Source organism: Mytilus galloprovincialis, chromosome 7 (assembly GCF_965363235.1).
Source record: "Mytilus galloprovincialis chromosome 7, xbMytGall1.hap1.1, whole genome shotgun sequence".
NCBI classification, from domain to species: Eukaryota; Metazoa; Mollusca; class Bivalvia; order Mytilida; family Mytilidae; genus Mytilus; species Mytilus galloprovincialis.
In genome coordinates this window covers 64,351,030-64,423,118 of record NC_134844.1, presented here as the reverse complement: position 1 = coordinate 64,423,118, position 72,089 = coordinate 64,351,030, and the positions used below count along the sequence as shown (strand labels likewise).

Sequence of the window (72,089 nt, the reverse complement as noted above, 5' to 3'; positions counted from 1 at the left end):
ATGCTACTCCATAATTATACGAACCGAGTAAAATTGTTTATTGATTTGTTTTTTCTCAAAGTCGATAATGGTTATACACCTCTTCTGAACTACCAGATGTAACAGTCAATGCATTGCTTTCACTGATGTTCACTATATCAAATACATTACACTTCAAAATCCTTTAATCCGTTCACGTTAAATACAGTTACCTTACAATTATAGTAGTAAGTAAATGCAAATCTACCATCTGACAGCATGCAAAATCCGTAGATTGAGTGTCATTGATTATTGATGGTCTTTTGTTTCGTTGACGTTATATTTTCAATGGGTCTTGTTTGAACGGTCGGTACTATCATTGTGAATGACGTCATCTAATTCGACGAAATCTCGACATTCGGTATGGCTTTCCACGATATATTTGTTGCATCAGGGGCATTCATGCTTCTGGTAATACGTTTGATACTTTTTGTCGTGTTTACTACAGTTTTGACTAATCATTATTACATCAGCTGGTAATTTCGTGTATTCAGTAATTGGTATCACTATATGGTTTCTGGTTTCTTTAGACAAACTGTGATGCTCCTGCCATTCTGTACATGGTCCCTCATCATCTGAACACCAGATTATGGGTGGTTTGGTGATATGACGGAGTTCACAAACACCACAAGTCTCAGTAGTTGTTGCCATTTCACACACACACTGCAAATAACAATAGCTGATTTTAAAGTTTAAAACAACAGCACCTCTATCAGCTCCCAACATCAAACTTGGCAGCTTAATTTAGTTCGCCTGTCGAAGAGAGTTGCCTGAGGCTATCTGGTGTTCTACATCAATTTAAACAGGTTTCATAATATAGCCATGAGTACTGAAAATGGAGTTAATTAATATCAATAATCAATCTATCGAAATAATTCTCATTTATCTCATTCCAGGTGTAATACCACCATTGATTTTTCCCTATTAGTCTTTGTTAAATTTGCACTTTTCAAAAAAATGTGCAGAATTTATCTATGTTTCAAATAAAGAAATACTTGGCATGAGTAAAGTTTTATCCTGTCCAGTACTATAGAAAAAAATTGACATAACATTTCATTGCATATAAGAAAATAACCATCATTGGAAGTTAGCCAATCAAATGTCTCCCCTTATTTTATCTGTGTACAAGGTTTAGTCACCATGTAACCTCAATTTTGAAATACCCAAGACATATGTTTATGACACAGAAATGTTTTTACTGCAATAAAATGTAGGATTAATTACCTACAACTGTCAAATTCAAGGGAATTTTTTTAGACCTACTTTCGTATACAACCAGATGTGACGTACCATGATTTGGTGGTATTACACCTCCACAGTTTTTGATATCCAAAATGAAATGAATTTGAATGATTGGAGCTTGTGAATAGTACAGGGTCAAATATTTAGAATGATTAAAACCGGGCCTTAAACTTTTATAAAAGATTATGGAAAATATATAGATAAAGTTCCATTTCCTTTACCTGCTAAATGAATGATTCCGTAAACGTGTATATATGTAGTTCCAATTATTGATGGTACTATACAGATCGAATTTCGTGTACAAATGAACATATTATTAACGAAAAAAATAACTTGTCCTAGAATTGGGACATAACATAAATGAAGATAATTATGGATTATGCCCAAGCCCAAAACGAAAGTAAAATAAATCATTCTACAAATTTCACGTGTTTAAGTCATTAGTTTATTAGGAAGAATTGAAAACATAACAAAAGAAAGAATTTATCGTGGACTTAACAAATAAATCATAAACATTACCTTTTTTCTTTGAAATATGCATTCCCCGTATTATTGTCGTTTTTTTTGTGTTGGTATATCAAACTTAAAATTTTATCCTAGACATTTATTACAAATGGTTACAAATCAAGAAAAAAGTCAACATGATTGAAATCATCAGTTGACCACTTGCGTATTTGAGTGTTTGTCCTTCAATGTCGATATCAATCACATTTTGGCAACAAAAAAAAGTACAAACAAAGAAAAATATTTCAGATCTACACATGGACAAAATGATTAAAAATATTTAAGAGTAGCAAGATGATTATTTCAACGATTGCATGGGAAACACGATATAACGTCTGATTTTAAGGATATGCACTACGTTTACACTCCTTGAATCCGCCACTGCAGTTAGAAATATATTTTAGGTTTGATTTTTCTCTGATTTAAAGATCTCATGCTTGCATTTTTTTTTCAGTATTTGGAAAATACATTTTTCGTCATTTTCTTTTTTTGTGGAAAAAAACAGTTTTTGTTTTTAATTGAGATTGTGTCATAATTAATACTACTATTTATAGTTTTATATATAAATTGTTTTGGAGAACTGATACCAAATAAAGATATATTTGAAATTCTTAAAATAAAATATATGAAATATGAAATATGAAATATATGCCAGTTCCTTTAAAATTATTGGAGATACTAAAATTTCTCTCCTATTTAGATATTTGAATTTTCTCCTGATATTAATATTGTCAAGGTTATATGACATATTTCAGATGATCTCAGGTTTCCTTATCACATGAAAACTACAAACCAAAATAATGTTGACCTATCCTGTAAACTTATAAAGGAATAGTCTACACCTCGCAAGCTTAAAATTTACCACTGAAGTATGACTTATGTCAACGTCATGTCTTCTTCCAAACCAATCAAGAAACCTATTGATGTTGATCTATCATGAAAAAAAACTGATCGCTAAAACATGACAATTGTCAACAATTTATTCTCTCAACTTATCAACAAACAAAGTGATATAGACAATCATTTATACTTTTTAGGTACAGACTACAACTAATAATGAGACCTGTCGGTTCAAGCATATGCGTTTGAACTAACATGTTGTATTATACAGTCATTATCATTAATTTTGTAACTACTTATATTCATTTATAATGATTTTGTAATTTAGTATAACTTTTGTTATTCTATTGGCGATCTATATAAGTCGTCCTCGCCATATGTGCATGTGCCTGTCCCAATTAAGTTACTTTGTCAATATTTGTATTTTGTCATGAAAAAAATATTTGTATCTCGAAAATTTGGTGCTGGATGGTAGTTTATTAATAGTAGCGATAATCTCAGTGACCTACGTCATTTGGTCTGTGGTGAGTAGTTGCCTCATTTGCAATCACACCACATCTCGTTGTTTTATTTCTATAAAATTTATTTACTGACAACATCGTTTCTGGTTTGTGATGATACTTGTGTTCTCATTCCATTAAATGTATTAAAATACACATGTTTAATGATATAATAGCAATAACTATATATAATTTGTAAATGAATACGTTTAAAACACACACTACATATTATATTTCTGTAACAAAAAGTGTCAAAATAAGTTTCAAACTTCTAGATATTTTAAACACTGCTAAGAATGACCTTAAGTTTAAGAAGTTTTAACTTTAAATTTGTTTAAAGAACATCAAACAAATGAGCATTGTAATTGAAGTCTACGATAATCAACTGGTTCGTTTGTGTGCTATAATGAAGTGAGACAGGATGACTTAGACCATCATCTGTTGTCAATACTTCTCTATGTCGTTGTCCATCAGGGGAGATAACTACCACATTGTTCGACGAGAACCCCACCACGAACACATTGCCATCATTATCCACATCTATACCTCGGGGATTCTTCAGTACGCTTTCATTTAAGAATATCCATTGTATTTTACCTTGTCGATTATAACATGTCACAGTGCTTGTTTCTCTGTTTGTATGATATCTTTTGTCCATAACTGTTGCAGTGTAACAGTCACTGGGCATTTTATCTCCGACTATGTCACTTATCGACTCGTCGTTGAGGTCGATCATTCGTACCCCTTTGTCGCAACCGGAATAAATCAATCGATTATCTTTCAGTGCTATGCCATAACTTTTGGAATCTAGTGAAATTGTTTTCTTGATTTGTTTCTTCTCCAGGTCTATAATGGTGATAAACGGCTTCACTGAACCACCAGATGTAACAGCCTATGTATTATCCTCACTTATGTACGCTACATCAAACGCATTACACGGCAAAATCACTTCAAAATCATGTAATCCTTCCATGTTAAATACAGTTACCTTACAATCATAGTAGTAAGTAAAGGCAAATCTACCATCCGACAGAATGCAACATCCATAGGTGTGGATTCCTTGAGTGCCGCAGGTCTTTTGTAGCGTCAGGTTTATATTTTCAATGGATCTTGATTGAATGGTCGGTACCAACATTTGGGCTTCTTTGGCCTTTTTCCTTACCAAAACAATATCGCAAGATTTAGCCTCAATACTCACTTCTCCAAAACTTATGATGTCGGATATGATTTTTTGGATAGATGTATTGATCTTGTATGAAAGAAAAGTTTGTTTGAAACTCTTACCTTCTTCAATCGACTGCAGAAATTGATTTTTGCTGTAGACGTCCTTCTCTATTGTTTTCATTGAAAGAAACACTTGAAGATCTGTTGCATGTTGCTTGATGTTCATAATGTTTCTTTGACAATCTGCTATTTCCTTTTCTTTCTGTTCTAATGATGACAATAACAGAAGAATTTTTGGGTTTTCTTTTTCTTCTATTGCATAGAGTTCTTTCATTAAATCCTCTTGTAGTTTGTCAAGATGTTTGTTGATCTTTTTTTTTTGTCGTCTTTATTTCTTTTTCTATTTTCTTTCTACTATCTACAAATGTCTTCAGATTAACCTGTTGATGCTGACGAATGTTCTGTAGATTTTTTGCTACTTCAACTAATGTTTCCTCTAGCTCGCACATGGCATTGGAGGTTTTGACATTGTGAATGACGTCACCTAATTCGACGAAATCTAGGCATTCTTTATGACTTTCCATGATACATTTGCTACAGCAGGGGAATTCATGCTTCTGGCAATACATTTTATACTTTTTATTGTGTTTGGAACAGTACTGAGTAATTCTAAGTTGATCAGCTGGTATTTTTCGGCTTTCGGCTATATGAATTACACTATGGCTTTGCGATGCCTTTGACACGCTATGATGTTCCTTGCATTTTGTACATAGTCCCTCGTCGCATTCTCTACACCAGACTATTGATGGTTTAGTGATGTTACGTAGTTCACAAACACCACATGTCTTAGCAGCTGTCGCCATTAAACACAAACTACAAATAACAATAGGTTATTTAAAAGTTAACAACAGTGCCACCATCAAACACCAACATACACAAAAATAATAGCTTAATTTTGATTTCTTGTCGAATTGCGTTGATTCTCTCCAGGCATCCCGTTTTCAGATGTCAATAAAAAGATGGTTTCCAATATAGCCATGATTCCTGAAAATGACGTTTTATACAAATAATCAACCAATCAATAGTATATTACAAAATCGGAATGATTCTCATTTATATTATTCCACATTCCGCATGAACAGTTATGAAATCGCCCAAAATGAAAGTAAATTTAAACGATTATAGCGTCCAGAGTCACATATCTTAAATTGCTCAAATACAGCCATTGTTCGTCTGAGACATATTTATTTGTCTTGTTCGGTAAGCGGCTAAACATAATCAATTTTGATTTTAGACCCATTTTCATTGACCATCTAATTGACAGTATTGTTGAAGTATGTTGATATACTTATTGTTTATCAATAAGATACAACTATATAATCATAAACTGAAAACACCACCAAACTTAATCGCATGTTACAGTTCAATTCAGCTTGACAACGATATTCAAACGAATGTTGATGAAGTACACAAATAAATAAATCATTGAATAATTTCATATATGTCACACATTAAACATTCATTCATTCATTCATTCATATCTTTAATTCCTCATAAATGAGATTCAATGAACATACAATAATTGAATATAAGTAATAAAATCAACGGTACCCAGTTTGTTGCACCAGATGCGCATTTCGACAATACATGTCTCTTCAGTGATGCTCGTGGCCAAAATATTTGAAATCCAAAGCTTATATAAAAGATGAAGAGCTATAATCCAAAAGGTCCTAAAAGTATAGCCAAATTCGTGAAAGGAATCAGAGCTTTGCATGAGGGAGATACATTCCTTAATTTATAATAATTTATAATATTTTGTAACAGCAAATTTTAATAACACGAAAAAATCCGTATTTTCATCCCAGTACCGAAGTACTGGCTACTGGGCTGGTGATACCCTCGGGGACTAATAGTCCACCAGCAGAGGCATCGACCCAGTGGTAGTTATAAAATCAACGGTACCCAGTTTGTTGCACCAGATGCGCATTTCGACAATACATGTCTCTTCAGTGATGCTCGTGGACAAAATATTTGAAATCCAAAGCTTATATAAAAGATGAAGAGCTATAATCCAAAAGGTCCTAAAAGTATAGCCAAATTCGTGAAAGGAATCAGAGCTTTGCATGAGGGAGATACATTCCTTAATTTATAATAATTTATAATATTTTGTAACAGCAAATTTTAATAACACGAAAAAATCCGTATTTTCATGCCAGTACCGAAGTACTGGCTACTGGGCTGGTGATACCCTCGGGGACTAATAGTCCACCAGCAGAGGCATCGACCCAGTGGTAGTTATAAAATCAACGGTACCCAGTTTGTTGCACCAGATGCGCATTTCGACAATACATGTCTCTTCAGTGATGCTCGTGGCCAAAATATTTGAAATCCAAAGCTTATATAAAAGATGAAGAGCTATAATCCAAAAGGTCCTAAAAGTATAGCCAAATTCGTGAAAGGAATCAGAGCTTTGCATGAGGGAGATACATTCCTTAATTTATAATAATTTATAATATTTTGTAACAGCAAATTTTAATAACACGAAAAAATCCGTATTTTCATGCCAGTACCGAAGTACTGGCTACTGGGCTGGTGATACCCTCGGGGACTAATAGTCCACCAGCAGAGGCATCGACCCAGTGGTAGTTATAAAATCAACGGTACCCAGTTTGTTGCACCAGATGCGCATTTCGACAATACATGTCTCTTCAGTGATGCTCGTGGCCAAAATATTTGAAATCCAAAGCTTATATAAAAGATGAAGAGCTATAATCCAAAAGGTCCTAAAAGTATAGCCAAATTCGTGAAAGGAATCAGAGCTTTGCATGAGGGAGATACATTCCTTAATTTATAATAATTTATAATATTTTGTAACAGCAAATTTTAATAACACGAAAAAATCCGTATTTTCATGCCAGTACCGAAGTACTGGCTACTGGGCTGGTGATACCCTCGGGGACTAATAGTCCACCAGCAGAGGCATCGACCCAGTGGTAGTTATAAAATCAACGGTACCCAGTTTGTTGCACCAGATGCGCATTTCGACAATACATGTCTCTTCAGTGATGCTCGTGGCCAAAATATTTGAAATCCAAAGCTTATATAAAAGATGAAGAGCTATAATCCAAAAGGTCCTAAAAGTATAGCAAAACGTTACAACATAATTACACAAAAAATATTAGTATAAGAGCAAAATATAATGTAAATACACAAAAGATAATATACAAATGGTTTATGCAAGCAATATTTAAAGTATAAATGCAGTGACACATCATGTATTGACACATCTAATAACGCTGTCTAAGAGATCGACTATATTCTGCTACACACTGGATAACATGTGCATGACACAGCTTGAGAAATTGAAACGATTCATCTATGCTTGAAAAAATTGTCAGTGGTTTTCGACCGAGTAACATTTGAAACAGGATTTCGTCGTCATACATGCTTAATTCACAGTAAAGCTGCACTGGGAAATTGTCACTTAAAATGTCCCACCATACTTCCCGCTGTTCATTAGTACTTTGGCAATTGCAACAAGCGTGTACATAAACATCTTTAAAATTCCTTGTACATATATCACATGTATTACTTGTTGTATTTGGTAATTCCCTTGATTGGTATAGTACTATACAAATCCTCGAAGATGACAAAGACATTATGAACGAAGATAATTACTTTGCCTAGAAAAGGGACATAACATAAATGAAGATAAATATATATAATGTTTCTGCCCAGAACGAAAGAATACAATTTTACAAATATCTCGTATGAAGGTCATAACTATTTTAAAAAGAATGAAAAACGTAGCTAAAATAGAAATTGTATTGAAAATATCCTATAAATTCCTAAAATTACCTTATAATGTGAGATCATTCCAGACAGGTTTTTAAAGGATATATAAATCAATTAACTAATTAATAAACTAATAAAAAAATCCTATCTTAATACTTAACAAATTCGAAAGTAGTGTATTAGAAATAGACGTTATCATTTTGACAAATATATATATAATGTGTCCGAACTAGTTTCCGCACAAAAGTAAAAATGATACGATTTTATAAATTTCACGAGTTTAGACCATATGCATATTTTCCAATGAAAACAAAACAAAAACGAAGAAGAATTAATTTTGGAATAAACAGGTAAATACTAACACCTACCTTTTACTTTGAAATATTCATCCCCGACCGTTTAGTTTATCGAGAATGTTATCTTAACGTGACTGATTTAGAAACGGATCGACGTCGGCATGTTATCTACAGACTTGTCAGTTTTGATCGTGGTGTTTTAACATGTTTAAGACAAACGTAATAATTTTGAATATTTCTAGTTTTCATTTGAGTTTGCTTTTTTAATTCAATTTTCTTTTTCTATCATTATTTTAGGATATAAAAAAAAGTTATGCTTTGCCGGGGAAAACCACGCGTAATGTTTGCCATGTATCTCAAAACCTTTCTCAGTTAAGTCACATGTTGAAAATGATTAACAAGTTAGATACATTAACATTTAAATTTTGTTTTGTTTGCTATCATCTTGAAAACTAGTAAAATGTTTATCGTCAAGAAAGATTATATAATATTTGAACAAAAAGGAAGAGACAAAGTCTATTAATGACAGTTGATTTTTAGTTGTATACAGTTTTTAGTCAATAATTCAAAAGTCGGCTTACTGCTTATAGAAGGTTTAAAAATGAAAACTACAAGACATTTAAGGGTTCTTTTAACATTTTGATATTGTTGCAAAAAATCAAGTGGATATAGAAACTAACTGAAGTAGATAGAGCGATTATTGATAGCAAGAACAAACAGATCTTTGAGAAAATACAAATGACAGTAACCAACAATCAAACTAGTTCAAATTATTGCCCTTGAAAAAAGTTTACCCTATGTTTTTTCTCTTTTATTCGATTGTTTATAAGGATTTTTTTTTGCTAGTTTTTGGAAACAAGGCAGCATTCATAATTAGCCAAGTTTTTTTTTTTTTGTAATATATATTTTATTATTTTCATATCATTTTCAAATCTCATCTACAAATAAAGATGCACAAACAACTTATTCTGCTATAAATCCTAAACATATAGTTTACCATACTTGTTACAAATTATAAAATACAAAGTCAGTAACAGAATACAGAGTACATCTGCATTGAGCTCTATTTCTTAATAATATTATCAATGCTTGACCATTTTTCTTTTAATCTTATTGCTTTACTGGTAGAGCACAAATTCATAGAGACCATGTCAACCCTATAATAATAGTTAAGCCATTAGATTGCTTCAGCAACAGATGGGGCTGTAAATCTAACTCTACATAAATAAACATATCTCTTCAATATCAGAATACATGTATTAAGAATATCTTTAAATAGATGATGTTTAACACCCAAGACTATACTTGATAAGGTTGGGAGAAAACTTACATTACAAACATCTTCTAACTTTTGAAAAAAATTAAGCCAGAATGTTCGAACATAACTACATTCAAAAAAGAGGTGTATGTATGTTTCTTTAGTTTCGGTACAAAAAGTGCACAGTTCTGTTTCACTATATTTTTACACTTCCTACGTAAGGTATTTGTTCCTAGAATTCTATGGAGTAATCTGTATTGAAATGCCCTTAATGTGGGATCTTCAGTTATAAGTAAAGGAAGACTAAAAAAATAATTCCATTCTTCGGCCACAATATCTATTCCCAATTTCATTTTCCATTTCTCTTGTATGCGTGATGGGGTTTCCTTTATTTCTTCTAGAAAAAATTTATACAAATGTTTTGATACTTTATCAACTGTTTTTATGGCGGTAACAATTTTGTGACTGACAGTATTTAGTTTGATAAATACTTGAGAATGAATAACATTCTTCCATTCCTTTGGCAGTGCCAAGATTAGTCCATAGAAATCTAAGAAAGTTGTTTTTATATTATAATTTCTAATAAATTCATCATAATTGTAAAATTCTCCATTTTCCTTAATGAGATCATTTATGAAAAATACATTATTCTGTATCCAATTTTTATAAAAAGCTGTTTTCCATCAATCATAATATTTTCATTTAAAAACAATGGTTGAGACAAGATATCACTTGGGGCTGTGGTCAGAGGTTCACACAATGAGGCCCATGATGAAATTACATTTTGCCAAAAAGGCTTAAATTCTTTTTTAATTTCATTGAGTGCTGATTTTGATAAATGCCACATATTTTCACCACCATTCATTTCAAGGTGATCTGCCAATAGAACCTTCCATGAGGAATAATTTGTAGGGTCTAAAACTTTTTTAACCCAGGATAACTTAAGTGATTTTATAAATGATTCAATATGTGGCATTTTTACACCACCATCCTCGTAATTTGAGATAAGTATATTTCTTTTAATTTTGTCCCCTTTACCATCCCACACAAATCTGTATAGCATAGATTGTATCTGCTTTAATATATCTGGGGATGGATCTAATTAGCCAAGTTGGATGATGAAAATAATCGAAAGAAATCGAAACCACCAATTGGTTTTTTATTAGAAGGTATTAACTTTAATGACGATTATCAAGTTGTGTGGGTGTTTTATATGCAAACTAGAGATAATTTGTAGGCTGCAGAACATGCAGCAAAGCATGTCTAAAAAAAGCTATAAAACAAGGTTCAATCTACGCTTTTCAATAAGAGGAAACGCATGTACCAAGTTAGGAATAAGACATTGTCATGTAAGTTTCATGACATATACATTAGAGAATAGCTACTACGTACCTATAAAATGGATTATTTTTAAAAGAAAAGCCATAACATGTTCAATTACAACAATGTTTTGATGGAAGCTTATACTTTTGTAAGTAGTCATTGTGCCTTGATAGCCACATCACAAAACAATATACGCTTCCATACATAACTAAAAAAGAAGCCGACATTTTGAAGCTAATTGTCTGAAGACTGTCGTCAGATAGTTACAGCACGGTCTGTCCATTAAATTATGTTAAGTGACACCTTTCTTAATATGTGTTTGCTGTCAGTTTTAGTAACTATGAAAAGTCATTGTATATCAAAACTGGGTTTCTATGACATATATGATCTTTAAAATAATATTGGACGTATTTATTTTTGTCGCAATTTAAACAAATTCCCATAAAAACTGTTGCAGGTAAAGACTTCCTGATAATTTTGACCGCATATTGCATTAACACTTAATTGTTAAATAAGGGCAAAATTACTTTTTGTTGTTATTAGTCTTACACCTAGATAAATAACTCTATCCAACTTTTGATATCGAATGCATCAGATACAATTGAGTCTGACTTTTATTTTAATTTACATCTAGAAATTGACAATAAGCTTAAGGTTCAGTTAAAAATGATGACAAGGGAGATGAATTCAACTTCCTAGTTGTGGACTTTTCATTTCTATGTAGTTACGTTCAAACAACGCGTGCATCAGGATACATTATACAATAGCTTGAATTGTGTTTTGTGCTAACATGAGCAAGACGACGGGTGCCGCATGTGGAGCAGAAACTGCTTATTCTCCTAGCACACCTTAGATCAACCCAGTGTTGGTGGGTTTTGTGGTGCTGCTAATAGACATGTTCACCATAAGCCGATACCGAAACCAAAACCGAAACCAAAATAAGTAGTGAGGTGAATAAAAAATGTTTAAAATGATAATTAATTCAACCTTTTACTCCATTATATTGCTTGAAATTTTAATACACAATACGGAATATTACTACAATTCATTAATACACATGAATCTCTAAAACAAGCAAAGTTTAATAATTAAACCATTATTTAAATATACCAATACAAGTAATAATCAATTTAAGATGTATATACAATGCGAAAGCAAATTTACAGATCTAACATTGTTGAGTTGATGTTTAGACGAGTTGCATATACATAATGTACACAGCCATGTATCACCATCATTGCTGGTGATCCGATGGATAAATCTGTTGTAGAGTTGTCACTGACTCAGACGTACTTATAAATATGATTATTTTCTGTGACTGTATCTTGCATTAAATTGTAGGATCCTTAACTATAGATAATTGAGCTGATCTGTAACAATAACATCTCCATGCCTTATATATCATGTACTGTAGTACGACGCTAGATTAAACCTGACGAGGAAAGGTAACACACGGCCACCGAAAGCTTTATTTTTGTGAAGCCCAGGTGTTCGTGTGGTCTAGCGGGACGGCTGCAGTGCAGGCGATTTGGTGTCACGATATCTCAGTAGCATAGGTTCGAATCCCGGCGAGGAAAGAACAAAAAATTTGCGAAAGCAAAATTACAGATCTAACATTGTTGGGTTGATTTTTAGACGAGTTGTATACAATTTATTTATGATATACATTAAGCAGGTTTCGTCAAAGGGTATAAGTTGCCCATAGTTCTACAACATGTGCAATACCGTTCCGATTTGTCCATAAAGAGAACCTATTATTTTTTAAATGTTCATTCGTCTTATTGAATGATCTACATAAACTCTTCTGCACGAATCTTTTCATTGACAAATATGCGTTGATCCTGTGTTATTAAATTTTGCTAATATAGCTGTCTGACAGTGTATAGTGTTGCAATATGAAGTATATATATATGGTATCGCCAAGTAAGTAACAGTCACGAGGAAACGGTAAAATATCGTGTGGATCGGTCGCAACCGTAAGTCATCGTGTCATTGTTATGACCTAGGAAACCATATTTGACGTATCTTATTTTGTTGGGTGCCGCATGTGGAGCAGGATCTGCTTACCCTTCCGGAGCACCTGAGATCACCCCTAGTTTTTGGTGGGGTTCGTGTTGTTTATTCTTTAGTTTTCTATGTTGTGTCATGTGTACTATTGTTTTTCTGTTTGTCTTTTTCATTTTTAGCCATGGCGTTGTCAGTTTGTTTTAGATTTATGAGTTTGACTGTCCCTTTGGTATCTTTCGTCCCTCTTTTATTTGATTTTATCTGTCTCTTATGACTTGCATATGCATATAGTGGTTATATGATGTCCACTATAAAACAATGCCTTGTTTTCGGTTAAACGCTTTATTCTAGTATGGGAGGTGCCATCTATATATCCAACTGTTTCTTCCAATTCTGGCCGATCATCCTTCTTAGATTCCCATTCTTCAGCTGAAGGCCAGGTTAACATTTATCTGAAAACTTGACGAAGAATCGGCCAAATTTTATGGATAGCTTGATAAAATAAATAAAAGTATTACTAACACCAAGAACAAATAGATACTTAGCCATTCTTTGAAAAATATAAAAGGCTAGTGTATATAGCATGTTCATCACAAATATGTTAAAGTCAGTTTGCTTTTTCTTAATAACAATTGAAGCTATGAAATGATTTGCTAAATAATTGAGAATGATTAATGAGGTACCTAGCACATTCAGAGGGACAATCAAAGGCTTTCCAGAAAAAGAAAAGGAAATTGAGAGAGAAAACATAAAAATGTAAACAGAACTGTTTAAAATATTTTTGCCGAAAGCACTCAGGGTATGTGGATCCCCCTTTTCTGATACAGATTAACACTACATGTAGTCATACAATTATACTCAAATATAAATGTTTGCCTTCATAAGTATTTGTTTTGGTTCATTTGTAAATTGAAGGTTTTCTTTATATATAGTTGGAACGATATTGCACATATTGTAGAACTATGAACAGTTGTTTCCCTTTGACGAAACTTGCTGCCTGATTAATGTACATAATCAATACAATTATATCCAAATATTAATGGTACATTAATTGCTTAAAAAGTAAAATCACAAAAATACTGAACTTTGAGGAAAATCCAATCGAAAAGTCCATAACCACATGGCAAAATCAAATAACAATACACATCAAAAACGAATGGACAAGAACTGTCATATTTCTGACTTTGTACAGGCATTTTCAAATGTAGAAATTTAAGTGCATTAAATACTCGTTGAGTTCAACTTTGCTTTTATGATAGACTCGTGTAATTGTTGAATTGAATTAATACTCCATCTAGCGTATTCAAATTTTCAAACAATAAAATAGAGTAAACGGGTTGAGTTAATTAATCATTATAAACATTTACCTTTTACCTTACTATTATTTGTGGTTTCGGTCTCGGTATCGCTTTCGGTTTCGGTATCGGCTTATGGTGAACATGTTTAATAGCAGCACGACACTAACAGTCTAATATGGCTTTAAATACTATATAAAACAGTCGGAAGATACTAAACGGCCATTTAAGGGGGTACAGAACACCTAAGAAAAGATAACTCCTACTCATAGTCTGATTCATTGCTACCTTTTAAAATCATTTGCAATATGCAAGCTTTTAAAAGATCATGATCAAAATGTTTACATTATTGCTAAGAGCAGCTGTACACCTATTGTTATTCATTTAATCTTTTAATCCATTTAAATTTACTCATTTTCAATAAATGAATCTTCAAACAGACGTACCGGTAATAGGTAAATTTCAGAGTGAAATAGATGTACCAAAAGAAAACCAGGACGTTATAAAAGGTTGGAAACAGAATGGACCATAACTGTTTTCGTTTTTTACTTGCCAATGCCTAGGTCTTACATAAAATGAAATAAAGTATAAAAAGTCAAAAGTCTTAGGATGCTACCATTTGATTTTAGTGGGGGGAAGGTCTAGAGTTAAAAATGATGTCCTGTAGTTGTAAGCATTGGGGATTGGGGGATCGGACTGGGATCGGGTGTTTTTAAGCCCGGGATTTCGGAATCCGGGAATACTTTTTTCGAATTTTCGGATGCTTGGATTTAAATCATTTAAACTCGGGATTTCATGTTTTTAAGCCTTGGATCAGGACCCCTGCTACCCTCCCTCATCCGACATCATTGTCCTGCATTTTTGTTTTTCATTCTTTAGGGACCGTCAATTTTCATTCGTTCATCCTTGAAATTGTCTACATAAATTGTTATTCTGCTTGGTATGCCAAATTACTGTTCCTGCCTTTGTTGGCTCAAGAGCTTGTCTTGCCTTTTTTCAAATTTTATCCACACCTCCCTCCTCAAATGGTAGCTTCCTTTGATAATAAAAGTTTAACCAAATAAATAAATAAACCATGATGGACAATTATGCAATGCTTCTGTTCGTAGATCTTCGTACCAAATTGATTAAAATCAAAACTGAATTGACTCCACAATACTTTTTTTTAAAACCATACATGTAGTTTTTAATGAAATACACTATGGGCTTAGTAATACACGTAGTAATGTTAAATAGATTATGAATAATTTATGATTTTAAAATTTCTGGCATACTTTTTAAAGTGCAATTGAATATTTTTTACATGATTAAAATTCGTGTAAAAAAAAAGATGCCCAGAAGGATAATCAACCACCAGTACATCATTTACAACTACGTAACAAAGACAAAGACTGAAAGTCGGGGGGGGGGAGGGGGTTGTCCCATAACTCCTAATACTGTTTGATTCCTCGGAAGTTTTCAATTTGCTGTCTGTTGAGTAGTTAAGTACGTACACTGCGCTTCAATAGAAACTATTCCTTTTTCAAACAATTTTATGTGACTACTTGTCCATTATGTATTTTGTGTGCATGGAATGGATTGACATGTCATAAAATGTGTCTTTATTGTTGTATGGTCGATTAAAGCTTGCGTAATATGATATTTTTTAAAATAAATATGAATTCATTACTACATAAAAGTCATGGCTCGTACAAGTGTTTCTTACCAAAAAACAAAATTATCGTCCTTGAGGTCAAAGTCCAAGGTCAAATGAAGGTCAAAAGTTTAAGAAGGCACACCATCTCATGATGATACATCCACATGCCAAAGATGTAAGGCCTAGATCAAAAGGCGAAGAAGTTATGGCCTACATGGTTGAGTTTTTCACGAAAAAAAAAACATAAAGTTGACCTTGAGGTCACCTTTGAAGGCCACACAAAGGTCATCATAAAGACATGATGCAAGACACTTAACCCCGTGATGATACATTCCCATGCCAAATAGCTAAGGCCTAGTTCAAAAGACGAAAAAAAGATATGGCCATTATGTATTTTTTTAAATTGATTTTGCTCTTATTAAATGAACCAATTTGAGGGTGAGGAGTATTTTAAACTAAAATACCAAAAATCTAACGGTTGAATTTTTCAAAAAAATTGAAAGAACAACCGACTAGTTTAGCACTCCAAATGCTTAGTTTTATAAAAATATTGAACGACACATTTTTTTTCAAAAAAATTTTCTTGTTCAAATACTAGAATCATGTGCATTCACCTTTCGGGGCTGATTATGAAAACCCCTTTTATATTAAAGTTCGGGTAAAATTTTAATCCGGAATAAAAAAAACTTACAAGAAAAGGGTAATAGTGAACTAATATTCACCTGAGCTATCATTATAAGCTATGCTATTGTCAATTTACGATTAAATTAAAAAAAAAAATAACATTTTTAACCCTATACCCATATTTCAGAAACTTCCAATTTTGGCCGATACTAGTATGTCAAAGATGCCATATTTGAGTTGCCAAATCTTTTAAACCTATGGTTCAAATCTTTTGAAATTTTCACAAGATGTAAAGGTTGGCCTAGTTAATCAATGAAAAAAAAAAAGAAAAATTAAACGACAGGATTTTTTTGGGGTATAGTGTTGGGTACCCCCTTAAATCATCAGCTTTAAACAAACTGACAACCCTGAGTCTAAAAACGAAAATAACGAATAAACAACATTACACAAAATATAAGCGGAAATTAACGGCATTCATGTATCGAAAAATACACAACATATAATAGGTAAGCATATTTTTTCAAAGTTATACGCGAAGCGATATCTTGCAAAAAAAAACTTTATTTATACCACAAAACCCCACAAAACAGACTTGTTTTATTGAAGATTAAGAAATAAAAACCTTATACTTTCTATTTTTCCTATTTACAATTGTTTTCAAGGTGTTTCTTGTTTCTCGTTTTTTTTTATATAGAGTCAACCGTTGGTTTTACCGTTTTAATGGTTTACACGAGACTTTTGTTGGCTCTTTATAGCTTGATGTTCAGTTTGAGCCAAGAATCCGTGTTGAAGACCGTTCTTTGACCTATAATGGTTTACTTATACAGATTGTGACTTGGATGGAGAGTTGTCTTATTGGCACTTATTCCACATCTTCTTATATCTATATAAAACAACTATGTGTACCTCATTCATGTTTTGTTTTCAGTAAAAACAAGCATTTTTGTATACTAACCTTTTACCATTTATGTCACGTTTAGCTCACATTGATTCAGGTGTATCTGTGATATTAAAAACCCTTTAAATTCCAAGTGCAAATAATGGTCAAAACACGCAATCTACTCTCAAGTTCAGCCACACATAATAGAATATAGGAATTCATGTTTTTTAATTTAGCAGGTTACGTTGTTCCTGATGCTTACAGTAACTTTCTTGATACGGTCATGACGGTATAGAGTCTTATTTTACCTTGTTAACGATTTATTAGATGTATTATACAGCCGTCATAAGCTGTTCTTTTTGTCATGTATAATTGCTTTTTGGTGCTGATGGTAGTTTATCGTTTATAGTTTTTTTGTTGGTACATATAGTATTAATAATTACAGTTACCTACATGTATATATGCTACCAATCATGTCATTTGGTTTCACGTCATATCAATAATGAGGTAGATAGTTGCCTGATTTGCAATCACACCACATCTAACCTTATTATTTTCAATTACAATTCTTTACTGTCCGTATCTGTCTAGTTCGTGATCATACCAGTGTTCTCATTCTATTAAATCTATTAGAATATACCAGTTTATTAACATAAGAGCAACAACTGTGTTTAATTGGTGAATGAATTTGTTTAAAACACACACTACATATTATATTTCTGATAGAAAGTAACAAAATAGTTTCTAACTTCTAGGTTAAACACTGCGTAGAATGACTTAAAGTTAAAGAAGTTTTAACTTCCACTTTGTTTAAATAACATCAAACAAATGAGCTGTGTTACTGATGTTCGCGATAAGCAGCTGGTTCTTTTGTCCACTATAATGAAGTGAGATAGGAAGATTAATGCCTTCACTTTTTGTCAACAATTCTCTTTGTCGTTGTCCATCAGGGGAGATAACTACCACATTGTTCGAACGAAACACCGCCACGCACATATTGCAATCACCATCTACATCAATACACCAAGGAGCTGTCAGAACGCTTTCATTTTGGAATGTCCATTTTTTTTCACCTTGTAGATTATAACATTTCACAGTACTTGTGTCATTATATGTATAATATATGTTGTCCCTAAATGTTGCAATGTAACATTGACTGGGCATAGCTTTTCTGACTATGTCACTTATAGACTCATCGTGCAGACTAATCATTTGTATACCTATGTCGTGTACGGAATAAATTAATTGATTATCTGTTAGTGCAATGCCATAAATAAACGAATCTAGTATAATTGTGTTTTTGATTTGTTTCTGCTCCAGGACTACAATACTAATACACTTCTTATCTGAACCACCAGATGTATCAGCCAATGCATTATCCTCGCTGATATAAACTATATCAAACGCGTAACCCAGCATCTTTACTTCAAAATCTTTTGCTCCTTTCGTGTTAAACACAATTACCGTACACTCCGAGTAGTAAGTGAATGCCATTCTACCATCCAGCAACATGCAACATCCGAAGTGTTGGTTTCCTTGGGTGTCGAAGGTCTTTTGTAGCGTAAGGTTTATATTTTCAATGTTTCTTGGGTCGGTACCATCATTTGGGCTTGTTTGGCCTTTTTCCTAATCAGAACAATATCGCAAGATTTAGCTTCAATACACACTTCTCCAAAACTTCTGACATCAGATATGATACTCTGTATAGAGGTGTTAATCTTATATGAAAGAGAAGTTTGATTGAAATTCTTGTCTTCTTCAAGCGACTGCAGGAATTTAATTTTGTTATAGACGTCCTTCTCTATTCTTTTCAAGAAAGAAAGACTTGAAGGTCCGTTGCATGTTGCTTGATGTTCATAATGTTTCTCTGGCATTCTGGTTTTTCTGTTTTCCTTCTTTTCTAATGTTGACAATAACTGACAAATTTTGGAGTTTTCTTTTTCCTCTTCCGCATATATTTTTAATTAAATCCTCTTGTAGCTTGTCGAGATGGTTTTTGATCATTATTCTGGTCTTCTTTATTTCTGTTTCTATACCCTTTCTACTTTCTTTGAATTTTGCCAGATTGTCCTGTTCTGTAGATTTTCTGCTACTTCAACATATGTTTCCTCTATTTCGCACATGACATTGGAGGTTTTGACATTGTGAATAACGTCATCTAGTTCGACGAGATCACGGCATTCTTTATGGTTTCCCACGACACATTTGCCGCAACAGGGACATCCATGCTTCTGGCAATACATTTGATACTCTTTATCATGTTTAGTACAGTACTGAGTAATTTTGAGTATATCAGCTGGTCATTTCTGGTATTCATTAAAAGGTATCACGCTATGGCTCCTCGACGACTTTAACAAGCTATGATGTTCTTTGCATTCTGTACATAGTCCCTCGTCACATTCTGTATACCAGACTATGGGTGCTTTGGTGATTTGACGAATGCCTGAAACACCACAGCTCTGAGATGATGTTGCCATTAAACACTACAAATAACAATACCTGATTTAAAGGTTTTATACAACAACACCCAATCAACATCACACATCTAATGTGATGACTTACTTTAGTTTACTGTCGAAGCACTTGTTTCTCTTTGGGTACTCCGGCTTCCTATATCAATTAAAACAGGTATGAATCATAATATAGTCATGCGTACTGTGGCATCAAAAACCAATATTCAATCAATCAGTCAATACAATATTTATTTAAAATTCGGAATTATGCTCATCTATCTCATTCTACAGTTATCTTATAGTTCGTTTCTGTGTGTGTTGCAATGCCATTTTTTTGCACTTTGGTATTTCTGTTGTTTCGTGGTTTTCCTCTTATATTTGATGTATTTCTCTCAGTTTTAGTTTGTAGCCCGGATTTGTTTTCCTTCAATCGATTTATAACTTTCGAACATTGGTATATTTCAGTTGCCTTTATATATCAGCGCTCAACTTTGTACTTGTTTGGCTTTATAACTATTTTGATCTGAGCGTCACTGATGAGTATTAAGTAGACGAAACGCGCGTCTGGCGTATTAAATTATAATCCTGGTACCTTTGATAACTACTGACACCCCTAGGTGTGTTCTACGACAAGATAAACTTTAAAATATGCATTATCTATAACATAGTCATGCATTCATGGCATTAGAACACTTTTATTTTTATTTTTTCTATTACTTAAAAGACAAAAACAATTCTTTTGAACTAGTAGTATATGTACACATTAAACATGGCTTTACGGTTATTTGCATTATTTTGTAGCTATATATATAATGTTAAACTAATTAAAATACCATTTGATCAGAAAGGATATGTTAAATGGTTATACATCTGTGATTTGGACTTCCTTATTTGAAGCTATTATTTTTGTTTTCAGGGATAAAAATATGAGAATATGTACCTGTATATCGATAGCACAGATGCATATACTAAATACAAATTCATGACCCTGTTAAATGAATAGATCATTGAACGTTATTATATATATATAGTTCCAAGGATTGGTATAGTAAAATTGAAATCCTTGTAGATAATAATAGGCGAGTGACTTATTTCAAAAAGACGCTTAGTTAACGACTTTAATGCACCCACCTAACACAGGGCTGTATTATATATCATTCGAAAGCTAATAACCTGTACTTTCTGTTTTGCCCGGTCGTAAAAAAATCGTACGGTGCATTTTCTGTTAAATCAAGGTCAAAGGTCATTAATAAACATTCCAATTTTTGCGATTATTAAACAAAAAGCCATTTTCTAATTCTTGTACCATAAAATTTTCCAAAAGATCATATGAACTTTATGGAATATGATACATTATTTCCAAATCAAACAAAACATAAGAGGTAAGATGCGCAATATTTCCCGAAAAATTGAAATTTATCATAAATCCTAAAAAAAATGAAAAATTGTTCCAAAAGCAAAATAGATCTTGGGGAATCGATATTTGTATGATAAAAAAATAGATAAATGTATATGTTTTAGGTCAAGGAATATTTGTTTTGTAATTTTAAAATGCAATTATTAATTATTGTTCATAGAACAGCCTTGTATTGAAGTGTTTGTAGTTGCCCAAAAATCTGCCATCTGCAAATAGTGATCATTTTGTTATTCTATGTTAAGATAGCACATCGCTTATTGTCAATATCAGGGAGGAGAATGATTTTCCATAATAAAAGAAGGGGTATTTAAAGTTCAAAAAGAATATATACGAGCTAATTGTGGTAAAAATATGTTTTTTACGAAGTCAAACTTATTCACTTTTTGTAATCATGTTTAAATGCAAACATGACTTTGCGACTGAATCGTAGGCAACATTGAAATAAGTAACCTTGTAAAGAAACACTTGCTTGTCCAAAGCGGGATTTAAACGAACTAAATAGAATTCTGCTGCTTCTTATTTAGTTTAAAATCGTGTTAGTCATATTAAATGTGTTTAGAAGTTTAATCGCTTTAATTGTTTGAATAAAAGATGCTTTGATCATTTTCAACATAAGCTTTTAAAATACAAATACAGGTCATTGTGTATGTAAAACACTATAAGCAGTTGTGAAATAAAAAAATGAAAAAGTTGAATACCCTTCCTGACCTCATAAGATCATTCGCTGTTTTAGGCAGTGATCGTTTTCATGATGTGCTGTGTTTTGTGGACTGTTGTTCGTCTCTTGGACTTTAATTTAATTTTGTTCATTGTTTTAATAAAGTTTATTTGATTCATGGTTTGAGATGTTGATTGTCCCTTTGGTATTATATTTTACTTTGAAGACATTAACTTGCAGTAATGAAAATCGGGAAAAAACGAACAAGGCCAGCAACAGTATACAAAACCCAACATATAAAACTACAGATTGAGTAACACAAACCCTCTTGTGTTCCTCTTACAGTTGATGCATTTTCCTTGGTTTTGGTTTGTGACCCGGATTTGTTTCAGTTACTAGTAAATCGATTGATGACTATTGAATAGCGGTAAACTATAGTTGCCTTTATTTTATATCTTCATTGTGAGCAGTTACGCACTATCACGGAAATCGTGAAAGTAAATGCAAGCTCTGAAATATTGTATCAACTTGGAGATATATACTCCACAAGAAGATTCCGCGAAATCGCGTTACAATTGGGTAAGTGTTTAAATAAAAAGGTTTATTTAATTTCGCGGGCAGTACGTCGACTGAGCATGCAAAGACAAATTAAGGAAATACAAAACCCTACATTTATACGTCATATCATAAATATTTCGGACTTGTTATTGTTTCAGAGGATTTTCAACGAAATCGGTCTCCTCCTTTAGTAGTATAGATATGCAGCCGTTGCTATAATATTGCTACATAGAAATGAAAACTTTATAATTTGGTAGTAAGGAGTGTTTTATGGGTTGATTAATGCTCTTCTCTTTTGTCGTAAAACTTGTTTTCAACCAACCCTCATCGTCGATTTCAAGATACGTGATAGAGTTAACTATATCTGTTGAGTCTTTTATTTTCAATTTGAATGGAAAATACGATTCCAACATTGTCACAAATTTGGCACTATTCAGTGAGATGACATCATCTATATAGTGGAAAGTGAAGTTTCAAGATAATGGTAGCTTCTTTTCAGTCGTCATCAGAAACTCTTGCATGAAGTCATCCTCGTATGAAAAATGAACTAGTCATTCAAGCTATTCAGGAAGTCTAGTTGTAACTAGAATCGTTGCGTAATAATTGATTTTTTTTCTTCAAATTTATTCTCATTTGATGAATTAATGCATATAAACAATGAACAACGCAATTTAAGCAATCAAGAAGTCATGTTTTATAATGTTTTTACTAGTTTTTTATTTCTTTGAAATTTCAATTTATTTTCTATTTATGTTTGTTTAAATCTTCAATTTCTTTTTTATGGTTCACATTTAATAAATAAAAGGTCTTTTCGCTACATCAATATTTATAATAAATCTACAAATCAAACAATTAGAAAAGTCGAAAGATGTTTAAATTATTTCAGTCTGGTAGTTAAAATGCAGATTGCAATTTCTTAGTTTCGCCCCCTTTATTTCAAGCAATAGTATAATTTGCGCACATATTTTTTTACTTTAATTTTTTCAATTTCTTAAGAATTTGTTGAATAAATCTTATATTGACAACATACAATGTTTAAATAGGAAGAAATGCTTAAAAGCTGTTTTTTTCGCAGATGGTGGTATTTTGGGCAACTGTATGAGTTGTTATGATTTGCTGTTTGCTTAGAAGTAAGCATAATTTAATGAAATTTATGATGTCAAAAACTTCTTTGATAGTCATTACAGGGTTTTACTTAGTTTTAAGTGATTAGCAGTTGCATCAGATAGAAAAAATTGGGTTTTCACACATTTTGTTAACTTTTGCTCGAATTTCAGGAAACATGTGCTGTCTAGCAAAAAAACGCTTTAAATATTTTAAAATGCATATGATGAATGTCTGTTAATCTCTCTGCTAAAAGTTTAAATTGTTTTCATATATGAATTTAGTGTATAAAAGTCATACTATGCAATCAAGATGAAATCTTAGAAAATATGTACTTATTCGTCCTTGACCTTTGATCTTGATTTGACGGAAATTGCACCGTACGATTTTTTTACGACCGGGCAAAACAGATAGTACAGATGTGTAGCTTTCAAATGATATATAATTTAGCCGTGTGTTAGGTAGGTGCATTAAAAATTAAATTTTATGGTTAAAGTCACTCGCCTATAAAGGCATTATGAAGGAGAATATATTTTGCCCTAGAATTGGGACATAATATAACGGATGATAAATATATGGTATGTCCCAGCACAGAACGAAAGTTAAAATAATAAAACTTTATTAATCTTTGGAAAATTCAAAACGTTAATAAGATAGAATTTAACTCAGAAATATCGAATAAATCTTTAATAGTCCGGCTGATTGGTGCAGATATAGAGCAGAATTGCTCACTTGATGAGGAAATCATGAAACTTTGCACAGTAGTTCTTGGTTATATACCCTTTGATTTTAGCTATGGACCCACTCAGAAAAATCCAATATGGCTGCCATTTTCAAGAAGGCGGAAAAAAGGTTATAAATATCAAGAATGTCCGCAAAGAATTTTAAATAACTTCGGAAATTAAGTAATGATTCTTCAAAAATAGTCTTCATGTTCTTGAATTTGTTATCAATTAATTTTTAAATATAAATAAAATAGTTTGGTTATTTTTAGAACGCATACATTTGCAAATATAACTGAATATACAAAAACAAATAGTGAAAATAAAAATGTTCATCAATATGTAACATGTTATTGTTATTGTTCTTGAATCGCTTTCAGTCTTATTGGTTGGAATGAAATATGTTGAATTGAGTCGATTGAACATTGATATATGTCGGTTAAATGTGGTGGCATATTAGGTAACTTATCTGAACTTTGAGGTATTGCCGAGGGCACATTGTCTCGTGTCTCTTCAATGTCATGTCTTAAGTCACTTATCGGGTTATACATCTTGCGAGTTTTTACCCCATGTCGAAATCGTTTCTATTAACTTTTAGATATAAAAAACGGCTATAAAACTGTCGTTTCTTTGCCGTTTCCGTGTACTTATAGTAAGTATGTGTCAGTTCCATAGTAATCGATACATTATGATTTTCTTTCTTTTTTCAAATTCCATATTATATATATATTTGATAAATGTCTGGTTTTTGGTATATAAAAAATCATTTTACAGCTAATTTCCTAATGCATGTAGAGGAAGACTTTGGTAAGTTGGTTGCTTGCTTTGTTTGTATATTGTACAATCAAATTCAATTAAATTCAAATATGATATATATACAGGTTTGACTATGTCATATATATGTTACAGTAAATAGGTGAAATTAGGAATTACATGTAATTACTAGAATTTAGGAATTACATGCAATTCCTGATGCACTTAGTAAATACACGTAATTCCTAACATGGCCCAGTTATTACCAGTAATTACTAATTTTAAAATGAATTTTTACACCTATTTACTAACTGTTAAAACGATGTTGTAATATGGTCAGCTGATCAAAAGTTATGGTAAACTAACCAGAAAAATAGTGAGTACTCTTAAAAAGTGATCAGCCTAAAATATATCTTTCTGTTATAGGCGCATTAGCTACGAGATATAAAAAGAATTAAATATTATTTTTTTTTGTTAAATCATTATTGAAAATGATATTCACTTTTAGAAGTCAACCTGGTTCTATGTTGTTAAATAAGCTAAGGAACATGGTTGATGAGTTGTGCACTTGTAAGTTAATTATTATACCTCATTGCATGCATGTTCATGTCAACTTCAATTCAACCCCTGCTGGAGAAAGGTTACCAATGTATTCAGCTAATAAAATTGTAAGGGTTTCGCGGAACCCAGTGCCTCGTCTACTTTTAATGTTAGTTGCAGGCTCAACAAAAATGGGGAAAAAATCCTCTAGATACTTTCTTTTGACTAGTAATGTAAGAAGCTTCTGTCTAAATTTAGTAAACAATTATGAAATCTAATTAATGCTTTAAAAACTTTTAACTGCAGAGTGTATTTGTAATGTTAACTGGAAAAATAGTCCATTTATAAGTTATATATGAACAAATTCGTAAGGGTTCCACGGAACCCAGTGTCTCGCCTACTTTTGCTGTTAATCACAGACTCAACAAAAATGAGGAAAAACATCAATAAAAATTTCCCTCTCGATACTGTCTTTTGATTGAAAGAAGCTTCCAAGTTTGGTAAAAAATCCAGGATAGTTTATGAATCTAATAAATGTTTTATAAACTTTAACTGCAGACTGTATGTAATGTTAACTGGAAGAAAAACTAAGTCCATTTATAAGTAAAATACGGAAAAAGTGAAATTTTTTTACAAAATTTTATTCTTGATACTATCTTATGATCATAAACAAGCTTCTGTCCAAGTTTGGTACAAATCAAGGATAGTTTATGAAAGTTAATAAATAAAGAATGAAAGTTTACAAATTATTTCCCCATTTTGGACATTTTTAATATATTTTTTCTTACGTTAGAATATATGTTGCTAATTTTTCTTTACTCAGTTTAGAACTAAATATTGATTGATTGATTGTTTGTTGTTTAACGTCCAGTGGCAAACATTTCATGAATGTTCTTGTTGAAGGACAACTGTTTATATATATTAAATAGTATTTACGGAATCCATTGCTCACATTGATTATAGTAATTCTGTATTGATTTGGTATAGAATTTTTTTTCCTATTCGAGGCGTTCAAAATCATGCAAGTGTCATGTGTTCGATTCTTAATCTTAATTGAGCAGGATGTCAGTTTCCCTAACTCCCTTATTTATTTATTAAAGATTCAAATTTTTCATTTCAGCCTAGAACAGACAGAAACTAATGTTTTTTTTTTTATCTGAGGCCTTTATCTAAACCAAAGGAAAACATTTGGTACACAGCACAACCAATTAGTATAAACACCCTAGCTGCAACAGTCGGGAAAATGTGCACAGATTCAGGACTCGGTGGATTTAGGTCAAACCATTCATTACGTGCAACAGCTGCAACCCGTTTGTATGAATGTGGTGTTGATGAACAAATTATATCAGAGGTAACTGGACACCGGAGTGATGCTGTGAGGGAGTACAAAAGAACTAGCGAGACAATGCGACGAGACGCATGTCGAAGTATTCGCAGAGGTGTGCCTTTAAACAGGAAGTGTCGAAAAAAATCTGTATTGGAAACCAGGAATTAGACATTAATATAAATGTTAATGTTAACGTAAATAAAAGTTAAATGCAGTGTCTTTTCATTTTTGTAATTGAACTTATTTCAGATTTATACTGCACTCGTTCTATTTGAGCAGTCAAAATGCGTTGACCGTATATTTCTATGTCATATACAGTCACTGACCTAATATCACTTTTCCTCATGAATATTTAAATAGAAATGGCCGAAACTATAATTAATTATTCATACGACCTATTCAACCTGTTCTTGTTTTCAATAGATACAACGACTCAAACTTATTTCTTTAGCAATTTTTTGAAAAAAAACATATTTCACTTGTTAATATTTATGGTTTGCAAACTATAAATCATTATGTTTTATGCTTATTGTTGGTATTTAGTTCATTCTCAAACAAATTCGTTCACCATCGATTGCTAGTTTCAACAGGTAGATGTACATTTCATTGTGCTGTATATTTCTCCGCCTGCATGATGTGAGGCCTTTTAATAAAAGGGGGAAGTTTCCCAATATATAAATCAAATAATAACTTTAACACATTAAACAACAATTGGAATTTTTTTTTTTGTGATTCAGTATAAAGACAATAATAATGCATTGACTTGACATATCAACGATGTAAGGATGAGGCTCGAAACGGGGGAAAAGCTCGGCAGAGCCTCGCATTTCCCCGTTTCTAAGCCTCATCCTTATATCGTTGATATGTCAAGTTAATGTACTATTATTGTCTATTTATCGGTCCGAAGGTTCAGTGATAAATACTCGTCAGGCAACACTACTCGATAATGAGCTATTGTAGCCTTAATGAGTTTTGCCGAAGGCTCTCTCATTGTTAAAGCACAGTGGGTTCTTGAAAAAGAATCCACGCTTATTGAATAGAAAAATTTCACAACAATGGTTTAACTTGTTCGAATGATATTAAACAAACGAGCTGTGTTTCTGTAGTTCGCTACTAGCAATTGATTATTTGGTCCACTATAATGCAGTGAGGCAGGTTCACTAAGACCATCACTTGCTGTCAACACTTCTCTATGTCGTTGTCCATCAGGGGAGATAACTACCACATTGTTAGATTGGTATCCCACCACGTACACATTACCATCGTTATCTACATCTATACCGAGAGGTAACTTAAGAATGCTTTTATTTTGGAATGTCCATTGCATTTCACCTTGTAGATTATAACATGTAACAGTGTGTGTTCCATTGTTTGTATGATATATATTGTCCCTAAATGATGCGGTGCAACAGTGTTGTGGCATTTTATTTCGAACTACTGTACTTATAGACTCGTCGTGCAGATTAATCATTCGTATCCCTTTGTCGTTACCGGAATAAATCAAACGATTTTCTTTCAATGCAATACCATAACAATTAGAATCAAGGGAAATTGTTTTCTTAATTTGTTTTTTTTCCAAGTCGATAATAGTAATACACTTCTTCGTTGAACCACCAGATGTGACAGCCAATGAAGTGTCTTCACTGATGTACGCTATATCAAAAACTTTACATGACATCTTCACCTCAAAGTCTTTTAACCCGTTCATGTTAAATATAACTAGATGACCATCAAAATAGTAAGTTAATGCAAATCTATCATCGGGCAGCATGCAACATCCGTGAGTATGGGTTCCTTGAGTGTCGAAGGTCTTTTGTAGCGTTAGGTTTATTTTTTCAATGGGTCTAGATTGACCGGTCGGTACCATCATTTGGGCTTGTTTGGACTTTTTCTTAATCAGAACAGTGTTGCAAGGTTTAGCTTCAATACGCACTTCCCCAAAACTGATGATATCGGACATGATATTCTTGATAGAGGTGTTGATCTTATATGAAAAAAGAAGTTGTTTGAAATTCTTGCTTTCCTCTAACGACAGCAGAACTTGATTTTGGATATAAACTTCCTCCTCTATCTTTTTAATTGAAAGATACACTTGAAGATCTGTTGCATATTGCTTGATGTTCATGAAGTTTCTCTGACATTCTGCTATTTCTTTTTCTTGCTTTTCTAGTGATGACAATAACTGCAAAATTTTCGAGTTTTCTTTTTCTTCTCTCGCATAGAGTTGTTTAATTAAATCCTCTTGTAGTGTGTCGAGATGTTTGTTGATATTTATTCTGATCGTCTTTATTTCTTTTTCTATTTCCATTCTACTTTCTTTAAATGTCGTCAGATTTTCAGTTTGATGCTGGCGAATTTTCTGTAGATTTTCTGCTACTTCAACCAATGTTTCCTCTATTTCGCACATGGCATTAGAGGTTTTGACATTGTGAATGGCGTCATCTAATTCAACAAAATCTCGGCATTCTTTATGGCTGTCGACGATGCATTTGCTGCAGCAGGGACATGCATGCTTCTTGCAATACATTTGATACTTTTTGTCATGTTTAGTACAGTACTGAGTAATTTTAAGTATATCAGCTGGTAATTTCTGGTATTCAGTAAAAGGTATGAGATAATGGCTTCTCGATGACTTCGACAAGCTATGATGTTCCTTGCATTCTGTACATAGTCCCTCGTCACATTCTGTGCACCAGACTATGGATGGTTTGGTGAGGTGGCGGAGGTCACATACACCACAGTTCTGAGATGATGTCGCCATTAAACACAAACTACAAATAACAATAGGTGATTTAAAAGTTTCACACAACGACACATCTAACGTGGTGACTTAATTTAGTTTACTGTCGCAGTGCGTTGAATCTCTCCGGGTACTCCGGCTTCCTATACCAATTAAAACAGGTTTCACAATATAGCCGTGCGTACTGTGGCGTTTAATACAAATCAATCAACCAATCAATACTACATATATTTCAAATTCGGAAATATGTTCTTTTATCTCATTCCACAGTTATGTCATCGCCCAAAATAAACATAAAATGAATTCAAATGATTGCAGGTTGATAACATCTGGCATTCGACTCTTTATATAAATATAGTGGAAATGTAAATCAAGAAATTCAATGTAGATTTAATTATAAAGGTTAGTATCTTAGGGTCTCAGATACAGCGATTGTTCGTTTGAAAAAATAGTTATTTATCGTTTTGGGTTAGCAACCACCAATAAATAATTTTTATTTTTGACTGATACGAGCAAACTATGATCATCAGTCATCTAAATGGAGCTGTCTGATTTCTGTCGGATTACATTCTGTAGAATCGGGACGAAGTCCTGACAGACTCGGTCGTTTTTTACCATGTGAAAGATACAAATCGGATTAGAATCGGATCGAGAAAGGGATTATCAGAACAAATTCGTTTGGAAACGGTTGAATATCGACGCTTCCTGAACAATATCTGATTTTTGTCGTAATTAAAATTGGTTATTTTTACATATTCTAATTAAAGTTTGAAACTCCATCCACGATTCACAGGATCTTGATCAGACTTTGGAACAAATTTTAATCGGGAATAGTCCTGTCAAGGACGGCAGTAAAAATCGTGAATTTGTGACCCCAGCTTTAGCTACCAATAATAAATAATCATCGGATTGAAGTTGAATAATACTGATATTAAATCAATTACAGATAAAAATACTGATAACCTCACGTTATCGCATGTTTTATATATAGTTGTTTTTGTAATCAGGTTATTATGTTCTCATTCAACAAGACAAAGATATCTCCATTTAAAAAATCTTAACAAATACATACATTATTGAATCATGTAAAGCATTAAAACACTTTTATAATGATTTTTCTATCATGAATAGGACAAAAACAATTTTAAGGTACCTGTGTACACATTAAGCATGGGTTTTCTTATCCCAGGCATAGATTACCTTAGCCGTATTTGGCCCAACCTTTTTGGAATTTTTGATCCTCAATGCTCTTCAACTTTGTACTTGTTTGGCTTTATAAATATTTTGATATCAGCGTCACTGATGAGTCTTATGTAGACGAAACGCGCGTCTGGCGTACTAAATTATAATCCTGGTACCTTTGATAACTATTTACTATTATTGGTACTATTTTGTAGATATATAATGTTAAACTTATCAAAACATCATTTGTTCAGAAAGGATATGTTAAATGGTTATACATCTGTGATGTGGACTTCCCTATTAAAAGCTATTCTTTTTGTGTTCTTGGGTAAAAATATAAAAACCAGTTTCTGTATACCGATAGCAGAGATGCATATACCATGTAAACTAAATACAATTTCCTGACCCTGTTGTATGAATAGACCATTGAACGTTTATACATGTATATTAATATATAGTTCCAAGGATTGGTATAGTAATGTTCAAATCCTTTTAGACATTAAAGTATTATGAAGAAGAATATATTTTGCACTAGAACTGGGACATACTAGAAATGATGATAAATATATGGTATGTCCCAGTCGAGAAAGAAAGTTGAAATTATAAATCTTTTACAAACGGTCCGAATTAAGGTCATAATTATCTTTGGAAAAATTTCAAACCGTTAATTAGAAAGAATACAACTCAGAAATATCGAATAAATCCTAATATATTACCTTTAAATGTGAAATGTTCATTACCGCCCTCCTTGTTTATCAGAAAAGTTATCAATAACGTGACTGATTTATTTACATGTTGGGAGTTTATCTGCACACTAATAAGTTCGATAGGGGCGTATTAACGGTAAACGATATTATGTTGAACGTTTCTAAACTTTTTTCTTTAAATTATATTATTTCAGTATACAATAGAAGTTTTCCCGGTGAAATCAAAACGCAAATGTAAGTTTGATATTTAAAAAAAAAATTAAAAACAGGGTGAAACTGATCACCAGATTAAGATACACTCAACGTGAAATTTTAGATAAATTAAACAACCAATTTGGGGCTTATTACATCTGATATTTTCTTTCTTTGCAACGTTTTCCTGCTATCATCTTGAAAACAAATAAATCGAAAGAAAATGTAAAATACAAAACCGATGATACCTAAACAAGATCTGTCAACACTTATTAGCGAAAGGAAGAAAACTTTAGTAACAAGAACACAATTTTAGAGACACTAAAGTTTAGGTAATAAAAGTTCCCCAGAAATACCTCAAAAATCAATAAATAACAGAATAAAGAGACTGTCGAAAATCGATAAAGAAACTATAAGCAGGAACGAGATTAGGGAAAAACCCAGATTCAAGTATATCAACATGACCGAAATCTTTTGTCGACTCGTTAAAGTAGTTCTGGCCATTTGATAAAAAATTTACCTGTCGGTTTTATTGATTGGTTAGTGATTACTTGTCTATAGAAGGATATTTATTGTGTACAAATCAAGGTAATAATGAGAAAAAAGAATGGCGTGGCTAAAATCTAAAAAAATATTGGAAAGTTTAGCGTATTACAAGCAGAAGATGTATAAACAATCGAATACACACCAGTTTTACGAAAAAGTATAACCTAAAGAGGTACAGCCAAATTCGTCTAATATCAACTTTGCCGGTTAGATCTACAACTGTTTTTTTAAATGATTTCTAAATTTAACAATCAAATCTCAAACTAAAAACAGTATTGAAAAGAAACATTTAGGTGTTCTCATTCAAGTACATATAATTAACTAATATACAAAATATCTTTAATTTCTAAGTATAATTTATGAGATAGAAACATAATAGAAAACCTTATCTCACCACTGGAATATGAAAAAATAAGGTCAAGGCCATAACAATGTTTAATATCCTTGGTTAACGCCAATTTAAATGAATTAAAACCTCTATTGGTTTATAAGGTACTTGCTGCTTTTGTAAAAAAAAATAAGAAAAAGAGAGATACGGTTGATGGCACTATTTTGTAGCTAAGTAATTTTTATCAAATTAAAAACAAAATTTCCTCATAGAAAAGATATGTTAAATGATTCTACGTATGTGAATTGGACTTCATTTTTGTGATTCGTTGTTGTTTTTTTTTGTTTGTTTGTTCTAATGTAAATCTAAGGATTTACATAGTTATGTACTAACCCTGTAGATAAGGCATACATTATAAACGAAGATAATATCAACCAAACCCAGAACAAACGTAAAAATAATTAACTTTTTCATAAGTCAGGAACTTAGATTATAAGAATATTTGGAAGACTAGAAATAGTTATCAAAAGTACCAGGATTATAATTTTATACGCCAGACGCGCGTTTCGTCTACATAAGACTCATCAGTGACGCTCAGATCAAAATAGTTAAAAAACCAAACAAATACAAAGTTGAAGAGCATTGAGGACCCAAAATTCCCAAAAGTTGTGCCAAATACGGCTAAGGTAATCTACTCCTGGGGTAACAAAATCCTTAGTTTTTCGAAAAATTCAAAAGTTTTGTAAATAGAAAATTTATAAAAATGACCATATAATTGATATTCATGTCAACACCGAAGTGCTGACTACTGGGCTGGTGATACCCTCGGGGACGAAACGTCCACCAGCAGTGGCATCGACCCAGTGGTGTAAATGGTTATCAAAAGTACCAGGATTATAATTTTATACGCCAGACGCGCGTTTCGTCTACATAAGACTCATCAGTGAAGCTCAGATCAAAATAGTTAAAAAAAACTTAACAAATACAAAGTTGAAGAGCATTGAGGACCCAAAATTCCCAAAAGTTGTGCCAAATACGGCTAAGGTAATCTACTCCTGGGGTAACAAAATCCTTAGTTTTTCGAAAAATTCAAAAGTTTTGTAAACAGAAAATTTATAAAAATGACCATATAATTGATATGCATGTCAACACCGAAGTGCTGACTACTGGGCTGGTGATACCCTCGGGGACGAATCGTCCACCAGCAGTGGCATCGACCCAGTGGTGTAAATAGTTATCAAAAGTACCAGGATTATAATTTTATACGTTATAGAAAACGTTACTAACGACGAATTTATCTTGGATTCAGGGCGAAAATCCTGAATGTTACCTTTAAGGGGAAAAAATGCATTCCCGACCGCCTGGTTTATCAGGAGGGTTATACATGAGCTGATAAATTTCCGAATGTTATCTATACACTAATAAGTTCGATAGAGGTGTATTAGAATATATGTTGTTATTTCAGACATGTCCAATTTTGTATCAATTTTTCACTTTAAATTAATTTCAGGATTTCTGGGTTCTTAATATTTTATTCGATAGAAACAGGAGTTAACTTACATAGAACTTCAACTGCGTCAGATAAGATTACAGGTGAAACCACACTCAGCTTTTGATTTATGTCTCAATAACTTAACCCAAATTAACGGGGTGAAAATAATCAGCATGTTAAGAAGCATTACATCGAAAGCGTTAGAGATATTGGGACAAAAATGAATCAGTTAGAAAAGATCTACAAATGTCCTGTCTCCCTTATTAACGACTGTTAGCAACAAAAAGAAAACATAAGTGACAAAACAAATTTAGCGCCAAGAAAGTTTATATAAAAAAAATAACAAAATAAAAAACACAGTCGATAAATCATAGTTGAATTTTTGGTTGTAAAAGTTTGAAGTCAATAACTGAAATCGTCAGTGGACCCCTTATAGGAGTTATTGACCTTAAATTACGAATTGTACCGATTTTTGTGATTTGGTTTTTCTTAAATTGATTTTTTTTTACACGACTTATCAATGATACGGTCACAAGTATCAAAGAATTGTTTTCAAAACTTTAAATTGTTAGATATTATATCTTTTTCAACCCAGGAATAGTTATTCTTAGCAGAATTTTGCAAAACCTAATAATTCTTTTGGGCCCTCAAAGCTTTTATGTCACTCATGAGTCTTTTGGAGACGAAACGCGTGTCTGGCGTGCACAATTATAAGCCTGGTATTCTTGAAGAGTATTTGTAATGGTGTTGTGTTCTTGAACGATTTTCTCCCTATTTCAAGCCTATAATCTTGAAAAGATTGCTACTATTCCACTCAAGTAAAAAAAAAATGGATAGGCACCAGAACTTAAAATTAGTATAGGAACAAGTTATGTGCACGATTTAGATTTTTAACTAACATATACCGGCACCGATTATTTTCCAGGTGATGTGGCTAAGGTTATTAATATATATTACATGTAGTCAAAATGAGTTATAGAATTGGGAAACTAACCCGGACATGAGCACGTATTTAGTTAAGAAAAAAAGGAATAAAATTACAGTTGAATGGGTATTCAAAACCCGATCAATCTTTGTTAATTCAATTTACTAGCGCATCAAATACATAAGGATTATCAATTGCTAGATACGCTTTTCGTCTTTGCAGACTCATTAATGACGCGTTAATCAAGTGAAAAGACCGAATAAAGGACGAAGTTAAAGAGCATTAATCACCCAGAATCGCTTTTGGGTACATATTGTTGGATGAGCTCTGAAACATTTATTATATATACACTTTCCTTTTGCTTAATTAATCTGTATGATACACGGTTTGTTTTCTGATCAATGCTATTTTAGTATATCTCCATTATAGTTTTATAGAAAATGACAAACAACTCTTTTGACTGTTGCTGATGCTTTTATTTATTTCTGTTGGAAAAATCATTCAGTTTAAAGTATTCATTTGTTATTGTTGTGCAATCATGTAAGTTAAAAAGTATTTGTCTCGAACGTTCACTAAACAAAGTAAAACAACTCAACGCGCTACCATGTTCAACAGTAGATATGGCCTACAATGTACTTGAAAGCCTCGAGACATGGTAAATATATTATATGAATGTGTGTGCAACTAAGAGTATTCCAAAGGGCATACAATAACGGAGCAATACATAATTCTGCATTCTGTAGATAACATTGCTAAATATATGATGCACAGTAAAAAATTGATCGCATTACATGTTGACTACTATCCTTAATTCATTTGATGGTTCAAAATCCAATAACTATGGAATGATTGGGCAGACATTTTTCAAAATCGAACGGAAACTTACTTTACTAAATTTTACTAAATTTAACAATCTATGACACTTCTCATTTAATGAATACCTTCATACTTCTTGTTCAACATGTGAAAAATAATGTTTACGAACACAAAGAAGATAAATTTACAAGCAGCAAATATCTGAAGATATTTTTCGATTAGTTGTTATCGGCTTTGAACTAGCTGTCAGATAACTGCGAGTACTCTCAGATCTGTTCCTATTGTCTTTTTGTTGTCGCAATTTACAAGTACTCGGCAACGTCCAATTGTATTTTTGTCCATCTGATGAGTTAAGCCTTTTTCAACTGATTTTTATAGTTCTTTCTTATGTTGTACTGTTATACCACTGTCTAAGGTTAGGGGGGATTGGAATCCCGCTAACATGTTTAACCCCGCCACATTATTTATGTATGAGCCTGTCCCAAGTCAGGAGCCTGTAATTCAGTGGTTGTCGTTTGTTAATGTGTTATATATTTGTTTTTCGTTCATTTTTTGTGCATAAATAAGACCGTTACTTTTCTCGTTTGAATTGTTTTACATTGTCATATCGGGGCTTTTTATAGCTGACTATGCGGTATGGACTTTGCTCATTGTTGAAGGCCGTAAGGTGACCTATAGTTGTTAATGTCTGTGTCATTTTGGTTTCTTGTGGACAGTTGCCATACAACATCTTCTTTTTTATAAAGACTTTGAAATAAGTATTTGATGCTTCACAACAAAGGACGATGCATAAAAAAAACTCAGCCTAGTCTGCTCGGATTCAGAATAATGTATCCAGAAATAGTGACATGAAGTCTGTCTCATATCTGTTTACATCTAAAATTAACAATGAGGGTCGGTTGGAAACAACACTTTATGACAGGAGAGATGATTTTTATCTCCCCAATGTGGACTTTTCATTTTTATATAGCAACATTCCAGCAAGGCCTGCATCACCTATCACCCAGTTGATACGGTATGATAGGCTTGAATTGTGTTTTATACTCGAAGCGATTTTTATACAAAAAATAAACTGAATCAATACCGCAGACAACAAAATCCCGAAAAACAGACGTGTTCTCATGAAGATGAAGAAATCCAAATCTTAAAAGTTTAATTTTCCTGGTTTACAATAAATTTTCAAGGTATAAGACAACTGTTTGTACCTCATTCATGTTTTTGCTTTTGATATGGCTCTCTCTTAACACCGGTCAGCCATTTATCGTCCCCTTCCGACGGACTATCATCGTTTCCTCAAGAACATACTCGCAAATGGTGTCCTGGGTTTCTTGCGATAAAGACCTTCAAATCCTAAATGCAAATAATGATCAAAACATGCAATTCACTCTCAAGTTCAACCACACATATTGGAGTATAGGGATTCAAGGTTTCGAATTTAGCAGGTTACGTTGTTCCTTTTGCTTACAGTTACTGATACGGTATAGAGTCTTATTTTACCTTGTTTACTATTTATTATAGGTTGTATTATACAGCCGTCAATAGCTGTTCTTTTTGTCATGTATAATGAGTTTTTTTATCTTTGAAATTTGGTGCTGGTTGTAGTTTATCATTTTTTTGTTTTTTTTTTTGTTACATGTATTATTAATAATTACAGTTACCTAAAGTATATGCTAACAATCATGTCCCTTGGATTCACGTCATATCAATAATGAGGTTGATAGTTGCCTGATTTGAAATCACACCACATCTTATTTTATTATTTTCTATTAAAATTCTTTACTGTCAGTATCTTAGTGGTTCTTGACAAGTTTCTTTACATAATTAAGAACAATATTTGCATTTAACAGGCGAATGAACTTGTTTAAACACATACTACAGATTGTATTTCTGTCAGAAAGTAACAAAATTTCTAACATCTAGGTCTTTTAAACACTGCACAGACTGACTTGAAGTTAAAAAAAGTTTTAACTTCCAAATTGTTTAACTAACATCAAACAAATGAGCCGTGTTATAGAAGTTAGCAACTAGCAACTGATTGTTCTGTTCACTATAATGAAGTGACATAGGATTACTAAGACAATCATCTGTTGTCAATACCTCTCTATGTCGTTGTCCACCAGGGGAGATAACTACAACATTGTTCGAATTGCTCCCCAACACGTACACATTGCCATCAATATCAACATCTATACCTCGAGGATTCTTAAGAACGCTTTCATTTTGGAATGTCCATTGTATTTCACCTTGTAGATTATAACATGTGACAGTGTTTGTTTCATTGTTTGTGTGGTATATATTGTCCCTAAATGTTGCAATGTAACAGTAAACGGGCATTTTATCTCGAACTATGTCACTTATAGACTCGTCGGTTAGATTGATCATTCGTATTCCTTTGTCGTAACCGGAATAAATCAATTGATTATCTTTCAGTGCTATACCATAACTATATGAATCTAGTGAAATTGTTTTCTTGATTTGTTTCTTCTCCAAGTCTATAATGGTAATACACTTCTTCTTTGAATCACCAGATGTAACAGCCAATGTATTGTCCTGACTGATAAACACTAAATCAAACGGGTAAACCGGCATCTTCACCTCAAAGTCTTTTAATCCTTTCATGTCAAATACAATAACCTTACACTCAAAGTTGTAAGTAAATGCCATTCTACCATCGGATAGCATGCAACATCTGCAAATGACTTCTCCTTGAGTGTTGATGGTCTTTTGTTTCGTAAACTTTATATTTTCGATGCGTCTTGATTGAACGGTCGGTACCATCATTTGAGCTTGTTTAGCCTTTTTCCTAGTAATAACTATATCGCAAGATTTAGCTTCAATACGCACATCTCCAAAACTTATGATATCGGACATGATATTCTGGATAGAGGTGTTGATCTTATATGAAAGAGAAGTTTTGGTGAAAATCTTGTCTTCTTCAAGCGACTGTAGGAATTTATTTTTGCTATAGACGTCCCCCTCTATTTGCTTTATTGAAAGAAAGACTTGAAGGTCTGTTGCATGTTGTTTAATATTCATAATATTTCTGTTGCATTCTGCTATATCCTTTTCATTATTTTCTAATGATGACAATAACTGACCAATTTTCGACTTTTCTTTTTCTTCTACTGCATACAGTTGTTTAATTAAATCCTCTTGTAGTTTGTCAAGATGGTTGTTGATCTTTATTCTGGTCATCTCTATTTCTTTTTCTATTTCCTTTCTACTTTCTTCTAATGTCGTCAGGTTGTCCTGTTGATGCTGACGAATCTTCTGTAGATTTTCTGCAACTTCAAATAATGTTTCCTCTATTTCGCAAACGGCATTGGAGGTTTTGACATTGTGAATGACGTCATCTAATTCGACGAAATCTTGGCATTCTTTATGGCTTTCCACGATACATTTGCTGCAGCAGGGGCATTCATGCTTCTGGCAATAAAATTGATACTTTTTAACGTGTTTACTGCAGTTTTGACTAATCATTAGTACATCAGCTGGTAATTTCGTGTATTCAGTAATTGTTATCACTTTATGGTTGCTGGTTCCTTTTGACAAACTGTGATGCTCCTGGCATTCTGTACATAGTCCCTGGTCACATTCTGAACACCAGACTATGGATGGTTTGGTGATGTGACGGAGTTCACAAACACCACAGCTCATAGAAGCTGTTGCCATTTTACACACACTGCAAATAACAATAGCGGATTAAAAAGTTTAAAACAACAGCACCTTCATCAACCCCCTAACATAAAACCTGGTAGCTTGTTTCATATATCCTGTTGAAGTGTATTGACTCAGGCACTCTGGTTTTCTACATCAGTTTAAAACAGGTTTCATAATATAGTAATGAGTATTAATGCGGTTTTATATCAATAAACAATCCATCGGCATAATTATAATTTATCTTAGTCTACAGTTCTTGAAATCCAAATGAAAATGAATTTGAATGACAGATTCTTGTGTAGAGTATAGTGTCAAATATGTGTTGTCAAATAAAACGAATTGATCAAAATCGGGTGTTAATACTGTGTCTCAACCACAACGACAAAAAATATTTGGACTCGACTGTATCTAATATCCGGCACGGTGACGGAACATTAATAGAATAGAAAATGTAGGTTTCTGTTTATTTATTTGCTATTTTTATGATATCGAAGAACATGTATACACTATTTTAACTTTGAGTTTCTTGTGTACAATTTGGAGTTTAGTATAGCGTTCATTATCACTGAACTAGTATATATTTGTTTTGGGGCTAGCTGAAGGACGCCTCCGGGTGCGGGAATTTTCGTTGCATTGAAGATCTGTTGGTGACCTTCTGCTGTTGTCTGCTCTATGGTCGGGTTGTTGTCTCTTTGGCACATTCCCCAATTCCATTCTCAATTTTATATATAACTATTTTCTATTGTGAGGTGTAATATTTTCTACAACAGTTATATATTAACGGAGAAATAAGTAAAAATGCATGTCAAAATGACAAATTGAGTGAACCTTGCCTGAAATTTGTTTAATATCTCGTTAAATTGTTCACATTGTACGTTAAGGAAGGTATGAAAAGAAAGATATTGACACGTAGATTGCAAAACTAGACACTTTGAGCACCTCGATACTTGTATTTCTGTGTATGGAATGAAAGAAATAGGTCAAATGAAAATGGAAGAGGTCAGTTTGGTCAATGTTGTTTACTACACAATCACCCGGTTTTGTCTATGAATATCACCCGGCTTTGTTTGTTTTGAAACCATTAATTTTTTGAAAAGCAACGCTAACACGGATCTTAACATTATCCATCGAAATGCAACATAAATATGACTGTTATTGTAAAACAATTTCACTTGCGTTTTTTCAACAAAAATTCATTCTACTTTCAATGCATTATTTACAAGAGTGTACGCACTGACATGAAGCGACTGCTTGAATTATCGTAATTAAATCTATTTTGAAGATCTGTAACTTAAGATATATAATTTAATCAAAGTACTGAAGTACTGAACATAGGACGACTGCACGTTCTTGTGGAGGTTCCATTAAGCAGTTGTCTCAGAAAAAAATCACATCTCTATACCTGAAAGTGGGGTTAATGTACGGATATAAAAAAAAAATCTGGAACAAGTTCGTGCTTGGATGATAAATTAATGACAGGGAATTCATTCTCACCGTAATGACTATTATATTGTAGTGATACAAATCAGTAAACTCTGGTTTGTTGTCCGTTATATATTTTATAAATACTTGTATATTACAGTTACAAGTATATATAATTTTCATGCATTTATTTATCATTCTATTCTACTATATTTTTAATAGTACAGTGCAAGTGCAGGGTGGACACGTCACTCCTCTGTAATTATTCGTTTTTTCTAATAGAATGGATTTGAGTAGGCATTCGTATTTTGCCGCAAAAAAATGTTTTACCATCCATGCAGAGTTATAGTTCCTTGAGATTGCAAACGTTCTTGAGATATTCTTCCGCATGCGTGTGCATATATATTAATGATTTTTTTTATTTATATGTATATACATATAACAAAACAAAAATTAATATTATTAATTTATCTTCTTTAAAAAGTTTTTGATGAGTATTCATTGAAGAAATGAATTTATAACAAGCGATAAGGAATGTTAGCTTGCATCTGATGATGTCTACGTATTCATCATGTTTATAGATCGGTCAAAAAACCCAAAACGAATATAACGTCATGGAATTTTAGGACATTGCAATACACCGGAATGCCCTCACGGTCTTTCGCTGTTATAAAAGGATCACATAAACTTAACATTGTTCATGGAACCATAAAAAAGTCAAGGTGTAATGAAACCTATCAGATGGACATGAACACATTACAATGATTAAAACCAACAACAAAAATAAAAAACTTAACCTTAACTAATAAACCAATGAAATAAGTTCATGGTTATATATAATAGTCCTGTGGCCATATGAGCAAACACGGTTGACCTATTACTTATGGTACTAGAGATACGGACTTGTGTTACATATTTGTTTTTCTTGTTTGAATTGTTTTATATTTGTGATTTCGGGGCTTTTTATTGCTGAATATGCGGTATATGTTTTGCTCATTATTAAAGCCCGTGTGGTGACGTGTAGCTGTATATGTCTGTGCTATTTGGTCTGTTGTGGAGAGTTGTCTCATTGCCAAACATATCACATCTACTTTTTTCTTTATATTGAACACGAAATATTCACCTTGATCATGGATATCAACCATTAGGGAACGACCATTTAACTTCCAGGAGGTGGCTAGTTTTTTTTTCTAGAAAATTTATTCCGATCCTCAATTTGATGAATAAACAAATTCTGGTCCAGCAGATTACAAAACAAAAGTATTCTGAAAGCAGATTTCACCTTTAACTAATAGTGTTTAATATTAAAAAAAGAATCTAATTGAAAGCTTTGAAGAAACTGAATAAATCTGTTCGCGATTTTTTTTTTCTAACTAAAAACAACATTAACCACGCTCCTTCCCCCTTTGAAGTTAAATGGTTGCTCCCTTATCAGTGTGACATTCACAGCTATTCATTTAGGTAGGTAAACGCTGAACTATAAAAATGAGGTCAAGGGCAATGGTCATATGACAGATTGAAACATCGTAAAAAAAAAGATCTGTGTGCGAGGTTTGTTGCAGCCAGGCCTTCTCACTCCTGACATATGAAGCCTCATACAAAATAGTTCAAGTCACCATGAATTTGCATCCATTGGTCTCGTATTTCGATGATTCTAAAATATCAATGTGAATTTTTAAACTAAACATGATAATCCTTCTAACATGCATCCAATTTCGAGGGTGTCGCTGTTTTCTTTTTTCTTATCAAATTCTAATTTGGTATACGATTTAGTTATATAACATTTGTGACGAATTCAGGCAGCGTATAGGTCGCACTTCCCACCCCACCTGTGATAGCCTTAAAAAATTAAATCCTTTTTTTTACGATTTTGTATTAGCATAAAACATGTAAAATCGTCTCCAATACCAATACATTTGTCTTCTTATCATGTCTTATAATAAACACTTAGCCTTGAAAAGACATATTTTAAACAGGGACAATCTAGACTTTAAAAAAGATTACACCTCTTGGTAGCCGGGATTCATATGCACTAATGTGTTCTACATTTGTGCGATGAGATTGGATTACTTATAAAGATAACCATCCATTTGCAAGAAATTCACATATCAAATGTGCGTGTTAAATTATGAAGACCATCAACTGTAATTTCAAGTTTGATCACTTACATTTACATATTTCATATAAACACGTATAGAGAACTTAAATCCTAATTTTCGTTATAACCTTCATTTCTATAAAATTGGCAGTTAGATATTTTTTTTAATTGAAAGTCAAACATTTTTCTTTTTTTTTTAGTTCCAATAAACATGATCAAGTAGGAATACAAGTGTTTACAGATTCAAATAATCAATAAGTTGTCCTGTCAAAGAAATCGTTTTCCAAAGAGCCACCAGACTCCTTTAAAACGCCGAAGTTCAATTTTGTTATACATTATGCATTGTTTTCCATGACAAACCCGGGTTATACACATTGACCAAACCGGCCTTTTTCATTTTCTACTTGACCAATTTCTTTCATTCCAAACACAGAAATACAAGTTTCAAGGTGCTCAAAGTGGCTAGTTTTGCAATCACCGTGTCAATATCTTTCTTTCTTTTACCTTTCTTAACGTACAATGTGAACAATTTAACGAGATATTTTACAAATTGGAGGCAAGATTCACTCAATTCGTCATTTTGACATGCATTTTTACTTATTTCTCCTTTAATATAGAACTGTTGTAGGAAATATTACGTCTCACAATAGAAAATAGTTATATATGTATACATGTTCTTTGATATCATAAAATAGCAAATAAATAAATAGAAACCTACAATTTTCTATGTCTATCAATGTTCCGTCACCGTGCCGGATATAAGATACCATCGAGTCCAAACATTTTTTGCCGGTGTGGTTTAGACACGGTGGTTAAACTTTTCATTAAAGATTATCGAAATATATATAACAAGAGTCTGTCGAGTGACAGCAAACTCGATTTCCCTCTAGAGATCGAACCCAGTTGTACAAGTATGGACACAACATTTCAGCTTAAAACCGCTCTGATTTTGGATTGTGATTGGATATTTAGATTGATTATTATCTAATCAATAATGAAAATTATATTTGCAAATCTGAACCCCAAACAGGATCATGTAAAAATTGAACATTAACATTTACAACAAAGAGAAACTATCACATATTAACTGTGACATATACCATCATTACACACATGACTTACAAAATTAATTTTGACAACAAACGACTTTAATTAATTGACCTCAATCCAAAAACTTATGTTATGTTTACAAGTTCATGGAATAAATAAACTCATCATAAATACCAGAACAAAATTTTGTATATACGCCAGACGCGCGTTTCGTCTACAAAAGACTCATCAGTGACTCTCGAATCCAAAAAAGTTAAAAAGGCTAAATAAAGTATGAAGTTGAAGAGCATTGAGGACCAAAATAAATTTGAGTTATTTCCACTTGAACAGAAATAAAGTTTAGATAATAAAGCAAATATAGTTCTCTAAAATTAGATAAAATGTTACACAATGTACATCAATTTTCAAATTATAATCCATTATATTTAATAGTTTCAAATATTTCATTTGTCACAAACTAATAAAGATCTGCAACTTATCTATCAATGTCAACAACTGTATCTACACATTGTAATGTAATGAAATATATCCTTTAATTAAAATAGATTATTATCTTATCAAAGGAGTTCACGTCATCAATTGTTGTTATTTATATAGTATTCAGAAAATTAGTTTGTACAGAATAACAAACAAACCTAACACAAACTTCAAACAATTTACCAAAGAATTTACATTAACACAATATCTTTTGAAAATATTTTTTTTAGATATTTCCGTTTGTACAGAAATTGAGTAATTCATAAAAAAAATATCTTTGGGAAAGGGCTGTAACTCAACAATGAGAAAAATTAACATGGTGAAAACTAAACTTGACCTTCATTAGTCACAGGAAACAACATAAATTTCAAAATTTGAAAAAAAATCGTTTTCATGTTATTGAACGAACACTGTTTGCGGCCGCAACCCCGCCCACCCTACATCCCAAAATCAAAAACCTAGTTTTTCTTAGAAATTCCGTTTGAAGTTTCCGTTCAGATTTACTTTTAATATAAAGTTCAGTATTGATGGGTTTCAAAAGTTATTTTGCGTATTGTGTTGGCAACTAAAAATGATTAATCTTGATTTCAGTCTAATACAAACAGCTATTTTCATTGATCATTTGATTGAAAGTGTGCGTTTGATAATATTTGTATATGCATTGTTAATCAATTACAAATAAATATAATGATGAAAAATCCTGGAAAGTAGACAAATAGATAAATGAATTAATTGAGCATTATGTTTATGCATTAAAATCTCACTTTCTTTTTTGTTTTATTACAAAAAGGAGAATAAACTACAACCTGTATTGATACTATATATATATAAACATAATGTCTAAAAATAGCAACAATCAAGATTCATTCTATCTAGGCGTGGATCAGTTTGTAAATAAATTTATGCAGTAACTAAATTAAATTATTTAAGTGCCTAAGAATGTAACTTTAACACACTTATGAGTGTTATAAAATTAGTTGTTATATTTTATATCATTCACGCTAATTTATATATATGTACTTGTTGTATTTGTACACAATAAAGATAGAGAGTTACGGTTCTTTGCATTTTTTTAAGCTATAAGATGTTAAAACAATTAAAAAAAATTGAAACAAAAGAATATGTTAATTGATTATATTTACGTGTTTTTGTTTTGTTTTACAGTTGGTGTAAATATATATGAACGTTTACCTGTGTTTTGATATAAATCAATGATACATATACAAGATAAAGTTCTATTTCCTGAACCTGCTAATTGAATGATTTCGTAAACGTGTATATATGTAGTTCAAATGATTGGTAATACTATACAGATTAAATTCCGGGTAAAAAATGAAAATATTATGGACGAAAACAATAACTTGTCCTAGAATTGGGACATAACATAAATGAAGATAAATATGGATAATATGCAAGTCCAAAACGAAAGTTAAATAAATCATTCTACACATTTCACGTATTTAAGTCATTTATTTATTAGGGAGAATTAAAAAAAGTAACAAACGAAAGAATTTATCGTGGAAATATCATATAAATCCTTAATTAGATTACCTTTTACTCTTAGATATACATTCCCGTCTGGTTTACCAACTCGAGTTTTCAAGGAAGGTCATTAGTCATGTGACTATTTCAGAAAGTGATAAAAACCGCGAATTTTTAACTTCAAATACATGTTAACAAGTATGATAGGGTTGTATTGGAAATAAATCTGTGTGGACCTATCTATATATCTTTCGATGTTTTTTTTTTAATTTTTTAAACTTTATTCCAGTATTTTACAATAAGCAAACCAGAATTTTTGTATGCAAGGTCTGTACGGATTTTTTCTGATATCTTTTAAAATAAAGTGGTTAAACTGACAGGATGAAATGATCAGCTGGTTAAGGTCCTCACATTCAGATTTTCAGATAAATTGAACATCCCCATTGGATGGTTATTGCCTCAGAATTTTCATTCTTTGAAATTTCGCAGCTTATTGTGTTTTTACTAGTAAACGAAAAAAAAACCTTCAAGCAAAACACATTATAAAAGAGACAGTCTATACAAACAATTCTCTATTCAAACTTATAAGCGACACGAAGAAAATATTCAAGACTAGTAGAAGGGTAGAATTTTGGCTATATCAAACTTGAAATTGTATCCTAGACAAATATATCATATGGTTAAGAATCCAGAAATAAGTCAACATAATTGAACTAACCAGTCGACTACTTGGAATGTTTGTCCTTAAATGTCGATATCAATCATTTTTTGGCAAAACAGGGATATAAATCCAGATCTACAACGAGCCAAAATGTACATCAATAAGCGTAGCAAGATGATGAATTTAACTATATCATGGGAAACCTGATACAATGTATATAACGTCTGATTTGAAGAATGCGCAATACTTTTACACTCCTTGAAACCGCCACTGCATTTTGAAATGCATATTCAGGTTTTATTTTTTTTAGTTATAGATATCGTATGCATGCATATTTTTTCAGTATTTAGTGAATACAATTTTCATCATTTTTCTTTCTTTTTGTGGACAAGTTAACTTTTTTTTATTTTTGGCTGTGCCTTTATTAAAATTACTATTTATGGTTTTATATATAAACTATTTTGGAGATATTTAAACTGATACACCATCAGGGTATACTTATAAATCTACAGTGAAATATGTTCCAGTTCCTTTATATTCATCGGAGATACTAAAATTTCTCTCCTACTTTAATGTTTGAATTTTCTGCTGTTAATAAATACGAAAATAATACTATATACATTTTGGGCTTCTAAAGAAATTTCATGGATTTAACTTGTTCAGGAACGTTAAAAAACAAATAAAATTGAGAATGGAAATGGGGAATGTCAAAGAGACAACAACCAGAAAGTATAAAAAATACCAGAAGATGTTAACAATAACAGATAATACAAATGGAGTTATACGACCAAGTGTAATTCTAAACGAATAGACACATTCATCCTTGATAGATTACATTATAGTCATAATTCTTCTATTGAAACTTATTCGAATGTATACCATCTATCATTCTGTTAAATTGTGTAAATGAATGTTGAAAGATTTGAAATCTTTCTCCAAAGTTTCATACATGTCATATATCAAGTGTTTTTCGTTTATCATGTTTTTCAGAGTTCTACAGCTGTTATATCAATAAAAATACAGAGTATCTTGTTATATATTCTCTGTTCTGACGCATGACCCCTCTGGTCTTTTCATTATGCTTGATTAGTCATAAAACGAAATGATACATACCCGACGCTTAGGTTGACAAGTCAGAGTTAAATGTTGGTATGGTATCAAAACATAGATATCGCAATTTTGTATGTTTTAAATAACATGTGTGTCAATTTAATCGTATATTAACCTGTATCACTAGTGTAAATAAGATGTCCGTAACTGCAGTAATGTATATCCAATGATGGCAGACGATGTTTATAGTCAATATTTCTTTTGTCAATTCTGTGATAATTCTGTATAAATTTTCGGTATTTCGTGTCTATTTAAAATATTACTAAGTTTTACACTGAAATACAAAGCTTCTTTCATAGTTCAACCGCTAAATGGAGAAATCATCAATTCTAAAAAAATCACGAGGATATGGGTTACTGAATAGACTGACATCCGTAACAGTAATAAACGTTTCGAAAAGGATTTCCGTAACTTTTGAAGTTTGTTGTTTCTGTTTCGTTTATTTTCCTCGATTTAATAGTTCGGACCATCATTTTTTTTAAATAAAACTATTCGCCCAAATGTTAGAAATCATCGGAATGAATAAAACATTATGCCCACAATGTTATTAAAACATTAGAGAAATTCCACTGTTTATGACGTCTTCATACTAACTTTTATGGATATTGGATGTGTAATAACTGATAACTTGGTCTTATATGCATGATTATTGCCTTTGAACTAACTTTCTGTACTTGCTATTACTCTCAGATCTGTATTTAGTATCTGTTTGTTGTTGTGATGTATAAATACCCTCCCACATCCACTTTGTTTGTGTAAAATTTATTTTTTATTTGTATCCACCTGATAAGTTTAGCTTTTCAACTGATTTTTTAGTCTGCTCTTATTTTAGCCTGCTACACCACTGTCCGAGGTTAGGGGGGATTGGACGCCAACTAAAATGTTTAACCTCGCCACATTCTGATTTTGCCTAGGAATGACCCATTTCAGGAGCTTGTAATTCTGTGGTTGTCGTTTGTTGCTGTGCAACATATTTGTTTCTCGTTTTCTTTTTTTTTCCACCTAGCTAATTAAGGCAATTACTTGACTTGTTTGGATTGTTTCACATTTGTCTTTTCGAGGCCTTTTATAGAAGACTATGCGGTATGGGCATTGCTCATTGTTAAAAGGCCGTACGGTGACCTATATATGTTAATTCGTATGTCATTTGGTCTCTTGTCGAGAGTTATCTCATCCCACATCTTCTATTTTTATATATGTTCAGAACGAGACAAAATAAACTTCGATACAGCACGTAGGTCTTATATTAAAGGCCGTCCTGAATGAAAGTCGAATTTGGATTGCCATGGAAAAGTGATTGCAAATTGCATTAGATAGAGACGGAAATTTGACATTGCCACATGCCACCTATTGACCCCTCAAAGAGTTGTTACAAATGGTTATTAAAGTACAAAGAGCACGGAATTTTCTCTAGACCACAGGTGCTAGAGGACAGGGTCCTGTTATGAGCCCCCCAAAGTCCCTCCCCTTTAAGCTTATTAGCTTATTATCATAAATCTCAGATTTTAAAATATATATCACTTATTTGTACCATATATATACTAATATACCATATGTTTTACTCTAAATATGCATGTTTACTATCAACGTGAATCTCGACTATAGAGCGAAGCGAAAGGTTGCCGCGGGAAATTAGATAGGTTCCGGGGTGTATGTAGGGAAAGAACACATACGAGAATTTCGAATGTACACATTTTCGAAAATCTCTTACTTTTTCTACCCCGGAACTCATCTAATTTCCCGCGGTTACATGTGGAGTTATCCTTCTTGAGCTCAAGACCACACAGTTGTCGTTGCATTGTTACTTTCGTTGATCGAAGTTGAATGGAGAAAAAAAAGCAACATCACTTGCGAAAAAAATGAAATAAAAGTGTTGAAACGGTATTATATTACATCGGGTTATACATATTCAAAGCTAGGACTCGTTTATTTAACCGGTTAGTGAAATTTTATTACATTTTAAAACAACTTTTCCTGACCGTTGCCTCAATTTCTTGAAACGAAGTTGGCAACCTTTCGCTTCGCTCTATAGTCGAGATTCACGTTGATAGTAAACTCGTTGACAGAGTAAAAACATGGCATATTAGTATATATATTGTACAAATAAGTGATATATATAAACAAAATCTGAGATTTATGATAATAAGCTAAAAAGCTTAAGGGGAAGGACTATGGGGGCTCATAACAGGATCCTGTCCTCAAAGCACGTATGCTCATGACAAGGCATTTGATTTAACGTTCCCGTTCTAACCAGACTTGGATGCGTCCTTGTGTATCCCACACAGCAAAACGGACGCCCACTCAGGCTATGGTTTTTGGGGAGGTAGACCAATGGAGACCATATTTCCAATCCCCAGTCATTCTTGGGCGTCGTGAAATGTAGTGTTTAGGTACTTGCTTTATATCATCTTAAAACCGTGATATTGTGCTATCTTGTTTTTACTTTGTATATTAATAACCTTTACCCTATGTTCTGGAACTCATTCATCATTTGTTCTTCATGTGATCATCATTTTATATTGTTAATGTTTCATTGCGTACATCGATTTATATGTTCCAGTTTTAGAAGTTTTATACAGGACAGTATAGGAATCCGTGTTACTTTCCCCTCTCTTCTGAATGACGAAAACTGCTCAGCAGGCCGTGTGCACAACTGCAAGGAACATTCATCGGACACGTTGTCCAAAGGAACGATTCGTGGCTAACCACAGCATGAGTTACATTAAAAAAATTACAAATTATGTCTTATCCTTACCGATGAACTATTTTAATATATTTTCCTATGTTATAAAGAAACTATGAATATTTAAGGTTCATATGGACCCTATTGCTTAAACGGCCATAATTTCATTTTAAAATTTACTCCGAGTACAGACAAACCTGTGTATCTAGAAACATTTTAAGGCATATCATGCCCTAGATAAATAGAATTCAAATGCATTTTATGATTTAGAACATTGCCGTGCACTTTTTTCTTCCCTACAGAAGATGATAATATTAACAAACAATTGAGTTTTCCTTGATATGGTCTCCTCAGTACACAGTTTAAATCACCAATTATTGTCAGGTATCTATTGTCCATCTATTGCCCATGTCAATCAATACCGTTCACGTCAATTATTACCTGTGGGGAAGTTCTCAAACCTGTTTCTCAACTTAGTTTATTTTGGCACTTTCTGGAGGAATTAACAAAAAGTGCACTGCAAAATCCTGGTAATTTTTTATTTTTCTAAAGCATGAAACACATTTGAAATTTATTTATATAGGGCATGCTATGCCTTGATAATTTTACAGATGCGCAGGTTTGTCTGTACTCAGAGTAAATTTTGAGGTGGAAAATACGACCATTTTATCCAAAGGGTCCACATGAACCGTAACCGTTCAACCTGTTCGTATCTGCGATTACACAATTTAATTCAGACAGAACCCGACGTGTGCAAGAATATTCATCTATCTATTATCATAAAGAATATTTACAGCTTTATATATCTACGAAATGTTTTTCCGTACTTTTAATGGACTTTTATTATCATTGAACAAGTTGTAAAATTGTATAATAGTTATCAAAGGTACCAGAATTATAATTTAGTTCGTCAGACGCGCGTTTCGTCTACATAAGACTCATCAGTGACGCTCATATCAAAATATTTATAAATCCAAATATTTACAAAGTTGAAGAGCATTGAGGATCCAAAACTCCAAAAAAAGTTGTGCCAAAATACGGCATCGACCCAGTGGTGTAAATAGTTATCAAAGGTACCAGGATTATAATTTAGTACGCCAGACGCGCGTTTTATATTATATTTGTATTTTCAGTTTTTCACCATTTTGGATTGGTAGTGAAATAAAAGTCAGCTCCTGATTTTTTTCTTTACTTAAACCCAGTCATCTTGGTTACACTCGCTGGTCCGGCCAGTACACTTTAATGTTATTGTTTGATTATTTTTTTCTCGTGGCTCAGTATTCATACATACCACCATTGTGTAACGGTGCTATGATCATTTTTACTCTTGCCTTTAAATCTGTCTTATGAACTTTATCTATAGAGTGTTTTTATGCCATATTGTGTTTCTTTGTTGAACTAGATTTTAATTATGTTTAATAGTGATTAAGATTACAAAACAATGTTGACTGTGTACCCCAAATGTCGATATTTTTACCTATCGTGTCGGTTTGCTTAGCTCATGAATTATTGTTAATATAATGGAATTCTATATGACTCCCATATTAGTGAGAGGCTTAGCTAGCTATACAACCAGGTTTATTTTCTATTTAACGACATTCTGGAACCAAATCGAGAATATGACAGTTGTAATCAATTCGTTTGGTGTGTTTGAGATTTAGATTGTTTTTTTCATTTGCTAGAGGACTGTACGTTCTTAATTATCAAGGCTGATCAATATATTTTTACAGAATTATTGTTAAGACGTCAAAGAACAATTCAGATTCATATTTATTACACTTTTGATAACCTGAGACTGCATTGCAAACCCGACTGAATTGTTTAGAAATAAAATCAGTTTCGAATATCTATATTTACAGTTACGTATATCATTGACAACTTAATTACCACAGTTACCTATATCATCAAAACATTTTAGATGCCTGTTTTCTCCATTTATATTAGCGGTTATGAAAAAATACCGCTTTCTATCTCAGTTTCAAATTTAGTAATACGTTAAAAAGACACAATACCGAAGAATAATACATTATTATTACAAAATTGACAAAAGAAATATTGACCAGAAACATCATCAGCCATCTTTTGATATATACGTAGCTGCAGTAACGGATATCACATTTACCCCAGTGAAAAAAAGTGAAAGAGAGGAGAGAATGGAAGGATATAGACCTGATTCGGTGGTGACAGAAAAGAATCATCTGACCTGCTCCTTTATAAATAAAAGCCACATGTATTTTTTTTTTTTAATCTTCGGTTTTAAATTAATAAGCGACGAAACAATATAGTGAAGAGAGTAACTTATTGACGTGTTATAAAAATTGAAAACTGTATTTCTATATAATATTTTATGAAAGTTCAGCTTGCTGCCTCGCGGGCAATCATAATGTGTTTTTTCAATACATCTTTTAATGTAAAGAAATTATTGTTTATTTGATCTCTACACCATGCATATTTTCGAATGCGTCTCGAATGAATGCATCGCTTTCTGCAAACTGAGTCATTTGTGAGTTGTGCTCTGTTATAAGGCTAAATTACTGTCAACATCCAATATACTCATGATTTCCAGTGACACTCCAATTGGTCGTCAACACCCATGTATAGTCTTTATTGCATAATCTACATATTGTATAAACTATGGAACGCCGGAACTGTCTTATAGTGTAAATATTTAATGTGTTCTGTCGCTTTGTCTTTACGTCCTGTCGTGTCTTCTTTATGGTATGTGCAAATGTCTGTATTTCATGACACGGCATCTCTGTGTTATGTCAAAATAGTTATTTGTTTGGTCAAACAGTAGTATGATTTGTCATTGCTAAAGTTTGTTGTGTACAATAGGCATTAGATCATGCTTTTACTACTATATATTCTGTGGATACTTCGAAACTTTATGATCAACCACCTTTACATTCTCTCATATTTTATCTATGTTCTGTCTATTCTTCTTTTACGTAAGTCATTTAAAAATTGCGTCCTGTCTTAAGTGTTATTGTTATGTCAAATGTTCTAGAGGTTTTGTTTTGATACACCTTTGTTCCATGTAAATCTCATGATATTATAGTCTTTTGGCGTTATGTTGTGTTTATACATATGTATCTCCAGTAAAAAACAAAATACATCATGGTATAATTCATATACGTTTTGCCGAACAATTGATACTCTCTGTGAGCATTCATTACGTCATGTGCAAATGCCTTTTACATTATGTGCAAACAACTAATACGTTTTGTGCAAACCTCGTTTACCTTATGTGCAAACATCGTTCACCGTGTGTGCAAACATCGTTTACCTTATGTGCAAACAACTATTACGTTATGTGCAAATACCTATTAAGTTATGTATAAAAACTACATCATTATGTGCAAACACTATTACGTTATGTGCAAATACCGCTTACATTATGTGCAAACACCATTTAAGTTATGTGCAAATGCCTTTTACATTATGTCCAAACATCTATTACGTTATGTGCAAACACCTATTACGTTATGTCCAAACACCAATTACGTTATGTGCAAACACCTATTACGTTCTGGTAAAAGCTTTTTTGACACAGATTAAAACAAAACGCATCAGGGATATACACTTTGAAAATTAAGAAAATTATAAGGTTTAGCTTTCTAAAAAGCTCTGAACTACTTCGCTGTATTCTTTTCAAGGTAATATCCATTAGATGCTGAATGTGAACTGAAGGTAATATATGTGCATCGGGTTGTTGATTTAGTATTGGAAGTATTTTTATATATTGATTGACATAAAAATGTTATATAAATATTAAGTTTTTTGTTCTACTTAAAGAGTGTGCGTTATACATCCATTCTTTTTATATTTTCTTCACTTTACTTGTTGAAAATTAAAATATTTACAAATATATAGACACGATTCTCGAGGTGTGTCTCTCTGAAGGTGTGCCTAGATTGACAAAAGTCATAAAATACATTTAATGCATTTTTGAAAACATTGTACAGGAACATTTTTTAGCGAACAAATTGTGCATATTGCATATTAGCAATGCAAATAAAGACGCATTAATGATTGATATTTCAATTTTCAATTTCAATGTGTAATATATGCATAATAAAACGACCATGAATTAATAACATTTGATCTAAAATGTAATACACATAGTTAATTTTCCGGCATTTGATGGCTTAATATCCTAAGAAGAGAACAGTCTGTAATTATTTATCTCATTTAAGCCAATAGTTGTTGCTGAAAATTGGCCACATCATGAAGCAAACAAACAGAATTTATATGTGACAAGTAATTATTTCAAGATGGCGTGTATATCGACTGAAACTAAAGGCTCTGCCCTGTTATTCGAAGCAAAACGAAAGCTACGTGTAAAAAAACAAAAAGCAACCTCATTTCTTAACGGAAAATGTGAACGGAAAATAAGTTGATATAAAAAAAGAAGACGTGGTATTATTGCCAATGACACAACTCTCCACAAGAGACCAAAATGACACAGAAAGTTACAACTTTAGGTCACCGTACGGCCTTCAACAATGAGCAAAGTCAACAATAAAAGGCCCCGAAAAGATTATGTAAAACAATTCAAACGAGAGCACTAACGGCCTTATTTATGTAATGTTCTCTTTCATCTGCACCAATCGGGTCATTTCATAGGTCGCCATATCGTGCATACATAATCATAACATATGATTTTGGAAGGCGCCGAATTACATTTATGAATTATAGACTTTTGACAAGGCCAACACATTATATATGCGTCTATTCAGATTATATTGACCGAGGACGAAGAAAGATTCCCGCCACCTCTTATCTTGTATTTGTTTTTGAATTAGAAGGGAGTTTTGGCAAATCTGAGTCCAGAGACTCCTCTTAATCAAACTGCTTATAGAACCAACAAACGCAGCTCCATCATTTTAAAAAATTCTGGTTCCGCCACTGGTCATTGAATGAGAAAACAACAAGAGAAAAAAAATTAGGTCCGTGTGTTTGTTTATCTAATGATATCTTAATGAACAACTTCTCTATTCATTTTACATCGGATGACCGTGAGGGCATTCATGTGTATTGCTGTCGACTAAATTTTCATTTTGTAACCTTCTTTTTTAGATTGTAACCGATCTATAAACATGATAATAATAAATACGCGGACATTATCCAGTGCAAAATTACATTCCTTATCACTTAATTCATTTCAAATGGATACTCCTAAAAATATATTTTTTTGAATATTAATTAATGATATGAAAATGTCGTTAAACTCGTTAGAAACATAAATAAAGTATAAAATCTTTAATATTTATACACACGTACAGAAAAAGTGTGTTACCGCATGCGGAAGAATATCTCAAGAACGTGGGACATTGAATGTTTTGCTGGAAAATATGAATGCCCACTCAAATTCAATCTATCAGAAAAAATCGAATTATTACAGAAGAGTGTCCACCATGCACTTGCACAGCACTATAATTAATATAGTGCAATAGAATGATATACAAATGGATAAAAACTATATATGCATGTTAGTGTAATTTACAAATATTAAAATAATGTATAACAAAAAAAACCAGAGTTTACTGATTTGTATCACTTCTACGATGAGGTTGAATTTATCATCCACGCACAGAAAAAAAATATTTATCTGTACTTTAACGTCACTTTCAGGTAAAGAGATGTGATTTGGTTTTCTGAGACAAGTGCTTGTGGCCGTCCACAAGAACTTGTGGTCATCCGATGTTCAGTACTTCAGTACTTTTATTAATATCTTTAACATAAAGATGTTCTCAAAAATTAATAAAACATAACAAGGGTTTTATATTTTTTTTAAATGTCTGATTATCCTTATTTTATCTTGATTCATTTTGAGAACTCTAATTGTATCAATGACATACTGCACATTTAAAGATTTTTAAAAACTGGGAGTTAGCTGGCAATTGTTTCATGGTGCTTTAAACGGATGAACAAGAGGGTTCCGAAATTCCAACAATACAAAACATGACAAGTTAACTTTCTTAATTTATAATCAGTAGCAGGAAAATTACAGAAGAATTTAAGCCTTTCCTTTCGTGTTAAAGTCTGTCACAGTTTTCTTTTCGTTATATAGGTGATTTTTTTTAAAGAATTTTGACTAAATATGTTACGTCGATTTCAAGGCGAACAAGATTGCATCAATTCAAGATTGTTTCCGCACTTTGAGGATAATTTGGATTGAATCATATGAACTTCATGCCTCGCTAGCTATTAATAAAAAAAAACCGTCTCGCTTTAACAGTAGCCGTGAAAAGGGGGACCGATATATCTAAAAATGGCAATATTTAACGGAAACTGTCAAAACATATTTTAGAATGATAACATTTAGATCCAAAAGAATATATTTGTATGAAATTTTATATATTTTAAAATAAGATTTCTCAAAATAATGATGTGCAGCAAGTCCCTTTTATGAACATTTGGCTTAATTGTGTATTTAGCAATATTTATCGAACCATTCGCGTTCATAACTAAACGCACCGAAGCTTACCGTGTATACCGTATATCCCGCAATAATATTCATTGAATTTATGACTCTCCTTTCGGAAAATAGGTTGATGTTTCTAATGTATACGACGATATTCGTTGAAATATTGAACAAAAAGATAAATTCATATCAACAACTGTGGAATAATGTATTGATTATAAATGTACCTTGTCGGTAAACGTGAAATTGTTTTGTAAGAGCTTTAGAAACAGGACGAAAAGCGAGGCTTACCGAATTTTCTCCTGTTTCGCAGCGAGAACTAATACATTTTATATTTCTGACAATGTACATATATTGTTTACAATTTACACCTGGTATTTGAGCATAAGTTGTTTAAATCTTAACCATTGTCTCTCATTTTTACAATTATTGAAACGCGGACTCGGAGAAAACCCCAAAATGTACTATTACCCAGAAAGAAATATCCATATTACCGATTGATCAACATGGAAGCGGGTAGCAGGAAAATTTATTTGTACATGTACAAACAACGCAAAAACAATGTTGTTTACCCGTTATTTGTATACAATAACTAGCTAATTGCAGGATAAAAGCGAATTACTTAACTGTAACCATTTTTTTTTAAACTTGTGAAAAATTAAATGGGGTAGAAAAATAAATAGATTAGATGATTATGCGGTATGGGTTTGTTTTTGTTAAAGGCCATAAGAAGATCTATTGTTATTTTTTTTTTTTGACATTTGGTCTCTCGTGGAGAATTGCCTCATTGGCATTCATACCACATCTTTTTTTTTTATAGATAGTCAGTTTTTTCCTGAAATTCAAAGGGAAAATTATGTTATGATGCATTTGTGGGTACCCTGCTTACAAGTGCCCCCGTTGTAAAAGGGTAGTTTCTTAATATATATATATGACCATTTTAGCAACGAAATTATTTATTTATTCTTATAGACAACAAAATAAACAATATGCAATCACTTATAAAAAAAAATAATAGAATAAAACAATTACAATTTACTAGAATATGTATTTTTTGTATCGTTCTTGATGACACGTTTCGAAAAGTTACCGGACCAAATACGGATAAATGAAAGTCATTATCTTGAGTTTCAAGTTGCAAGATTTAATTTCGAGTATGGCCAGTGAAGGTGAAACAAGGCTGATAACCCTTTTATTCAGAAAAAAAATATGTGTATGCGTCATTTTTGTCGATTACAGGATAATGCAGTTTTTAATATGAAAAGAACAGTTTTTTTTTGAGAAATTGCAGCTTTTTGTTACACCCTTCTACCTGTCTGATCCAAAATCGGATCAAATTTTTCCAACATCCCTGTTAGTTTTTAAAAAAATTGTCAAATAAGAGGGGCGGGTCACCTGACCACCCCTTTTCAGGACACCTACCCGTCTCAACACGTCTTGTCAGGGACGGAGGAAATAATAAGTCTTAGGAAGGTTATTCAGAATAATATTCACATCTGTTAAAGGAAATGAACGAAAATAAAATCTTAAACATTTTGTAGGATTCCTTAGCTGCTACATGAATCGTGGGAGAGGTCATTACATTTGTAGCATTAATCTAGAACACGTTTCTCGCTAGATGAAAACCCTACTGGGAGGGTAATAACAAATCACCCTGGTCTGTTGTGAAGAGTTGTCACATTGGCATTCGTACCACATCTTCCTTTTTATATCGTATTGTTCTTTTCCGTTGCACCTCTTGAAAACTAAAGTCGTGTCTGTATATTAGTAACAATTTTCAACAAGTAAAGTGAACAATTTTTCAAAGCATGGATGCATAACGCACACTCTTAAAGTAGAGCAAAATAATTTCCCATAAAACTAGATACATTGTATGTATATAGCATTTTTACACCAATCAATATAATTAATACAAAAATCCACAGGTTGTCAGAAAGGTCAAACTTTAAATTTTCCTCATTTTCAAAATGCATATCATTTATGCGTTTTGTTTTAATCTGTGTCAAAAAAGCGTTTACCAGAACGTAATAGGTGTTTGCACATAACGTAATAGGTGTTTGGACATAACGTAATAGGTGTTTGCACATAACGTAATAGATGTTTGGACATAATGTAAAAGGCATTTGCACATAACTTAAATGGTGTTTTCACATAATTTAAGCGGTATTTGCACATAACGTAATAGTGTTTGCACATAATGATGTAGTTTTTATACATAACTTAATAGGTATTTGCACATAACGTAATAGTTGTTTGCACATAAGGTAAACGATGTTTGCACACACGGTGAACGATGTTTGCACATAAGGTAAACGAGGTTTGCACAAAACGTATTAGTTGTTTGCACATAATGTAAAAGGCATTTGCACATGACGTAATGAATGCTCACAGAGAGTATCAATTGTTCGGCAAAACGTATATGAATTATACCATGATGTATTGTGTTTTTCACTGGAGATACATATGTATAAACACAACATAACGCCAAAAGACTATAATATCATGAGATTTACATGGAACAAAGGTGTATCAAAACAAAACCTCTAGAACATTTGACATAACAATAACACTTAAGACAGGACGCAATTATCAACTGACTTACGAATAGAAGAATAGACACAGCATAGATAAAATATGAGAGAGTGTAAAGGTGGTTGATCATAAAGTTTCGAAGTATTCACAGAATATATAGTAGTTACAGCATAATGTAATGCATATTTTACACAACAAAGTTTAGCAATGACATATCATACAATTGTTTGACCAAACAAAAAACTAATTTGACATAATAAAGAGATGCCGTGTCAGGAAATAAAGGCATCTGCACATAACATAAAGAAGAAATGACAGGACGTAAAAGCAAATCGACAAAACACATTAGATATTTACACTATAAGACAGTTCCGGCGTTCCATAATAAACTGCTGATTTCTTTTGGATCTGAACATGCATGACATATTTACCACTGGAAAGAAAGCAGATAATAATCAAGCAATTACTATATACATGTAAATGAATTGCAAATAATAACAGCTCCTAGTATTAGACACCACACGACGTTGACCTAGAAATAAGATAGATCAGATAATTTCCAACATAATGTCCACCTCCCTAAAGGAGGGACAAAAGATACCAAAGGGACAGTCAAACTCATAAATCTAAAACAAACTGACAACGCCATGGCTAAAAATGAAAAAGACAAACAGAAAAACAATAGTACACATGACACAACATAGAAAACTAAAGAATAAACAACACGAACCCCATCAAAAACTAGGGGTGATCTCAGGTGCTCCGGAAGGGTAAGCAGATCCTGCTCCACATGTGGCGCCCGTCGTGTTGCTTATGTGATTACAAATCCGGTAAATAGTCTAATTCGGTAGGTCACATTCATGAAAGGGAAGGGGATTGTAGTTACGACGTAAGGAACATATCCGATATCATTTGTGAAACGGTTATTCCATAACGGTCAACCAACTCGTGATGGCGTCCGTAAAATTTACGAAGGGATGATTTCAACTTCACCATTTGGAACTCTTGGTTTAATAGATTCCTTGTGAGCAGTAACCTTCCATCAAGAAAATCATGATAGGAAATGCAAGCACGGGAATATCGTATCAATTGGGAGATATATACCCCGTATACAGGTGCTGCTGGAATGTTGCTGCTTAGAAATGGAAAGTTCACAATTTGAAAGCTGAAATCATTTCTTTTGTCGTAAAGTTTTGTTTTCAACCGACTAAACACATAAATCACTGATTTACACATTTTTTTCAAGGGAATGTATACCACAGGTTTTGTTTCTTGCCAAAAAATAAATCGTTGTTCCTATTTATCTATTACTTATTACTGCAGTATTCAAGATAAAAAGAACTATTTGCATTTTCAAAGAATAATGTTGTTCCCGTTCCATTATTTGTTTTTAAATAACAATACACGTACAAAAGAGTATACCTTGGACATTTCATATACATAAATAATTTCAAAGAAGATTGTGGCAATGTCCAGCATGTGCCATTTTCATAATTTCCTAATTAAATTTCGCTGAATGCCGACAATGTTATATTAATTTTGTTTATTTTATTGATTTTTAAACATAAATAAGTAAAATAATCATATAATGCCATTTTAAAAATCCTTCACAGATAAGAGACTATGTTGAGTTTTTTGGTTTACTAATTTATTCAATCAATATACATGTATACAAAGTCATTGTTTAAGCTTGATTAAGTGACTAAGCCAGGAACAGTTCACTGAAAACTTGTGTACATTTGTTTCTAAATATATTAAAGTGCATGTTAACTTTTGTTTCAAACAAACACCACATATCATAAATATTGTGTAACTGACATATTGACAAAATATGGTTCCAACTTTGAGGTAACCCAATTTGCCGGCAATTTTTTTCACAAAAGGGCCAATTTCAAAAAGTGCCGACAGAATAAAATTTATTATAAAAACAAAAAATAAAAATGCTTTTTGATCAATATCTCGATTTACATATATTATGATATGTGTGATCAGCAGTTAATTTAAATCTTAAAAAGGATAAAAGTCCAATATGCAGAATTTGGAGTGTTTTTTGATGGGAAAAACAGGGAATTCCCCCAGAAGGACATTTCAAACCAAAAAAAAGTTATGTTTTTATAACTGTAGTAATTCATACTTCTTTTTCCGTTAAAAATGAAATTGGTTTAGTGTGTCCTCATAACATAAAAAAAGACAAAATTGTAACATCGCTAAATTGTACCGATATAGCTCCTAAATAAGAAATATATGGGTAAGCATCGCCGTGGTTCCATCAGTAGGGCACATAACTACTAATAAATGCTGGTATTGAAGAAAGGGTTCGATTGTCGCTCAGAATATTTGCATTTTTTGTGTTGTAATATTAAATTCTAATGTTTCTACCATATTTTTCCGGATGTTTACTAAATTCGTAGAGTCATTCTGGTTCAATTTAAAATTGAGAATGGAAATGGGGAATGTGTCAATGAGACAACAACCCGACCAAATAAATAACAACAGCAGAGGGTCACCAACAGGTCTTCAATGTAGCGAGAAATTCCCGCACCCGGAGGCGTCCTTCAGCTGGCCCTTAAACAAATATATACTAGTCCAGTGATAATGAACGCCATACTAATTTCCAAATTGTACACAAGAAACTTAAATTAAAATAATACAAGACTAACAAAGGCCAGAGACTTGGGACAGGCGCAAAAATGCGGCGGGGTTAAACATGTTTGTGAGATCTCAACCCTCCCCCTATACCTCTAACCAATGTAGAAAAGTAAACGCATAACAATACCCACATTAAAATTCAGTTCAAGAGAAGTCCGAGTCTGATGTCAGAAGATGTAACCAAAGAAAATAAACAAAATGACAATAATACATAAATAACAACAGACTACTAGCAGTTAACTGACATGCCAGCTCCAGACTTCAATTAAACTGACTGAAAGATTATGATTTCATCATATGAACATCAGGCACAATCCTTCCCGTTAGGGGTTTAGTATCATACCATCATAACATATATGAGAAGAACATAACCCGTGTCATGCCAACAACTGTTTTTAGAATAAATGTGTTTAGTTCCGATGCAAAGACCTTATCAGTGACTCAATATTAACGCCAAAATATGCAATCTTTAATGACTTGACAACAATATCGTAATTATATCCCTTCTTAATAAGTCTATTCAAAGGTTTTGTAAGTTTTTGAGGTGAATACTGACACCTTTGTGCTTTATAAAGAATATTTCCATAAAAAATTGGATGTGAAATACCTGAACGTATTAGAAGTCTGCATGTTGAGCTATATTTACGAATGATGTCTTTATACCGATGATAAAATTTAGTAAATGTTTTGACTAGTTTGTGATATCGAAAACCCTGGTGTAATAATTTTTCAGTAAGTCATAAATTTCTCTCGTTAAAATCTAAAACATTGTTACATACACGAGCGAATCGTACAAGTTGAGATATATAAACACCGTAAGATGGTGACAAGGGAACGTCACCATCTAAAAACGGATAATTAACGATAGGAAATGAAAAATCATCCCTTTTATCATAAATTTTAGTATTCAGCTTTCCATTAGTGATATAGATATCAAGATCGGGAAAAGGTCAGTGTTCATTGTTAGTATTAGCTTTATTTAAAGTAAGTTCAACAGGATAAATTTCATTAATATACATACTGAAGTCGTCATTATTGAGAGCCAAAATATCATCCAAATATCTAAAAGTATTATTAAATTTGTTTATCAGATGTTGTTTCGATGGGTCTTTGCTTATTTTTGTCATACATTGTAACTCATAACAATACAAAAACAGGTCCGCAATAAGTGGTGCACAGTTAGTCCCCATTGGAATTCCGATAATCTGACGATATACGGAATCCCCAAAGCGAACAAAAATGTTATCTAGTAAAAATTCAAGGGCATATATAGTATCAAAGCATGTCCAATTAACATAGTTTTTTTGTTTATTGCTACTAAAAAATGACCTAAAAGAGTGTGAACATATATATTCACATTCTGATTTTTTGAATGCCCATTTAATTAGGTGTGTGAATTTTTTCTTAATGAGAATGTGAGGCAATGTGGTATACAGGGTAGAAAAATCAAAACTTTGAACAGATTCAAAATCACCAATATAAGCATGCAATTTATCAAGTACTTCCAACGAGTTCTTGACACTCCAAAAGTAATATAATTGACTATATAATTTACTAGTATATAATTCTACATGTATTAGAGAAAAAAATAGTTTATCGCTTAATGTGTGCATTCCTATGACTGTCCATACTCTTGACTTACTTTCTATTCATATGTTTACATTTATTATATACATTCAAGGAACAACTGCCGTCAAAATGATGTAGGTGCCTCTACATGACCAGTAACACGAGAATTGATTCTATAGCAATGAAGCCCAAATAATGCGGGTGTAATATACACATAACTTAAAATAAGGCCATTGTACACATGTTTCTAAACAACACAAACAATTTTTCGAAATCTTTTTTGAACATGGCATTATATGTAACAAATGCAATCAACAGCAATATTGTCGCCAATTCACAAACTGTGTAGATACTAGACGTACTGAAATTTTTACAACCGGCACTACAGCGGTACCTAATTAATAAGTCATCAGAAAATAAAGCAACACAACAGAACAAATCAATTACACTACAAATCGTGATTGTAGGTAAAACATCAAGAAGCTGTTGCATCTGTATCACAACGAAGGGCCGATTTGTTAAAATGCCAGAAAAGGCAATGTAACATGTGTTAGTAACACAGGGTTGTCTATGACCAGCTGATGTAAGATATTCTCTGATTAAAATATATACATGTATTATCTTATCTTATCTTATAGACGATAAAACCTTAAAAGACCAGGACAAATACAGATGCACGTATATTCAGAATGAGAAAAACACGATTCGAATTTATTCGATATTATTTGGCTCTTTGACAAGTTACGTAGTATGGTACATTGCATACAGGATGTTAATAATAAAACAAAATAAATATTAAAAAATCAATAGTCTTGGCCTTGTTTTTGTAGGAATACCTGTTCAAGGTATGAAAATAGATGATGTTACGTATTTTCATATACCTTAATAAGCCTCTATCGGGCTATTTAAAATATGAGTTACCTATCTTTTCGAATGAAAAAAAATCCCGGCAATTTGGCCCTACCTCTTTTCGCTTTTATGAATATTTCACATAATAATCTAAAGAGAGACAAGTTTGACATGTTAAATTTGTTTTAATTTATATTAAACAAATGAGCCTTGTGGTTGAAGGTCGCAATTAGCAACTGCTTCTGTGGTCTCTTATAATGAAGCGACGCAGGACCATTAAGGCTATAACTTGCTGTCAATACTTCTCTTTGTCGTTGTCCATTATGTGCGATAACTACAACTTTGTTTGAACTGCTCCATGTCACAAACACATTACCGTCAATATCTACATAAATATCTCGAAGAGAATTCAGAACTTTTTCATTACGGAATTCTCATTGTATTTCACCCTGTAGATTATAACATGTCACAACTTTTGTTTCATTGTCTGTATGATATATATTGTCCTTGAATGTTGCAATGTAACATTGAGAGTGTAATTTGTCTCGGACTACTGTACTTATAGACTCGTCGTACAGGTCGATCATACTTATTCCTTTGTCGTAACCGGAATAAATCAATCCACCATCTTTCATTACAATGCCATAAATGTTCGAATCCAGTGAAATTGTTTTCTTGATTTGTTTCTTCTTCACGTCTATAATGGTAATGCACGGATTCCAGGAATCACCAGATGTTACAGCCAATGTATTATCCTGATTGATATACACTATATCAAACGCGTAACCCTGTAACTCTACTTCAAAATCTTTAAATCCGTTCATGTTGAATACAATGACCTTACAACCAAAATAGTAAGTAAATGCAAATCTACCATCCGACAGCATGCAACATCCATAGATATAGAATCCTTGAGCGTCGCAGGTCGTTTTAGCGTTAGGTTGATATTTTCTATGGATCTTGATTGAACGGTTGGTAGTATCATTTGGGCTTGTTTGACTTTTTTCCTAATCAGAACAATATCGCAAGATTTATCTTCAATACACACTTCTCCAATACTTCTGACATCGGATATGATATTCTGGAGAGAGTGGTTGATCTTATATAAAAGAGAAATTTGATTGAAATTCTTGTCTTCTTCGAGCGACTGTATGAATTTATTGCTGCTATGGACGTCCTTCTCTATTTCTTTCATGGAAAGAAAGACTTGAAGGTCTGTTGCATGTTGCTTTATATTCACAATGATTCTCTGGCATTCTGTTATTTCTGTTTCTTTCTTTTCTAATAATGACAATAACTGACAAATTTTTAAGTTTTCTTTTTCTTCTTCCGCATAGAGTTTTTTTTCATTAAATCCTCTTGTAGCTTGTCGAGATGGTTGTTGATCTTAATTCTGGTCGTCTTTATTTCTGTTTCAATACCCTTTCTGCTTTTACTGAATTTTGTTAGATTGTCCTGTTGATTTTGGCGAATTTTCTGTAGATTTTCTGCTACTTCAGCTAATGTTTCCTCTAACTGGCACATGGCATTAGAGGTTTTGACATTGTGAATAACGTCATCTAATTCGACGAAATATCGGCTGTCGTTATGGCTTTCCACTATGCATTTGCTACAGGGGTATAATTCATGTTTCTAGCAATAAATTTGATATTTTTTTATCGTGTTTGGTACAAAACTGAGAAATTGTAAGATCATTAGCTGGTAATTTCTAGTATTCAGTAAAATGCACAATACAGTGGCTTCTAGATGACTTAGACAGACTATGATGTTCCTTGCATTCTGTACATAATCCCTCGTCACATTTTGTACACCAGACTTTATGTGTTTTGGTGATGTGCCGGGGGTCACAAACACCACAGCTCAGAGATGATGTCGCCATTAAACACAAACTACAAAAACAATAGCTGATTTAGAAATCTAAAACAAAAACACCTCAGTTTTACCTCCAAATTCAAACTTATTTAGTTTTCCCGTCGAGGTGCTTTGGTATCTACATAAATTAAATACAGGTTTCAAAATATGGCAATGTATACTCGTAGTGGCGTTTAATAACAATAATCAATCCAATAGTATATATATTTCAAAAAAGGATTTATCTCATTCCTTAGTTATTCAATCGTCTGAAATAAAAGGGAAAAAACGGAAATTGAATTATTTCAGCTGTAAAGCGTCCAGTGTCAAATTGATATTATATGGAATTTAATTTTTTATACAGGATAGTGGATATATATCAAGAAATTAAGTTTATATTTGCTTTAAGGATAAAGTTGCCAGTCTTAAATACAACTATCTTACGTTTGAAACAGAGCTTTTATGGTATATACATATATTTTATATTGGACTGATACAAGCCAGCTATGTTCATCGACGATTTGATTTAAATTTTGATTTGGATAATGTATTTTTTTTATCTTGTTTATCAGTAAGTCATGATAAACGTAGTACACCTTAAAAATTATTCGCACAAAACAGTACAAGTAAACATTACAAATATATTTAGAAACAATCTTGGTGAAATAGACAAGTACATACATTGTCTAATCATTTCATGCATTACCATTTGTGTTCTAATGTAAATATATATGAACATGTATCCTGTATATTGATAGCAGAGATACATATACAAAAAAAAAAACAGATTCGCTAATTGAACCCGTTAAATATATAGGCCCGTGAACGTTTATATGTACATTTCCAAAGATTGGTTAATAATATACACAACCTTATTGATAATAAAGTCTAATGAAGAAGAGCATATTTTGCCCTAGAACTGGGACATAACATAACTGAAGATAAAAATGTCCCGACCCCAGAACGAAAGTAAAACTTATAAAACTTTTACAAATGGTTCATCTTAAGGTCATGATTATTTTTTTATAAATTCAAAACCATAATGAGAAAGAAATTCAACTCAGAAATATGGAATAAATCCGAAAAGATTACTTTTTAACATGTTGAATGAGAAATATTTCCGCCCTCCTGGTTTATCAGAAAAAATATCAATAACGTGACTGATTTATTCACTGATACATGTCGGTATTTTATCTACACACTAATAGGTACGAAAGGGGCGTATTAACGGTTTCTAAATTATTTTATATAAATTCCATTATTTAATTTTACAACAAATTAGAAGTTTTTCCCGGTGGAAACCAAACGCAAGTTTTTCTTATTATCTTTTAAAAAGTTTGATAACAGGATGAAACTGATCAGCAGATTAAGATACATACAATTTGAAGTTTAAAATAGACCACAAATTTTGGGCTTCTTACACCTGATTTTTCCCTTCTTTGCAAAGTTTGCCTGCTATCATATTGAAAATCAGTAAACCGAAAGAAAACATAAAAACAATAACGAACAGTTAAACAGGATCTTTCAACATGTCCGGTCTCACTAATTAGCGAAAGGAAGAAAAAATTTGGAACAAGACCACAATTGTAGCGTCACTAAAGTTTAGGTAATATATAAGTTCCGAAAAAAATACCTTTAAAATACCTTGTCGACTCGTTATACTACTTGCTCCCATTTAATAACAATTTTTACATTTTTTACAGATTGTAAGGTGTCAATAGTCGTTAGAAAGATATTGTGTGCAGGTTAAGGTATCACGAGAAAAAGGAGGGCGTAACTAAAATTTAAAAAATATTGGAAAGCTTAGCATATTGATCAGGAACGCTCAAACACAAACTATTGAACACAGAAGATGTATAAACAACCGAATACACACCAGTTATATGACCAAGTGTAACCTTAAATGGATAGTCAAATTCGTCTAATGTGATGCTTGCCGGTAAGGAGTACCACTGTATTTTGTACATATTTTCGAAATTTAACAATAATATCTCAAACTGAGAACAGTCAGGTGTTCCAATGCTTGTTTATGTAATTAATACACACAATATCTTTAGTTTCTATATGCAACTTCAATACAAAAAAAACAAACATAAAAGAAAAAATTATCTCACCTCTGGCATATAAAAATAAGGTCAAGGCCATGTACAAATATAAAATGAACATGTCTTTCATGCAACATATTCTATCAAATATTTCTCATACCTATACCAAACCAATTGCAACTACACTTGTCAATTACAAACATGTTTTGCAGGATATTAATATTGACGACTTCAAGTCTCAACCTCCTGATTGTACCTCTGCTAATTCCTAATGCACATATAGTTCCACTGGCCACGTTATAAGCGATGACCTCAATATTGTCACTTACACTTCTCTGCCAAATATGTTATCCAACCAAGCCAAGATCCGAAATATAGTGAGCCTAAATCAATCAATTGGAAATACAACTACAAAAAATTGATGGATTCAGTCGAGGGTTATGCCAGGTAATGGGCTAAAAGCGAGAATGAAGACGAAGATACCCTTTCTGAATGGATTAAGGCTTTGAGGTCGTTGAGGTGTAACACCACTAATTCAGGCCCGGTCAGAAAGCACATACAAGAAAGTAGTACATATTTAACACAAAATAGTTCCTACGCATGGACATAACTTTCAAAATATTTAGAATATTTTATTAATTTTGATATCAAATGAAAGCTGCATGACTAGTGATCATTGCAGAACAATTTTTGACTGATAAATTTGAATAATAAAAAAATGGCATGAAATTTAAAAAGGAGGGTACATTTTGCCTTTTTGTCAGATCGGAAGTACCTGTTTTGGTACATTTTCTTATATGCCATGCAAGGTATGTTGATTTTTTCAGTACAGGACACCAGAAGGTGTTGCTTTGACATGCAATGATTGTCACTTTATTTGAACTTAAGATAAAAGAGCTGTGACCACTCGAAATTGAGGAATTTAACATAGAAAGCAATGGGGCCATTAATTAGTGGTGTACTTCTTTGAGATCTTTAAAGACCCGAATGTCGTAAAACAGCTGTCCTACCTCCATGACAAGTATGTTGTTGTCCCTGCAGATAAAGCCACAAACAACATTGTTTATGTGTAAATCTCATTACATAAACTGCTTGATAAATGAATTCGGTAATGAATATTCACTTTGAAATTCAACATATACCCCCACCACACTTACCAAAGGGGAAATCCAAAACAATCATAAGTCTATTTTATGTTCTTTTAGCATTTCAAGTTTTTAACCAATGATTAAGAACTCGTTCTTCCATCGCTATATTGGAAATATAAACTACATAAGTGTCCTTACAAACAACGGTATATTGCTGGGACGCCCAAGTTCTCTACGAAACCTCTTTCTAAATTATAAATATATGTTTTATCAGCAATCAAAGCCGGGCTTCAAAGTTATTGTGAGACTGCCAATTCTAGAGGTGGTTGAATCAAATGTGGATACTAAAAAATTCAAAGATCTTTTAGAGAAAATACAATCTACGATTCTTTCATCATGCATTTTTTTTTAATCTGAAACTGACATTAGCAAGATGCTTGATGTCTTTATTGACAAAATATATGTTACGTTTGGAGGACATGTTTTTCAACTAAGTATCACAATTTGTATGGGAATAAATATGCCCCTCGTATTGCCGACTTATTCCTTTATTCTTATGAGGCTGACTTCACACAGGAACAAGAAACAAACGAAATTAGAAATATTCTTTAACCTACTTTCCGCTTCATGTATCTAGATGATGTTCTCTTACCAGACAACATTTGGTGACTATGTTGAACGCATTTATCCCATCGAACTAGAGATCAAGGATACAACAGATACAGTTAATTCTGCCTCATATTTTGACCAACATCTAGAAGTACAGCAGCTAATGGTCATTCCTCCTTGAGTTTTTTCTTTGGTAATTGTATTTTAACATGTTGAACCTCATTAATTTTTATTTAATGTTTTTTAATCTCAATAGCTAAAAATCTCGGGATCCCTGACAGCATGTGTATCGCGCAGTGAAGGTTACACAAATAGTTTCGGAAACATGGTTTATCGAAGTGTAGATCAAAAGAAAAATTCTAATTGACCAATCCAATTCAAGTATTTATAGATATGCAAATCATATAAGAAATATATCTTTCTTATTTGGAGAACTTGGTAGCTGTTGTCGAATTTATTAAAAATATTTGTAATCGACTCAGGACGATAAAGATAGATATCGTGTACATCTGTCTTTTGTGACATACCACGCGCTTGCTACTACACGTTAGGATTTTAGAGCAAACGTTTATATATAATGATATTTCTATACCGTGCCATCCATTGGAATAAAAACAATTCAAGTACAAAAAGGTATACCTTTGTCATTTAGCACATATTTCCGAGAAGAATGTGCCACTGATAATTGCAATCTAAAAAGATTTCGTGATGAAAACGCTGTTATCTATATTCTTGTCTCATTATTGTGATTTTTTTTATATAAATAAACCTAAAGAATCATATCCATTAATATCTAGAACATTCTTTACAGATAAGGGAATCTTGGTTTGCTACTTTATTCCATCTTTGCACTAGAATGAAAAAGTCATTGTATAAATAAGCATTAGTATAAGACTTAATGGGGAAATCATTGCTTAAAACTTTTGAAGCTGCAACTTAAAAGTACAAATTTAACAGTTAAAAAATCTAAATGTTCATGAATGCAAGATTTTGTTTCCAATAAATGTGATATATTATACATCTAAACAAAAATAACAACATATGTTTCGGAAATCTAGTTATTCTAAACACCAAACAAAATGACACAAAGAGAGAGTTAAAACTGTAAACACTTTCAAATAACATTAAATAAATGAGCCTTCTTATTGAAGTTCGCGATACGCAACTGGTTCTTTTGTCCACTATAATGAAGTGACATAGGATGACTTAGACCGTCACTTCCTGTCAATACTTCTCTATGTCGTAGTCCGTCAGGGGAGATAACTACCAGATTGTTTGACGAGAACCCCACCACGTACACGTTGCCATCAGTATCTACAGCAATACCATGAGGACTCTTTAGAACACTTTCGTTATGAAATGTCCATTGTATTTTACCTTGAAAAGTATAACAAATAACAGTGTGTTTATCGTAATTTGTATGATATATGTTGTCCCTACAAGTTGCAACGTAACAGCCACTTGGCATTTTGTCTCGAACTATGTCACGTATAGACTCGTCGTCTAGATTGATCATTCGTATACCTTTGTCGTAACCGGAGTAAATCAATTGATTATCTTTCAATGCAATACCATAGCTTCTGGAATCTAGTGGAATAGTTTTCTTGATTTGTTTCTTCTCAAGATCTATAATATAAATGCATGTCATTGCTGAAGCACCAGATGTGACAGCCAATGTATTATCATCGCTTATGTATACTAAATCATAAACGTTATACGGCATCTTCATTCCAAAGTCTTTTAATCCTTTTATGTTACATACAATAATCTTAGTATCGTAGTAGGAAGTAAATGCAAATCTACCATCGGACAGTATGCAACATCCAAAGGTTGAGTCTCCTTGTGTGTTGATGGTCTTTTGTTTCGTAAACGTTATATGTTCAATGGATCTTGATTGAACAGTTGGAACCACCATTTGGGCTTGTTTGGCCTTTTTCTTAAACAGAAAAATATCGCAAGATTTAGCTTCAATACGCACTTCTCCA

At 32.5% G+C, this 72,089-nt stretch overlaps 1 long non-coding RNA gene across 1 annotated transcript; it reads right to left on the bottom strand.

Moving 5' to 3' along the window:
• Nucleotides 1-38,951: 38,951 nt before the first annotated feature.
• LOC143083472 (uncharacterized) lies at nt 38,952-46,167 on the bottom strand. The gene is made up of 2 exons (XR_012980723.1): nt 46,101-46,167; nt 38,952-39,524 (listed from the first exon to the last, which is right to left on the bottom strand). It is a non-coding gene; the product is annotated as an uncharacterized LOC143083472 (long non-coding RNA).
• Between the last annotated feature and the right edge of the window lie 25,922 nt (nt 46,168-72,089).